We start from the raw sequence: 72,089 nt of genomic DNA, 5'->3' as shown, positions 1-72,089 counted from the left end.
AAGTCTTGAGCACTACCTCACATTATGATTCTTTATTTGTTTGTTTTTGGGATAAGAAGATATGCAAATTTGTAGTATGTAACAATCATGCTACTTTTTGGAACAAATTATTCTTCCAAAAATTAGCATGTTGCATTTGAGATGGGCAAATTTGCTATTTGCATCTACTCTACATACAATATTACTTTGTTAGAGATGTGGATTTGATATCTCCTCCTTTAGCTTGAATGATTTATATATTTTCTAATTTGAAGCACGGGTAAGTAAGCAACTCAAATAGTGACTCAGATTGTGTCAATGGATAGTTAAATATCAAGGATGAACATAGTATGTATTGTCCTTTAGGGGTTTGCCATTTTTTCTTATTAACAACAAACTTTGTCATATCTTTAGAAATTTTAATTCCATTTTTTTTTTGGGGTGAATGCTATGTGAATACTCCTTGATTTCATAGTGGTTGTGTCTAAATCAGAAAATGAAGCATTTTGTAGGAGATTATATCACCAATCAAGTATTAGTCTCATTCTTAGTGCCTATTGATATTTGAAGCCTTGATACATTTGTGATGATGTAATAAAATCCAATTTTGGGCATCACATCAAGATGTGCACCCAATTTTTTAAGAATACCATAGTGCTCCAGGATCTCTCATACTTCGTAAAAATATCATACACTACAAGATCTCTCATACTTATGAGCATTTCGGAAACTTATACTTAATGTGACTACTATATGTTTGTGGACTAAAGAATTGCCTTTGTGAACCATAATTACCATTTTTATAAAAGATGTAGAATACCAATTGGTAAACTAGGCTATTTCTTTAGAAGATTCATATAATATAAAGTTAATAGATGAGTTTTATCTTGCATATGGGACTTAAGTGGAAATTTCCTTCTAAAACTAGAACTTTAAACAAGTTGTATAGTAACCTTTCTTAGTTCTCATACATCTTAGTCATCTTGATTCCCCCACTTATTCTCAAATAAAAGTTATTTTGAGATAGGATTCTATTAAAATTTGCTACAACATCGTTTGGGCAATGTGTCTAATGTGTTAAGGCCTTGTTGGAAACTTGGGGTGGGTTCATCTAATAAATGCCTTAGTTTGAGTGTCTAATCTTTTCTATTGCAATGGGTCTCATCTCTTGAATGTCTCAGCATGAATATATTTGGGATTTGATCATAGCATCTCATTTTAATCTGTCTAATGTGTCAAGTCCTTGTTGGGGTGGGTCTCATCTCTTGAATGTCTTAATTTAATGTGTCTAATGTGTTAAGGTCCCATTGGGGTGAGTCTCATATCTTGAGTGTCTCAATTTGATGTATCTAATGTGCCAAGGTCCTGTTAAGGTGGGTCTCATCTCTTGAATGTCTCAATTTTACTTCAAAAGCTTATGACTAGATTTTGTGGGTCTTATCTCTTGTTATCTCAATTTTCCTTCAAAACATCTCGGTTTGATGTGTTTAATGTGTTAAGAGAATTGGGGTTGGTCTCAAATGTCTCAGCTTTATTTCAAAACAAGCTTGACTATCCTTGATTTGGATCAAAGCATCTTGGTTTACATTTTGTAGATAGATAAATATTAGCTAGGATACATGGAATGTGGTGTACCTTTTGTGTCAAAATGCTTGCTTGAGAGTACATATTGACTTGTAGCTTAAACATGGATGCAATGGGCTTGTGCAATGGTAATTTGAACAATTTTCTTTCCATGGAAAAAACAAATAACACATAAGGAGATTCGTAACAGTTGGAGCTTTGCTAGGTACTGCTATTCTAGTGAAGATTTGTGATAAGAAATGTATAACTCTTTTAGGATATCATAGCCTTATAAAGGTTATTGCTATACTAATGACTATGCTAATCAAAATTTTATCATTCTCATGGAAAATAAGTTATTTTTATCCCTCTAGACCTTTGATCCATTCGTCCACAAATGTCTTAATTATTTTATTCACCACAAACTCAGATACCCCCAATCAAGTCATTCTATTTACCTTGACCGCCTAGCTTGTTATGATATGAGATGTTCCATTGATATTTCCATGTAGTTGATCATATTGCATGCCTTGTCCCATTGATATTTCCATATGTTTGACCATGACTTGTTGAGAGAGCGTGCCACCCTCCTCTCCTCTAACAATGTGAGCTCTTGTGATGCTATTAGGTGCTCTAATAGTTGATGAATTTGAGTGAGTTTTGTGTGAAGCTCTAAGTTGATTCTCATCTTGGTTCTCTATCGATTCTTTAGCTTTTACATTCATTTCAATTCTAATCAGTGAGCTATTTAAATTGCATGATGCAACACTAAACTTAGGCATAAAACCAAGAGTGGTATCAAAGCAAGGACGTCAACTATTTTCTTTCGTGATAACAGCTACTATGTGCATGCATGTCTAGGGCTACCACACAACGGTGGTCAAGAATTCCAGTCGTGAAGAAACATAGGAGCAAACAAGGTCATTGGAATAGCTCTCTTGACATGCTAGCAAAAGCGTGTTTTCAGGTCCTTCTCAATCCTCAAAGGTTGTGAACATGGACACCTCCAAGAAAGGCAAGTAGGGGGCTATTCTGGAGACCTTTGATGGCAAGAATTTCACATCATGGTAGTTGGCTACGCGACTTCTTTTCATGCCGAAAGGTATGTGGAGCATAGTCTCTAGCATGGGAAAAAACCCAGAGGAGATGTTGCATGATGCTGACAAAATACCAGTCTGGGAATAGAAAGATGAGAAGGCATTGGGATACCTGGGAAGAGCCCTAGGTCCAGAGTATTTTCACCACTTGGATGTAAAGGCAACTATAGTTGAGAACTAGCAAACACTGGAGACTCTTTTTGGGTTCGTATGAAGTACTTGAAGTCCAACCTAAAGCAAGATCTATTTGACCTCTAGATGAATGCGTTAGAGATACTGGGAGTGTTCCTAAATCGCATGCAAGCTCTATGAAAGTAGCTTAATGATCTCGGAGCACGAGTTGAGGATGAAGACAAGAAGGCCATTTTATTGAGAAGCTTACCCCCAGAACCGTATGGAGAGAGAGTTTGTATATTGCGCCTCGATGATGATCTGGAGTTTGTCGACTTTATAGGGATGCTGCTAAGTGAGGAGAAGTGCAATAGTATTTTAATGTATGATAACAGAGTATATGCTACCACTGACAAAAGGAAGAAGACACCACATGATAATTGGAAGTGCACCTATTGTGGGAAGGAGGGACACATAGAGAAGTATTGCTACACTAAGCAGCGTGATGAGCTGATAAAACAAGACAAAGGCAAAGACAAAGCACTAGTGGTGAATGATAAAGAAGAGACGACCATGATGGTTGAGGTGGATCACATCAAAGAATAGGACTAGGCTTTTTAGATTGCGGGAAGGCAGAGTTTACTACCAAGTTTCAGGCTCTTTGTGAGAAGATGATGATTGTCCTCTTTGTGAGCATGCTTTTGGGTTCTTTATATTAGTTGTCATGTGTACATGATGCTCTTTGTGAGCTTACTTTTGCTAAGAGTTGATGTCAGTTGTCAAGATGCTCTTTGTGAGCATAGTCTTTTGTAGGAGAACATTTTTACTTACACAATCTATCCTTCTCCCTCATTTTGGTTGAGAGAGGGACTGTTAGAGTTCGTAGATACTCATCCTCATGAGGTTAGTATAGTAGATTGGTTAGTAGATGTGTTTGTCCACGTGGACACCATGCATTTTGGTTGAGAGAGGGACTATTACAGTTAGTTGATACTCATCCTCATGAGGTTAATAGACGTGCTTGCTCATGTGGACACCATGCATGCTTTGGGCTATGTAGAAGATAAAGGAAATGGGTTGCCAACATTCTAGTAGACTCTAGGGCAGTGATAAGAGTTGACCTCCATGATTCTAGGGAGGGCACATGTCTTTTGGACTCTCTACATAGTTGAGGATGGGTCTCTTGCGTGCTGCTGGTGATCACAAGGAGAAGTAGTGTCATGAGGAGGTCTGGCTGATGGTTATAATCGTTGAGTAGGGTGACAATTTGTGTGAGTTGTAGAAGTGTGTGTAGTGTGAGCCTTTGTGGAAATCTTGAAAACTTGTAATGAGCAAAAAGCCCAATAGGGATGCTCTCTAATAGTTGATGAATTTGAGTGAATTTTGTGTAAAGTTCTGACTTGATTCGTGTCACGGTTCTCTCTAGATTAATTAGCTTTTACATTCATTTCAATTCTAATTAGTTAGTTATTTGAATTGCATGCAACACTGAACTTACACATAAAGAGAGAGGGAGAGAGAGAGAGAGAGAGAGAGAGAGAGAGAGAGAGAGAGAGAGAGAGAGAGAGAGAGAGGCTTATGCGCATGCCTAAGATCCACCATGTCACATACTTATAACTAAGACCTGAAAGATTGAGGTAACATTCAGTAGCACTTTATTTGTTGTAGCCTTGGAAAATCACCAAGTAGCCTTGGACTATTAGAGTTAGTAGATACTCATCCTCATGAGGTTAGTGCCAAAGATTGGTTAGTAGACGTGTTTGCTCATGTGGACACCATGCATGCTTTGGGCTATGTAGAAGAAGAAGGAAATGGGTCGCCAACATTCTAGTAGACTCCAGGGCAGTGATAAGAGTTGACCTCCATGATTCTAGGGAGGGCACGTGTCTTTTGGAGTCTCTACACAGTTGAGGATAGGTCTCTTGCATGTTGCTGGTGATCACAAGGAGAAGCGGTGTCATGAGGAGGTCTGGCTAATGGTTATAATCCTTGAGCAGGGCGACAGTTTGTGTGAGTTGTAGAAGTGTGTGTAGTGTGAGCCTTTGTGGAAATCTTGATAGTTTGTAATGAGCAAAAAGCCCACTAGGGATGCTCTCTAATAGTTGATGAATTTGAGTGAATTTTATGTGAAGTTCTAACTTGATTCGCGTCACGGTTCTCTGTCATTTAATTAGCTTTTACATTCATTTCAATTCTAATTAGTTAGCTATTTGAATTGCATGCAACACTAAAAGCGGGCATAAAATGAGAGAGAGAGAGAGAGAGAGAGAGAGAGAGAGAGAGAGAGAGAGAGAGAGAGAGAGAGAGAGAGAGGCTTATGCGCATGCCTAAGATCCACCATGTCACATACTTATAACTAATACCTGAAAGATTGAGGTAACATTCAGTAGTGCTTTATTTAGCCTTGGAAAATCACCAAGTGCCCATTGCATACCTCATCTTGGTCCTCAATGGGGAGGACCAAGATCCACCATGTCACATACTCATAACTATGGCCTAAAAGATTGTTATATTCACTCTTTCTTTTTTTGTTGGAGCCTTAGTGGATCATTATTTGCCCATTGCATACATCATCTTGGTTCTCAATGGGGAGGATGGTAGGGCTAGGCTTGGGTCCTCATATCTAGGAGGAGAGAAGGGATAGATCACACGTGGGGTGGAGCATTTGGAGGGGGCTAAGGAGGTGTAGAGGCCCCTATGAGGGGGTTATTGTTTATTGAGGTTGAGGATAGGGTTGTTGGGACTTTGATGAGGTAGAATGAGGAAGGGGTTGCTTTTATAGCTCCCAAACTATCAAATTGATGAGTTGACCAAAAGTGGGACAAATGGGCTATTTCTAGGGCCAACTAGAGCATAATCAACCTACTATTATAGCCTCTTAGGGATGACAACAACATATACTGATGTGGTTGCCTATGTAGCCTACTAAGGTGGTTCTAGCTAATTGTTATTGAGTAATCTACCGATGTGGAATAACTGTTTTTCTTTCTACCTACTCCAAGTTGCATTGTATGAATGATGATGTGGTAGCATTGTATGATTATTCATGTGGTTGCTGATGTTTTTCGTATACAAATGCATTTGTGGTAGCATGTACTCTATCTTGTGTGTGGATCTATGGCTATGATGGTGTGGTTGCCCAACCAAGTCTATGGAGCCCTTGCTCCAACACTTTCTTTGATTGGGCTAGGATATAATTGTCTAAATGGCACATTTTAACATAGGGGCTTTTACACACTCGGGTCTTCTCTTAAGAAAAACATTTTTTGGTCTCTCTAGTTTACGATTGAGGGATGGTGTTAGTCCCAATTGCGTGGCCACTTACCTTCCATCACAATGTAAAGCTTGACATCTAGTGCTACTACTTTGGTGGTACTTGGTTATTAAGAATGATGAAATGAACTATGAAGCTTCTGAACCTTCTCTATTGGGAGATGGATGTTGGTGGATAAATAATCATCAATTATGTCTTCAAAAGTGCAAAAGAGAATATATCCTTCTGTCCTCTTAGTTGGACAAGATACATTAGTTAGATTACTAAAGATGTGGATTGAGTGGTGGGCTTACATCTACATCATGCCCGACATTGGTGATAATTTGATAGGGGTTCCTAATGTGGGCACACTTATGGGTGTGCAAATTGTTGGGATAAGTGGGCCAGGTCTTCATCTTTGAATGAGTGCATGAGGAGGACATGGGGGAGTGACACCCACTTTGGGCAAGGAATGTGAATATTGCAACATCGGTAGAAGACTAGCATGCTATGTGGATAGATTTAAAGGTGGAAAAGAGAAGCAACATGGGCAACAACCTGGCTATCATATAGATGAATCTATGGCATACCATGTGGGCAACATGAGAAGCTACTACACGAGTAGTATATCACATATCCTTCTTGGATTAATTTGCCAACCACAAGGCCAAGTATTGCATAAGAGACTACCCTAGAGTATGCCATATATGGTGCTATCCATGGGGCTAAGGACGAGTCATGTGGGATGGCATAGTAGGAGACATCTATGGGCACAAGATTGGAGCAATGCCTAGCTAATAAACTAGAAGGAAGGAATTTTTTAAAGTCTCAAACCATTTTGGTCAGCTTGGTTTAGGTTATCCAACAATCCCAAATGGGGAAATTATATGTAGGTGGGGTTAGCCAGATTTGGTCAAACCCCAGCAAATATGATTAGCCAAGAGAGAGCCAATTGGCCACCCTTATAGGGCTTGAATTGGCCAGATTTGATCGACCCTCACTAAATCCAATTAGCCAAGAAAGGGCCAATCGGCTTCCTTTCTCTTTAATTCTATATTAGCTTGGTTGTTGGTCTTAATGAGCCATTGAATGTTCCACTTGGTTGCCTTAACTAGTGCTCTAGGTTTTCTTTTATAAAGAGAATCTCCTTCATGTGGTGTCCAATTGAAGGCCCTAGAAGGGTGGCCAACTAAAGGCAGAAGAATGCTCCTTCCTAGAGCTGCAAACACCTTTACAGTTAGATGTGCAACAAGAGGATGAAACCTCCATAGTTTAGAAGAAATCGGCATAAGAGTTGCCTGCCCCTTAGAGGAGAATCTTGGTAAAGCTGGACTCTAGCCAAGAAAGGCATCATCTCCTAGGGAGATATTTAGGGAAAATCCATATATAAGTACATACCATGGCTAGATATCAAGAGAAAATATGGCATAAATAAATAGAGACCAAGTTTTGATCATGTCTAGAAAAGACATGTGGAGCATTTCTTGAATCTTGTGATAGTAGCGGAGTAGGACCTTGCTGTCCTCATAGTCTTTTATGAAAGTCTCCTTTTCTTCTCCTATTTTGGACCTAGAGGTCTACCTATCTATTCCTATAGTCTAAATGTATCATAAACATGGAATGTTTTGTGATCTTAGGAAACCTATTCTTCTATTGCATTTAGGGCTTTGTTGAGAAGCAAATTCCAATTATTGGCCTAGTGATTGCAAATCTACATTGGTTACATGTCTAGAATCCAGCATGAAGAGCACCCTGTCATCTTCATGGGGTTCTTTGGCATATTAAAAGTTGCAGTGGATTTGTTAGCGCACCTGCCACCATATACTATTTGGTCTTATTCGTTCGTATGGACATTTGATCAAGGCTTAAGGAAGGAACTAGGAAAGAGAGGAGTCATGTTGAGGCTACCTATGGTAGAAGACTCTCATGGTTTCTTGCTCTCCTACTTCTCACAATCGTGGCACCAATGTAATGGGCATGATACATGGTTTTCTCTCGTTCACCTTTTGGATGACATATGCACTTCTACACTCATTAGATATCATATACTAATTGGTCTTATTGGATCCTGTGGATTTTTAACCAAGGCTAGAGGAAGGAGGGGAGTCATGGAGAGGCTCCAGTATAGTAGAAGACACCCATCGTGTCTTTCTTTCACTCCCAACCCCCTTGTTGTCATCACAATCGCGAGGACAAAAGTTTTATTGCTCTAACACCAATGTATGATACATAGTTTTCTCAATAGCTTTGCTTATTTTATCTAATGATTGCAGAATTGCAAATTCTATCTACAAAGAATGGATAAGATCCATCATCAAAGACTCATAATTGATACATGGTGAAAGATTAAGTCTATCCTAACATTATAAGTAGTGGATTTGCAAATCACCAAGTAACCAAAGTATGGAGATTCCACAATGAAAGGGGATGCATACAAAATCTTGATCCTTAACATAAGAGCTAGATTTGGCTAGCTATAGAGGAGTACAAATAGTTACACATGGATACGGTTAGCTATGGAGGATGGAAGGGTTGGATTCCATGTGAGGGGTTGAACCTAGAGGGAGTTGTGGTGTGGTAGAGTTTGCTATGAGGGGATTCTATCTATTGAGCTACAGATTGGCTTGCTAGAACTTTTGTTGAGGTGGACTTTGGCCCTCTAAAATTGTGCCAACCAAAGGAGGGATAGCTTGGCATATTTTAAGAGTCGGAGATTTACTAATGTGTTACTAATCCAATATGCATGCATGGTATACTATATTATCTTGCTACTTGAATGCAATGCAAGGATGATGATGTGGTAGCCCTACATGGGTGATGACATGGCTATTGACATGTGTTGATGTATGGTTACCTATGTGGCAATCCATAACCTAGCATGTGTTTGGATTAACGCATGTGATGACATGGTAGCCTTGCATGGCTTACCATGTGGTTGCAAACTTGCTTTAATGATGTGGTAGTCCTATGTGGCTGTCACATATCCTCAATTCTTGCATTTTATATGGGTGTTTGGCAACCCTTGAGCCTATCGTTAGACGGTCATGGGACCATAGATGCCTCTGACATAGGATAAGTTGCTACTTTGGGAGCTATGTTGTAATAGATTCTTGCTCAATTGAGAGATGACATGTGATTGGTTGTAGCATGAACAAGTTCCCATGCGTGAATATAATTGAGGGGTGTCTCCTTAAGGTTTCCCCATACAATTGAATTCAAAGGTTGGACAATCCATGAGGTTGGAATCAATATGGTGCTCCTTAATTACCCATCAGGTAGTGAGCCCAAGGCTAGATTTTGTGGCATCAAATAGCAAGATGGTTGTCTAGCCTTGTGTTTATTGGGTTGGGGTAGGGAAAAAGCATAAGGGCCAAGTGATTGTGGAGTTTTGTAGCAAATCCAATGGGTAAGAGCCCACATAAAAAGGCCTGTAGACAATAGCATATCCAACACAAAAAGGCGATTGGTTTGTAGGGCCTTATATAGGCTAGAGGGGGTAGAGTAGGTCAAAAGAGCTACCTAGTCTATTCGCCTAGAAAGGACTAAGTCAATGTCAGTCTAGTTGTGTGGTGGTGAAAGATGGCATGGTTGTAGGACCCGGTTAGCCAGTTTGTTCATTGAGTTGCCAATTTAGGGGATTAATGTAGCCCCATAAAAGGGCTCCCTTGGTGTTCAACATTCAATTAAATGTGGAACAACCTCTACTTATATTGGGGTATCTCTAGGTGCATACTTGAGTAATAAGGGGATGACTTTGGGCAATTAACTCCCTCCTTCCAATGTCATAACTGCTTGCAAATGAAGTCATGAATTTTTGAATAGCTTCTATGAATGACTGTGACTGATGTATTTCAGAGTAGCTTCCCTCTTGGCATGCCGTTTGGACTTACTTCTCTAATAATGTTTGTGATGGCTTTGATTAGAGTAGTACTACCTTTGAAGTGATGATTTTCTTTGCCTCCAAAGTTGTGATTTGCCTTGCCTCCAAACTATGTTTACTACTAAGCACCAAGACTTTCTTAAGACATATTCCATGTGTTTCCTCCATGACTCGAGGACACAACTCACAAGTGAGGGATGCATTTGCTAAACACATGTTCACAATGGGAAGTCATTTTTCTAGCCTATTGCTAAATCTCAAATCCTACACTTTTTTTGATCCCAAGTCATCACTTTCAAGAATGCCATTGTTTGATTGATCTAATTGGATGACATGCATAGTTGTGTCAGTGTGACATTGCACTAGAAATATATTAGATATTCCATCAATGAGTAAGGTTGTGTGGTAATATATGCCACTGTAGCCCTATCCTATATTCATGGTGGATCGAAGCTTACCCAAGTCATGGGCATTAGTCAAGACCTACCGCCTTATGTTGCCTACCTTCCTCAACCTCCATCACCATCTCTCCTTCTCGTCCTAGTGCTCAATAGTTTATGCTTCATTTCTATTAGATTTAGGTATGTCTTCTTTGCTTAATCTGGGAACATTTGATGTCCTAGCTTTGCCTCTTTGTCTCTGATTCTCTATTTATCAGCATCAGCATTACCCTCGATTTCCTCTATTGTGTCCTTGACCAAACAAAAAGCAACAAGGCATGGACTCTTAGTCCCTTTGAAAGTTTGTAAGGTCTTGGATTGATTTGTCCCCTTAAATACCTATAAAAGGGATAATGTCCCGAACTTCACTCTTGAGGAAGCTGTCTTCAACTGCCATTCCTTTGTACAATTGTAACCTTCTGTACTATTACGATCATTGTGTTGGTGTAAGATGGTGTTGCAAAAGGCTAGGTGCCATACTCTCCACACCTATAACACATTGCTAGTCACCTAAAAGTTGGAGCTCTACTTGGTCCCCCACCCCCTCAGCTCTTTCAACCAAGATCATCTTCCATTGATAACATGGGAAACACTACTTACAATAGTAAAAAGGGGCAAAAACATGGTTGGGAACAAGTGGAGGTGGGCTAGGTCATGGAGGAGTAACATCAACAAGGGTGGATGTGGTTCAAAGATATTTGCAAGTGTGGGCATAGAAGCAAGGATCTGCCCATAATAGTGTAAAAAGTTGTTTTTTGGAAAAATGATGCAAGAGATTGTTTTACCAAAACTTGGAAGAAACTTGTTTTACCAAAACATGGGGAAGAATGGCACTCGTAAACTTCAAATAATGTACAAAGAAAAGTAGAAGATGATAACTCGTAGTGTACTCGTAGTGGCCATGAATGGAACCTTTGCATTAGGTACTTCAAACACCAATCCTGACTTAAGGCTCAAAGGGTGATATCTCCTCAAGCCCCATTCTTCCCCCTAGGCTCTTTTGTTTTTTATTCTTTGGTATACAACTCAAAGATTCTCTTCCTTCACATTATCATGATTGTTGACAACTTTTAAACAATCATGTACTTTAACATCTCTAGGTTGATAGGTCAACTTTAGGTTCAGCCAAGCTAAAACGGTCAACTAAAAATTGAGTCACAAACATATATAGCATCCCCTTAGGAAGAAGTACAAGATGGCATGCAAATTCTCCACCCCTTTGGCTTTACAAGAGTCATGAGAAACTTCATCAAGTGTGTTTTTGCATCCTCATGTAGATGAACTTTGTGCTTGCGCATCATCGCATGGATTTCTTGAGTAACTTTAGTAGGCACCCTTTCATGGTGGATGAGCAACCACCATTGATATTGTTGCCTCTACCAACACCACCTCCTACTAAAGTTGGCAAGCTTAAGGTGACACAATTTGTAGACATAGTATGGAGTGGAAGCCATACATGATGCAATAGGCGAATTGCTTGTGCAAAACCCAATTGATATGACATGGATGGAATATTTTGCTTAAAAGATATGGCTAATGTTTGAGCCACAAATGATGAGAACCTAGGAGTAAAGGCCAAGGCCATGAAGGGTGACTTCATATTAAGTGCAAATCTAGTAAAAGGCGTACTTGGTATGGAAGTAGAACAAAACATAATAGAATGATGATGCAGACATAGATGATATGAAAATGGAAAGAGTGTCTTGGATGTGGTAGTAGTTCTTGTATTTATTAGATTCAAAGCAAGCCTAATCTTCCATCCCTTCCTACCTCAAGTATTACTCAACCTTGCATCTCTTCCTCTCCCTCAAAATCAAGGTTTTGGTGGGATGAACCAACCCTCTTGCTAATCAAGCTCAATGAGTGCCTCAACCAAACAGGAGCTCCAAGCCACCCTCCTCAATAGGTTCACTATGTGCTTTGCTTCAAACTTGACAAGCCAACGTAGTTCTTTTCACGTTGTGTTGCTTCTAGAAGATTCCTCTTTAGCCTCCTCAACTACCTTCTACAAAACCCTAAAAGCTATTTGACATAAGCTCAATATCCACATGTTATAGGGCTACCCTTTTTGTTCTCCCCATGAGAATGTTTCACCATCTCCTTCTATATCTTCACTGACACCCTTTCACATCCCATGGTCACATGATGTTACTTTGATTAGAAAAATCCTATTGGTGGTTGTCCCATTCCATTGTGAAGTCTCATCTCATTCATAGAGCCTTGCTTCACTACACTCCTTACTGCCTCCCAAATTTCCTAGTTGTGCCAAAGGGGCTTTCTTAGCTATGCTATCGTCACTTGGACAGGTTTGTAGGTATTTGCCCTTTGATTTGGGCTGGTCACTTTTATAGGATAGCCTTTGCAGGCCAATGTTTTCTTGGATAGATTCTTGTAGCAAATTTTGGGGACAGATCGTGCATTTTGCTCAATGTTTGAGGAGCCTACTTGACATTTACATTTGCAGAGCTTTTGCTATCATTTTTGGGTTGGTATTTGTAGATTTGCAGTCAGCTTTGGAGCAACCAGCTCATTGCATTGTAGCCTTGAGGCTTTGACATTTGCAAGTCATTTTCTTTGGGGATTCTCTTTTGGAATGGCCCACCATCAATCTCTTGGAATGCTTGCCCATGAAGACAAGCTTGATGCTACCAACTACCCCATGTGGTCATACTTGGTCCACCACTTGTTGGTATCCCAGAACTTTTGGGGTATTGAAAATGAGACCTGTCTATGCACCATGGGCACCTACTACTGCTGCAACCACTTTTGCCACTTTTGGTTCATCTACCACTACTCCCATAGTACCTACCGTCGCAGACCCTTCAACACCCAAACAAATTCGTTGGGATCAGAGAGATGCACAGGCACATGCAGTGATTGGCATGAATAGCAAGAGGGAGGTTATAGCTCACATTTGGTCTTGCAAGACAACCAAGGATACATGGGATACTTTGGCTAGTCTTTATCAGATTTGCAACAATGAGGCCCGGGTTGCCTATTTACATATGCAAGTGGATAGTGTTAAGATGAAGGAAAGGGACATCATGGATGTCTATCTTACCAAGATTAAGGAGTTTAGAGAGCAGCTCATCAATGTTCATGAGATTTTCCAGATTCACAGGTATTGTCTATACAAAACTTAGCTTCGATTAGCTCGTTGCCCTACTACCGCAGGAAAACCAGAGCCACTCCAATTGGGTTGCCTCCATTCATGTAGATCAAGCTTTTGCTACTCCATATCACAAAGGCAAAGGTAAAGGAGGCAAGAATTTCAGCAAGTCCAAACCTTCTGGCACTTGATCTACTTCTGTCTCGTTTGATGGAAAGAAAAAATCAAAGCGCTATAATTATTGTAGGAAGCCCGATCATGACATCTCAAAATGTTGCAAGCGCATTGCTTCAGAACAGATTAAACATTAAAAAGGTCTTGTTGTCACAAATGCTCATGTTGCCCTTGAACACACTCATGTGGAGCAAACATGGCTCATGATAGTGGGCATTTGTTGTGACATGTCACTACCATCAAGAGAGGCATGCTTCAGCCTTAACCATTTCAGATTGAGTTAGATTGGTATTTTGAAAGTGGTGCATCTAAGCACATCACTTTTTGCAAATCTCTCTTTCAATCCTTGGGGGCTGCTCCACATGGTGGCACTGTCACTTGTGCCAATAATGCATCCTATCCCGTGAAGGGGATTGGCCAGGTTGAGGTCGATTCGCGTCAAGGGATACAATCACCCTTCTAGAAGTGCTTTAAGTTCCAAGTATAAAAAAGAATTTGATTTCTATCTCAGCCACCTCCCTAAATGGCTTTAGGGTTCTTTTTTATGGTTATCGTTGTGCCATGTATGGCAACCGGTATGATGACTACATTGTACTTATTGGGTCATTTCCAGTGGGCTGGACCATCTTGATACCTATGAAAAACAGCCAACTATTGAAGATAATTGTCTCTGAGTCTGTCATTTTCGATTCACATTTGTGGCATGAGAGATTGGCGCATCTGAATTATAAAACTTTGGTGAAAATGCATTCAAAGGATATGGTGGTAGACCTCCCACCCATGCATGCACCTGCCGAACATGTTTGTGAGGGCTGCTTATTGGGGGAAATGCATCAATTGATCGGACTGTTGGTGCATCCAAGAAGTTGCATCTCGTGAATAGTGATGTATGCGGACCGATGCGAACATCATTGCTAGGGGGTGACGTATACTTCTTTGCTTTTGTGGATGACTTCACCAGATTCAATTGGGTTTATGGCATGAAGGCCAAGTCAGATGTCTTCTCAAGCGCTTTCTTGCCATGGCTAAGAATGAAAGTGGGAACAAACTCTTGACTCTCCGCACTTACAGGGGGGTGAGTATGGGAGTCGTGCGACTTGCCAACAAGTGGGTCTACAAATTGAAGTGGAAAGCTAATGGCAGTGTTAATAAACAAAGCCCATCTTGTTGAGAAAGGCTATGCCCAACAACATGGAATTGACTTTAAGGAGACATTTTGTTTCTAGTTCCCACAGAGGATAACTTAGCAAATATCTTCACAAAGGCTCTACCACAACCAAAGTTTAAGTTTTTTACATGCCTTACACTTGGCACCATTTATTTCGTGATGTTGATCTCCTTGTATTGTCAGGTTGCTATATCCATCTCATGATACTAGTTTCCAAGTATACCTGAGATGTATTTAGGATACTTCAGCCATACACATAGAGCGAGGTTTGTTAGCACTTAGACCTGGTATGGCCTTGTAGGCTAGTTAGGACATATTGTCCTAGTCTTGGTCAACCATGTGACTTTGGGAGCCACACTTGTGCTTTCTCATAATCCACTTGCAAGTTCTATCACTTGTCGTCAGCTCCCTAGCATTCCACTTGCATTTCTATTGCACATTGTGGGCTCCATACTTCATGGACACTTTAGTCCTAGAGGATGGACTTAGCAGCCCCCAACGTCCAACGAGACTTCTTTGGACCTTATGAGTCTCAAGCTCATAGGGACTTTGTGGCAGGATTTCCCATCTTTCAAGTACATAGGCTTTAAGTAGTCCCAAGGACTTCGTGTTCTTGGTCTCCAAAGCTGACATAGACTTACCAGCTTCCAAAGCCCTTGACATCTCTGAAATCTTCCTCTAATCCATGATTGAACCAAAGGAAACCTTCCGCAAGGAGGTGAAACATGCTTATGCACCAATCTCAAATTTCATCTGGTAGCAGCTAACGTGCATTATTTTGGACCCCTTGCTTTATCAAAGACATAAAGCTCAAGTTTTTACCATTCACTGATTAAGATATACGCTCTCTGCGCAAAGGGAAGGTTACAGAACATGATATACATATTGATTCATTTACAGAAAAGCTTCATACTAATTTCGAAGACACCGCTCTGCATGAGAGGATGGATGGCAACCATGTTATAGCCGCTCTTTACAACCCAGTACTGGTTTAAGAACCATATAGTCATTACCACTTCAGACAGGTCTGAAAAAATATATATATATCTTTGAAATATGTATATCCCCACGGAGGCTCACAAACCAATGCCCATTATTTGACTAATTAACATGATGTTAACAACAAAACTTATGGAAAGTTATAGCCATCCCACAATGTATTTGTATTGTTACATCATCGACTTATTTCCCATGAAAATACCCACACAATGAAGGTGGTAAGGCTTCAAAATCTGGTTCTAATTTCTGGACCCCAATGCAGGTCAACGATTTTAAGCAGACTATTCCCAGAATATACAAGAACGGTATTACAACCCTGATGTTTACAAAAAAAGGGCTCCAAAGGTTGTTTTTATTTTGACACTTTTTCTTATTGCCATCTTTGCACGATGTGATATGCAGCCGCAATACCATCTCTGAAGTCTCACTTCCAGAGAAAATAACGAGATCCTCCGTTTTTCTATCCCAAGAAAGGATTGTCGTGGCTGATTGCAAAAGTTCTAACAAACTCATGGACCTACAGGAATACGGATTCAAGTTGGTTACAAAAATGCTGATGGCTTTTGTGACAAATCCAATAGCTTATTAACCTGAGCTTGAAAGAACAAGGTTCATCAATGCCGCTTTGCACGTCGAGAACATTAAAAACACATAATAAACCCATTCCTAAGATGTTTAACAGAATTAGGCTTTCAACTTGCACACCCTAGACTCCTTTGTCCTCAGTTCCATGGGACGTAGCAGCTTTTGTATGCCTCCAAGCCAAACCATTTCCTCTAGAATTTGAGGTTGAGACTGCAAGATGTGTACCCAAAGCATGAACCAAGGCATCTGCATCCTTCTTGCTCTTTTCCTCTACCAATTCATCACAATGCATAAAATCTGGCTGGTTGGTTGATGAGAGCAATCTTGCCCACATTCGGTCTGTAACACTAACACGCTTCTGCTTTTCTGTGACTCTCTGCAATGCCAAGTAAAGATATGATAAGCTGCTTACCTCATAAAAGCCAAAGCTACGTAAAAGATCTTCTACACTAATCATGCTGTGACAAAAGAACCATTGGGGAAAGCCCATTGATGAAAGAATCAAAACACACAAGAGGAAGGAGGGAGATGAAAACCGAAATAACAAACAAAGAAAAGCAAGAGGGAGTTGAAGGCCGTGGATATCAGCAGAGGCAACTATACATTTTGAAGGATTTATTTCAATAGCTTTCTGACCAGCAGAACTTCTTACAAAACGAATGTCATTTGGGGAAAAAACAACAGCAGCAGCAAAAATGGAGCAGAAGTAAGGACTAGAGGCCAGAAATAGAACGGAATCAAAGGCAATAAGAACAAGGACGTCTTTTATTGCTTTGGGTGGCCAGGTAAATTTATCGTTACTTGACATACCGTGATTTTGATATGAAAGTTACATCATTGTGATGCCATAATTTCACTAAGATGCATCCATAATCCTTTTGCACAATGATTACCAGCATTTACACATTGTGAGAAATGTTTAAGTAGTTAACTCATTTGGCTTGTACTCAAAAACCTTGTGTGAATGTAATGTAAGCAATGTGTTTTCTACTGTGTGAGAAAAAAAGAAATTCCTGTTCTATCTCAAATGTACATAAGCTACGCTATAAATTTAACACTGCCAACCTCCAAAAAATGAAACTATGGAAAAATCAATCAGCTAAGGATTTCCAAAGTTTTGATTACCGATATAGGGATATAGGCATGCCGACCATTGACAGGGCCAACTGTGAATCCAGTATAACCTGCCATGGCTCCATGAGTAGCATTTTGGGCAAGCAAAGTGCAATAAACATTGTCAGCTGCATTACTTGGAATGGCACGAATCATGTATGTTGGATCTGCCAAAAATAGTATCGAGGTAAGACAAGTTCAGCCTCCAAACAGACATTCAAAAGGAACCTTCCATGAGTACACAAGAAGGTTCCCCTAACCATAGGATTTCAAATACATGCAACAGGAACCTCCCCCTCTACAAGGAAGAGACCACAAAGAGAGCTCTCGAGCATTACATTTCTTCACCATAAATTCAGTACCTTTAGCGATTAATTATTTTTTGCACACTTGGCATACCTTAGAACTCAAAAAAGACCAGAGTGTCTCCCTAATTCAAAGGCAAAAGAACAGCCCTCAAGTTACCAGCACTGATACATTACTTACCAATGTACTTCAGGTTCACAACTTCCTTCTTGTTCTTTAGGAAGTGATCCTGCAAAAATTAACACCATGCAAAAGAGGTTGTATTCATTCTGCCAATAGTAATCCAGCCACACAACAAAGAAATGAATGATCACAAAGTTCAAATGCACCTTCAACTTCTGGGAAAGCCACATGCCCACATCAAGAAGCAAACGATTTCCTGAAGCGTCATGAGATTCTGAGGCTTCCATGCTCTCTGCCATGAGTTCTTGCCCTGCACCTTCTGCTATCACAATAACTACATGCCCACTTTCTTGAAGCCTCTTCTCAACAAATTCATTTAGTCCGCCTTTACCTTCAAGGTAAAAAGGCACTTCTGGTATCAAACAACAATCCTGCAGTAAATATAGAACACATTAAGTTAATGAGTTGAATTATATTTTTGATTTACTGAACCTAATACATGTTTAAGTATATGCAAGATGTGTTGATAAAACATCACAATTCACACGCAATAACTTTTCATAACAGTTGAAAATTTTAACAAAATTAGTACTTGCAATCTTGTGAACTTGATACGTGGATACAGTGTTCTGTAATCCCCTAGGGAGAGCTGAAAGCAATATACATACCGTGCCACCTTGTAGACCAGCCGTTTGTGTTTCCTTGCATTAGGATTGAGTCATGTAGTCCTCTCCACTTGCTCTATTGGAAAATTTGCACTTCATTTTCTTAATGAGAAGGAATGCAGTGCATCTTTCAATAAGCATGCAAGTGTCATTACGGAAGCCCCAATCTGAGGGTTTCTCAATTAAGTCCAAAAGTGAAAGTAGGTCCTAGAATACTGTGATCCCGACAAGAGATACTGGCCTCACAACATCCATTGGCCATCGGCGAACATCATCTCAGAACTTGTCACACACATTGTGGCATTGATACGCAGAAAGGAATTGATGGTACCACGCCGCCTCCTTGGTGGCGGGGACTTGTCTTAGGCACATCCAACTAGAGACATCAATGCTCATGACTTGGTTTTCCAAGGACACATCATGTTTATTGTTTGGAAGCGGTCCATTGCCTCTGTAAATACCCTTAGGGAGACATCTCTCCATAATCAAGAGTGATATTAGATGGCGAATCCGTATAGCCGACTACTTCACTGATCCTTCAAAGCCCTTGGTTGTGGGAAGAGAGCACAATTCAAGTCCAACAGTCCCAAGAGGGTGGACATGGTAATCGAACATTCTAGAGATGACCCTACCACCTCCCTACCCTAATTCCTTGATTTATTTGCTTCTATAAGTATCGGTCAAAGGATGAAGCTTCATGCTAGAATCTAATGGCCATTCAATGTACTTCATTGATTTTTCTTCATGTCAAATCAGGTAAATAGTGGTAGTGGTTTCTGAGCTAAAATGTGTGTACTTGGACGTGGAAGCTCGCAAAAGCTCTCCCCTGAAGGAACTCCTATGCAAAGGAACATTGTAAGTACAAGACGGCGTGAAGCAGGAGAATTATGCTTTGACACCAATTCAAGGATTTGGGATGCCAAGAGGAGTGCAAAGAGGCAACAATTCTTGCCAATAGCCACATACAACTAAAACGAAATTGCAAACCAATTATAAGCTCATATTCCAAGTAGGGTGGCATGTCACCTAAACCCTAAAATAAAAGTTAATGCTCTATCTAATTGCAATGACGTCCTATGCTTCTATAACCTTCAAAAAGTTCACAGAGTTCTCAATGGGATAGCTTTGTGGAAATTTTAGGCTCACCCAGCATGGCATCTGGCGACTCATTCACACTGCTTCCCAACCTAAGATCATGATTAAATACTATGGGGAGCTGAGCCTTCCAACTTAATCTGGTATGTTTTGGTATAACAAGCCTGGCTGTCCCACATTTGTACACACTAATAAATGAATCTGCATGCCGTACAGCTAAGTTTCTTGCTCAAGCTAAAACTCAACAAGGAGTTTTCTTTTATGTCCATGTGCAGCGCATCACATGCCATTGTTGTGAGTCCAGCCCATGGCTCATTCTTTCCCAAGGAAACAGGTACATTTTATCAACTGTTTTGCATTAGTTGGTTTCCATTGGGTATTTCCAATTAGTCTAGGGATTTCCTAGCCTAAGCTCCTGCGAAACTATTCATCATTGAGACTTTAGAAACTTCTCTAGCGATAATTTTCAACTCAATGCAATGTTGATTTCTTAAATGAAGATCTTGACAAGAGAAGTTTTCGTAAGTGTATAGAAGCTTAAAAAGAACCTTAATCTTATATCTTTCAAAAACCTTAACAGAAAATGTACCTAAAAACATAAGTCGATCCAAGAACTATCTCCTTCTCTTATGGTCTATACAGGCAAAAATCTTGTGGTTTGAGAAGTAAGGAGAATCACAAGAAACATGATGCATCAGTCTAGAAACAGACGCAATGTTCTAAGAGGGAAATAAAAAGAAACATGATGCATTTGTGTTGTAACTAGATGCAACCTTTCCAATAACATCAATGGGAATTGTGAGAAGTAACAGGAATCACTTTTGGCTTTCATACTTGATTTGGATTAGGATGATAAGGAGAAATCTTCTTGGCTTTGGATGAGTTCTCCAAAACCATAGGATTCTTTTGACTAGCCTTTCTACTCCTGTGATAAACCGACTTCCTTTTAAAATTAAAACCTCTAGGAAGTAAGGTATGTAAAGTTCTCATCCAAAAAAGTTCAAGAGGCCTAGCTGCCTGGAAAAAATATCTCGAATTAGCAAATTCTCCTTCTATATGCTCAAATGGTAAACAACGAGAGGATTGAAAACCAAAATTTTCCATTGCTGCATATAAGGGTTTCAAATCTCCAATAAAAAAAAATTTGCATGAACTTTCCTAGCTTCCATAACATGCTCTTGAAAATGGATGAAAGTAGTACGATAAGTCTGACCTACATAGAGCATACTACTACTATGAATATTGTAGACAACATAGATTAATTGGATGGTATGAATAGAACTGACAGGTTGAGGGTTGCAAAGATGGTTACTCCTAAGACATCTTAATTTATTGAGGATCCTTTTATTGTTATTTGTATAATATGTTAGAAATATGGACAACAGAGGGTGTACACAGCGGAAGACTAATAGAGCCCTCACATAGTGGTGCTTATATGTGGAATTAGAAACTTCTTGTACTAAGCATACCTGTAGATTTGGAGCAAGTAAATGGACAATGCATTGGAGAGATGTAGGATCAACAAGACTTATATTTCCGTCCACAACGGACACAATACCAAAAGCAAGGGTTAGTGTGTCACCCTCTAGCAGCAAGAATGCTATCTAGATGTACACCCCTGTACATAAACAAAACAGTTGTTCTCCTACCTCTGTGGCACTCCCAAAACACTCAGCCTATGTGCTCCCTTCAAGCTGACCTCCCGGACAGCCACAAATAGGGTAGTGCTTGACCATGGTTGCTTGACCTCCTTGCTGCCCTAGAAACAGCCAATGATGACGCCCAAGTTCCCCCTTTGATCCGTCCTCCTTGCTGCCTTGGTGACACGACCCCAGCACTCCTGAAACCTCTAACCTGCAAGCAAACACAAGAACACACCAACATGAGGAAACTGAGCAGGCTGCTCACCACCCAACCATGACACCTATGGGATACGATCCCCAATCAGGAGATGTCTCCTCCGAGCCACGAGTTGAGCTACTGGCATGAACTCCCAACCAGATCCTGACCAGCCTGGTGTCCCATACCACCAGGTGGCGCCTAGAGGCCTTGGATTTGCTGCTAGGCCTTGGACTACGCTAAGATGCAAGCGCGGGTCTGCGACTCAATCCAGGATCAAACCTAGTGCTAGGGAACTAGACTTGTTCCCATCGGCCCTATGAAGACTGAACCTCTTGGCTCCTTTTATAGACTCAGTCCCAATGCACCAAAAATAGCAAAGACCTCTATCTGGTTCGTACCCTTGCCACTCAATCCAAGAATCAAGCTTGCCTAGCTCTAAGCCTCCCTAGGCTACCTGAGCTAGTCTTGTGTACTCCAGTACACGTTAGATACTAATCCGTGCACATGACATACTTCCCCTCTTTTAAGAATCCACTCTTAAGTTCACAAGAAAACCCGGGAATGTCCTCTGGAGGTTAGGTAATGTCTCCCATGTTGCGTTTTCCTCAACACGATCCTCACACTTGAACTTGTATTCCGTGATAGTTCTATTCCTGATCTGTCTTTCGCGAAATTCAAGAATACTCTCAGGTTCGTGTGGAATAAAAGTCAAATCAGTAACTTCTATTATTTCTTGAGGAGAAACAAGTTGATCATCCGCACCCAGTAACTCTTTCAGTCTACTGACATGAAAAACTGGATGACAATTCTAGTTTATATACAACTGATCCAATTCTTTTAATAATCTTGAACGGACCGCAGTATCTCGGGGATAATTCAGAACCAAACCACTACTTAGGCTCTTGGATTATTTGGGAATACGTAAACATACCATCTTCCCTTCAAAGTACTCTCTGGGTGAGCGATGTCTATTAGCATAAAATCTATCCCAATCTTGGGCACTTCTAATAGACTCTTTGGCAAACTGCAACATTTCTTGCATGTCTTGCAAGAATGTCCTTGCTGTTAGAAAACAGAGGGAATGTATCACTCAAACCTCCAGCCAAGATCTCTCCCGCTCTTCTAACACTCAACTCAGATAACTGATCACAGATGCAATAAACACTCACTCAGAGAAAACTTAGACAGAGAGAGAATATATTCATCCACCGGATGGTGGGCAGAAAACTGGCTCCAAGGGAGCAATACAAAACTCAGCCAAGTGCTGAGGATAACTGAAGGAACTCTCTCTGTCAGAAGAGACCAGATCTGAGTGCACAGCACAGCCTATGACTGAGGCTTTCTATCCTGCACTGGATGCTGGAATGGAGAGAAGTGTGGGCCTTTTATAGGCACTGCCCAAGCCTTCTGATCTGGCCGACCAGCAGGGTCGGTCCCCTGACTGGTGGCCGACCAGAACAGTCTGGAAATCCGACCAGGGTCGGCCCTGGTCGGTGGCCCTGGTTGGACCGACTGGCCCTGCCACAGGCCCCTATAAAAGGGTGCCCTGTGCAGCCAGTCCATGGACTGTTTATGCTTCTAGGGAGGCAAAGGACCCCCCCCAATTCTCTGCTGTTTACAGACAGCAACCAGCCCGTGTGCTGGTTGCCAATGATGTTTGCCTAGGTCTCTCTTTCCCATCCCTCCTTCCTCTCACTGCCCCTTGTCCCCACAAAACGGGGGCTCACAGGTGGGCACAGTGAGTCTCTAACACACCCCCTTAATGTCACAACTGTGGGCCAATCCCCATGCGTTTGATGAGGTGCTCCATCTGTTCTCGAGGGAGTGCCTTCGTGAAGAGGTCGGACAAGTTGTCGGCGGTCGGGCAGTAGATAAGCTCGATCACGTCGTCGATGATGAGCTCTCGAACATAATGGTAATGAACTTCGATATGTTTGGTCCGCGCATGGTACACTGGATTCTTGGCAATAGCTATGCAACTCTGATTGTCGCACATCAGCACTGTTGCATCCTCCTGACACACGTCCATGTCCTCCAGAATCCACCGCAACCACAGTGTCTCACAAGCTGCTGTACATGCGGCTCTGTACTCTGCCTCTGTAGATGAAAGGGCCACTGTGGGTTGCTTCTTACTTAGCCAAGAGATGGCACCAGATGCAAGTAAGAAACAATATCCTGTCGTCGATCTTCTGGTGTCTGCATCACCTGCCCAATCACTGTCACAGAACCCGCCTAGTTTGATGCCTTTGGTGTAGGTGATCCCATAGGTGCAAGTACCCTTTAGATACCTCAGCACTCGTAAACCTGCATCCCAATGACTCTTCCTGGGAGAAGCAGAGAACTGGCATAATAGCCCAACTGCATAACAAATATCAGGGCGAGTATTGGTAAGGTAAAGCAAACTTCCTACCAATCGTCGATACAAGGGAGTATCAACCGGCTGAGATGTGTCGTGAACACTTAGCTTGAGCCCGACCTCCATGGGAGTTAATGCTGTTCTGCAATCCTCCACCTGAAATCTCTTCAGAATTTCTCTGCAATATTTCTCCGAAGAAATGAAGATCCTGTCTTTGGCCTGCTTTACTTCAATCCCAAGGAAGTAATGTAATAACCCAAGGTCAGTCATCTCAAACTCAGACATGAGTAGCTCCTTGACCTGTGAAATCTTCTTGACCTGATCACCTGTCAAGATAAGATCATCAACATAGAGGATGAGTACCAATCGCAATCCCTTCTCAATGAACAAGTAAAGGTTTGCCTCGGAAGGACTCCGACTGAGCCCTATCTTCTGAAAGAATATATCAATCCTTTGGTACCAAGCTCTGAGGGCCTGTTTCAGCCCGTATAACGCCTTCTTCAACCTGCAGACCTTTAATGGGGACACTGGATCTCGAAAGCCCGGTGGCTGCTCCACGTATACCTCCTCCTCCAGGGTTCCATTAAGGAATGCGGACTTCACATCCATTTGAAAAATAGGCCACTGGAATTGGGCAGCAAGGGCAATCACTGTCCGGATAGTAACCATGCGGGCTGTGGGAGCAAAAGTTTCATCAAAATCCATGCCTTCAGTTTGAGCAAAACCTTTCACTACTAACCTTGCTTTATACTTATCCAAGCTGCTGTCGGATTTGTATTTAAGTTTGTATACCCACTTAGTGCCAATGACTTTCCATCGCAGGGGCCTGGCCACTAAGTCCCATGTATTGTTCTTTAGGATAGCATCCATCTCTGCCTTCATGGCAGCCTGCCATTCTGGATTGTCCTTCGCCTCCTTGAAGGTCCTTGGCTCATCAAGCTGAGCCACCAAAGCAAAATTCACGGATGGGGCCTTTTGAAGACGTTGAGATCAACGCAATCCGGAACTGCTACTCTCAGGTAATGCGGTGACCCGAGACTCTTCCAATGTCCGTAGGTACCATTGGGGCAACCTTTTCTGCTTCTCTGTGGGAGGAGGAACGGGAACTTCTTCCATCCTGCTCTTCCTGAGTATCGTGTGGAACATCAGCTTCTGATTTTGTCACCTCTTGGATGGTCAACCTGGGACGGGGTGGGTTCGGGGGTTAAACAATCTCCTCCTCCTCAATCTGAGGCTCCTCCTGGGGTTCAGGTTCCTTTTCCGCGAAGACAACATCCCGACTGATGAGTATTTGCTTCTTTACTGGGTCGAAGAGGCGGTAGGCCTTGGATTCTTCACTATACCCAACCAAGATACATTGTCTGCTCCGGGAATCAAGCTTGGTCTTGTCTTCCTTGTGCACATGCACCCATGCGTTAGAACCAAAAATGCGAAGATGAGTGATAGAGGGCTTCTTACCATAAAATGCCTCATATGGAGTCTTGTCCTTGACGGCCTTCGTCTTGGTCCGGTTGAGAATGTGTACGGCTGTATTGATAGCTTCACTCCAATAGGCTTTAGAAAGATTCCTCCCTCGGAGCATAGCAAGCCCTGTCTCTGTGGTGGTTCTATGCTTTCTCTCGGCTACCCCGTTTTGTTGAGAAGTATGTGCCGTGGTGAGTTGTCGCTTGATCCCATGCTTGCGACAAAATGTGTTGAACTCACTTGAGGTGAATTCTCCCCCCTGTCTGTGCGAAATGTCTTGACATCCTCCCCTGTCTCCTTTTCAACTCTAGCCTTCCAGTCTTTGAATTTCTCAAAAGCCTGATACTTTTTAGCCAAACAATATACCCAGGTCATTCTACTGAAATCATCCACAAAGAGAAGTGAGTACCTGGATCCTGCCCACGATGCTGTAGACATTGGACCACAAATGTCGGCGTGAACCAACTCAAGTGGTTTGCTGGCCCGAAACGAAGCCTCGTGTGGGAACTTATCCCTGTGCTGCTTGCCTTCTAGACAAGCCCTACAGACATCATCCTTGCCTGTAATTGGTGGAAGTCCATCCACCATCTTCGACTTTGACATTTCAGCCAAGATTCCATAGCTCACGTGACCGAAGCGCTCATGCCAAAGTTTGGACTTTCCGTTATCTTCATGAACCAACATTGCACTGAGACGGTACAGTCCATTCTCTTCAACACCTTGAGCCACCATCTGCCCATTTCCTTTGGATGTCACGGTGACCTTGCCATCTTGAAAGAGAACTGCCATGTTACTTTTGTCCATCTGACTGACAGACAGTAAATTCTTGCAAAGGTCGGGTACATAAAGTACTCCAGAGATATCCTTCTCCTCACCCGCCATGGTAATGAAAGGAATGCTACCGATGCCCTTCACAGGACATGTCCGGCTATCCCCGATAGAAACTTTGAAATCCGGGTGTGTACTTTCCATGGTTTTGAACCAAGTCCTTCTGTTGGACATGTGCTTAGAAGCACCGCTGTCAACATACCAACCCTCTTTTCCTTCACTAACTGCATATGCTGAACAATGTTCACTGAGTAAAAATAATTGTCCAGTCGTCACATTGGCAGAATCACTCTTAGGCTCTTCTTTGTTCTTGGCTTCTCTTTTCCGCTTTTGATCCACCTTCTTCTTCCGGCGTTCTTTAGCGGAGTGGCCAAGCTTTTCACAGTAAAAGCACTTCATTTTCTTCTCACGTTCAGCGTCCTCTGATTTCTTGGAATCCTTTGGCTTGCCTTTTCCAGGCTTGTCTTTGGCAACCAATGCCTTTTCGTCGGTTTGCGTAAAGAGTTTCTCTCGAGCCTCCTCCTGAAGCAGGAGTGGACCAAGCTCCTCAAAGGTGATTGGCTTAGTCCGTTGACCCGCAGTGACCGTAGTCACAAAACTTTTGAAACTCCGTGGCAACTTGTGGAGTGTGAGCAATGCTAATTGACTCGTGTCCACCTTCTGACCAACCGCTGCGAGTTGGTCCCGCACAACTTTCACCTTTGTTAGATGATCATGCACACTATCACCCTCATTCATATCAAGATTATAAAGCTGATGCTGAAGTGTAATGATACCAGCTGTATTATCGGTTTCATATAGCTCCTTCAGTATGGCCCACGCCTCTGAAGACGTCTCTGCCAACTGGATATGAGGAATCACAGCATCTGCTGTCGTGCCTATAAGCATTGCTAAGGCTTGAGCATCCCTCTCCTCCCATGCACAGAGTTCATCCGCATCTGCTTCAGCTAGAACTTCACCTCTTTTGTCCACAAGGTCCTCCGGCTTTTCTTCGGTCCCATTCACAATCTTCCACAACCTCCGTGCCAACAGATGGCTTCGGATCTTGACTTTCCAGATTGGAAAGTTCGTTCCATCGAGCTTTCCAGCTTCACCGAAATTAGGGATAAATGAAGAAGGAAGATGACTGGAGAAGGAGGAAGGACGAGCAATGGATGTAGAGGCTTCTGAACGCTGATCCATCTCGGTCAATAGCAAAACTGAATAACTGAAACAGAAATAAATGAACTGACCTTCTGTACTAGCTTGAGCTGAAAACAGAGTTGCCTTACTGCCAAGGAACTCCTTCCTTCAGAGAGTGTTTTGATGAGGAAGAGTCGAGAGCCTATAGCTCTGATACCATGTTAGAAAACAGAGGGAATGAATCACTCAAACCTCCAGCCAAGATCTCTCCCGCTCTTCTAACACTCAACTTAGGTAACTGATCACAGATGCAATAAACACTCACTCAGAGAAAACTTAGACAGAGAGAGAATGTATTCATCCACCGGATGGTGGGCAGAAAACTAGCTCCAGGGGAGCAATACAAAACTCAGCCAAGTGCTGAGGATAACTTAAGGAACTCTCTCTGTCAGAAGAGACCAGATCTGAGTGCACAGCACAGCCTATGACTGAGGCTTTCTGTCCTGCACTGGATGCTGGAATGGAGAGAAGTGTGGGCCTTTTATAGGCACTGCCCAGGCCTTCTGATCTGGCCAACCAGCAGGGTCGGTCCCCTGACTGGTGGCCGACCAGAACAGTCTGGAAATCCGACCAGGGTCGCCCTGGTCGGTGGCCCTGGTTGGGCCGACTGGCCCTGCCACAGGCCCCTATAAAAGGGTGCCCTGTGTAGCCAGTCCATGGACTGTTTATGCTTCTAGGGAGGCAAAGGGCCCCCCCCAATTCTCTGCTGTTTACAGACAGCAACCAGCCCGTGTGCTGGTTGCCAATGATGTTTGCCTGGGTCTCTCTTTCCCATCCCTCCTTCCTCTCACTGCCCCTTGTCCCCACAAAACGGGGGCTCACAGGTGGGCACAGTGAGTCTCTAACACTTGCAACATCATTATTTATTCCCTTGAACCCAACCATAACTGGTAACTTAGGTTGAAAACCATACATAACCATAAAAGGACTATAACCTATACTTGAATGCTTTGCACTTTTATAAGCAAATTCTATCATGGGGAGATAATCTTTCCACGAAGACTGTCTCGTAGAAACATATGATCGAAGCATATCTTCAACCAATTGGTTAACCTTCTCTATGTTGCCATTGGATTGTGCATGATCTGAGGAACTCATACTAAGAGTATTTTCTAACTTCTCAAAAACAAGTGTCAAAAAGTTACTTGTAAACTTTGAGTCCCGGTCGCTAACTATGTCTGAAGGCAAACCATATAGCTTAAACAATTGGTTCGCAAACTCGTGAGTCAACTGAATAGCTGATATAGTCAATCGAGTAGGTAAGAATCTAGCCATCTTTGTCAGACGATCAACTATGACCCAAATGGAGTCATGACCCTTGCGCGTTCTAGGCAAACCGGTAATAAAGTCCATGGAAATACTTTCTCATTTATTACCAGGGATTTGCAATGGTTGTAATAAACATGTGCTTCTAAGGCGTTCTGCCTTAGTAACCTGACAAACCCAAAAACCTACCACATAGCTTTCAATGAATGCACGCATCTAAGGCCAATAAAAGGCATGTTTCACAAGAGACGGAGTCCGATGTATACCTGGATGTCCTACACTAGGGGCATCATGACAGTCCCAGAGAATCTTGGATCGAAGATCTGAAACATCTGGCACACATATCTTTCCATTCTGGAACAGCAAGCCGTTCCTAATCATCCACTGACCTCCTGCCGCTTGTACCATAGGTGGCACAATCCCTGAGTCCTGGTCAACCATGGAGCTCCCATCCTGGACCTTTTGCCAATAAGAATTGAAATGACTATCGGTTGCGCAAAGCCCTCTCAAGGATTGAAATAGGTCTGAGAATATTTTCGCAAACGACATAGCATTTACAAACTTGACTCGACTTAAGGCACCCGCCACACCATTAAAGGAACCCTTTTGATACCATATTTCAAAATCAAAATTTTGCATTAGCTCTGCTCATCTAGCCTTTCTTCCCCTCAATTCCAACCCGTCACACACATACTTGATTGACTGATAATCTATCAATACAAGAAACTTGAAACCATACAAGTAGTGTCTCCAAATTGACTCGACTTAAGGCATCTGCCACACCATTAAAGGAACCCTTTCGATAACATATTTCAAAATCAAAATCTTACATTAGCTCTGCTCATCTAGCCTTTCTTCCCCTCAATTCCAACCCATCACACACATACTTGATTGACTGATGATCTATCAATACAAGAAACTTGGAACCATACAAGTAGTGTCTCCAAACCTTTAGAGCATACACTACTGCATACAATTCTATCCAATCATACAAATTGACTTTTGTATAAAACTAGCAAAAGATCAAAGGAAAGAAGGCAGTTTGTAAGTGACTTTAACTGAAACTATTAGTAAATGAGAAAAAGTAAAATTAAAATAACTTAGTAAGTAAATCGATGCTTATGTTCTCATCAACACCCAAGCATAAGATGCCATCTGGGTCTTGAAAGATTCTAGAATCTCTTGGGTAAAACCAATGCTTCCTAAGCATTGAAATCCCAACCTAAACAACAAAAACTTCATGAGCAAAAGGAAGAAACAAAGCAGAAAGAAAGAGACACGTGTGTGTGTGTGTGTGTTCATCCACAGTGACCGGAGTTTCATATTTTCTTCGTTTGGGCTCGCTATTAGACACTTTGGACTTCATGGACAGACCGCAATTGTAAAGTCTTCAATTTTTCGTTGTTTGCTTTCTTTAAGCGTTCTCTGCAGCAATCTTTCTTTGATTGCTTGCAGAGTCGCCATATAGATCAGGATGTATATTTGGCTTATACTGAGATCTTCAGTTGATGTATTTTCTAGCGCCTCTTTTTTGAGGTGACTATTCTTGTAATATAATCAATCAAAGCTTTCACTAAAAATTAAAAAAAATGTGTGTGTGTGTGTGTGTGTGCAGCTTGGCATGCCTCTGGATGATTTGCCACCCCTTTCTAGTAGATTATTGCATGTTAATCAGGCTTATTTCCGACATCACTATTTCCAGCAAATGATCAGACTTGCAATTCATCCCTTGCCTTTGCATGCCCAGGAGGACATGAATTATGCTTGGGACAGTTTTGTCTCTCGTATGCAGAATGTCATTAGGGAGTATGGCATATGGCATATGACTGAATGGAGGAATGAGGTTAAATGGGCAAAAAGGACAGCACAACAATTGACTGAATTTTCTCAGTTAAGGCCTCTCTCTGATTCAGAAAACGATACCCTATCACATGCTCAAATTAAATTGACTGTTAATGATCAGAGGAAATTGCACAAATGGCAGATCACGGCAAGAATGAAGCCCCTCATGGATAAGGGCTGCTCATCAAAAGCCTTTTTCCAGGGCTTGCATGCTACTCGAAAGAAAAACTCATTTCTAAGGGTAAGGAAGCTCGATGGCTCTTGGACACACTCTTTCTCTGATCTCCAAGATAAATGCCAAAATTACTTCCAGAAATTGTTCTCCGCTCCTGGTTCCCCATCAAATCAAATGACTGATGCTAGGACTGAATTCCTCCAATATGTTTCTGGAATAGTGGAAATGGATGATGCTCTTATCTTGGAGAGACCTTTTACTGACACAGAACTTGATAATGCATTGTTCCACCTCAGCAAATACAAGTCCCCTGGCTGGGATGGCCTTACGGTGGAATTTTATATTTCTTTTTGGGATGATTTGAAAGAAGTCCTCTTGCAAATGATCAATGTTGCCTGGCAAGAAAATCAGTTGCTGCACTCTTGGAAGCATGGCATAGTCAAACTTGTGCCCAAAAAACATCTGTGTGACCATATGTCAGATTGGAGGCCTATTACTTTGATGCCTGTAGTTTACAAACTCATTGCCAAAATGATTGTGCATAGGCTTCACAGGATACTGGATGCGGAACTTCATCCTCATCAGTATGGGTTTGTGCCGCGAAGACAAATCCATGATAATATATCCAATGCCTTGACTGCAATTGAATATGCTAAGTATTCGCATCAAGATGTGCTCATATTGCAGGTAGATATTGCTAAGGCATTTGACACTGTTCAATGGGATTTTCTCTCTCAAATCATGACAAAGTTGGGCTTTGGTCCCAAGATAGCAAATGGAGTTTACTGGCTTTATTCTGGCTCTACTTCTCAGTGCATTCTTGGGGGTCATCTATCTCAGTCATGGACATTGGGTAGATCAGTTAGACAGGGCTGCCCTCTTAGTGCTCTATTCTATGCCATTGCGACCCACCCCCTTTTAATGTATCTTGATCATCTTACAAACATAGGACAGATGACTCGTCTTAAAATCCCTCGGGCTGCATCTTTTTTGGCACAAGCATATGCTGATGATTCCTTCTTTATGCCACAGAATTCTCCCCGGGAAGTTCACATGCTTATGACCACTCTTTCATTGTATGGTTCGGCAGCGGGATTGCATGTCAATTTTGACAAATCTAAATTACTTCCCCTGAAACAATGTGACTGACATTCTATTCTTTGGCCAGGTCAGGTGGTGCATTCCAAAGATGTAGTCAGGCATTTGGGATATCCTATAGGATGGCATATCACCACGAAGCAGCAGCTAAAATGGATCTTCCAAAGACTTCATAAACTGGAATACTGGAAAATTTCTACTTGGCCTCTTCATGTCAGGCTCAGAATAGTACAGTCCATTGTAATGTCCTATAAAGGCTGCATTGGTCCTCCAGGGATATTTCAGCCTTTATGTCTCAAGCTATGGAGCTGTTATGGAGGACAAAAACTGCTGTGAAAGCATTGAGACTGATGAAGATGGAAATGGTGTGCTCTCCTAGGATGCATGGTGGACTTAATGTCCTCAATATAAGATATCATATACTTGCAAGGAAGGCGACTATGCTCCATACTTTTTTCCACCAACAATAGCCATGGACTTGTATGATAGCATCCATGTGTGTCAACATGAGGACTTGTGCTTATGGTCATTGGACTACTGATCATTGGGAGGTTGTCATTGGGAGATTTATAGGGAAGATACCTGGCTGTCCTTTCTCTACTACTCTGATACTTGACTGGAAACAAGTACTTTCTAAGGTCAAATGGGCTCCTGATAATTGCTCGGGGACAAACTCAATGAGGAAAGAAAGTATTCATTGGAGTGCCATCTTTGACATTCCACTCGCTTTACAGGAACCTGTTCGGGCATACAATCTCATGAAATTGGGAATTAGATACATACATGATGTGGTAGATGATCAAGGCTATGTCTTATCTTTTTCTCGAGCCACTGCTTCCTATGCATTGGGAATGCACCATAGGTCTATATGGAAGAAAATTGCTGATTTGTTACATCCTTTTCTACCTATTCCTCATGTGGCTGACACAGACAAGCTTATGGATTGGCAATTGCAGCCCTCTGCTACATGCACTCGTCCTGTTCCTCTTCCTGCCTTGACCTCCATCAAAGCCTACAGGCTTCTTCAGCCTGCTCCATGGATTTAACAATATGCTAATTCTCTGTGGCATATAAGGAAGCCCCTCTCATGGTGGCGGAAGAATCTCCGGATATTATGGAAGTGTAAAATGCCATTGAAACAAAGACTTTTTCTTTGGAGATGTATGACAGGCACATTGTCAGTGGGAGTCACACTTGCCAAACGTCGCATTGCACCATCCACATGTTTAAGATGTCAGGCTCCTTTAGAGACTGTTCCTCATTTGCTTTGGCATTGCCCGTGTTCTAGGAACCTCCTCGGGAGAATTTCAGATCATCTTCGGCTCCGTTTCCCGAGTCACAGATTTGAGAAACATTTCTGGCTCTTTGGCAGATTTATGAGGTCTTTGTCTCAATACTCACTATTTCTCTCTTGGGTGAGATATTGGGCTCTTTGGACAATCTGGAGTGAGCATAATTTGGCATACTTGGGTCGGCAGATTCACAAGTCATATGAATCTTTCCGAGCCTCATTGCGGCAATCCTTATATGATGCCTGCCATGAGGGTGATATGGATGCTTCTTGCATAGAGCTTTTCTTTTTATGTTTCTGATCTTTGGGATACTCTCCATTTCGGGGACCTCCCATCATGTAAATATACTGCACTGGATATTACTAATAATAAAAAAAGTGTGTGTCTGTGTGTGTTTGTGAGAGAGAGAGAGAGAGAGAGAGAGAGAGAGAGAATCAAATTAGGTTAAATATCATAAACAAAGGAAACACTAATGCTAACACAAGAAACAAAGATAAACCCATGCACATATAAGAAAGCAAATGAAACACCAACACACAACACAAGGAACAATTATTATCATTGTTTTTTAATTAATTAATTATTTTAATCCGAAAATTATAATAGATAATAAATAAGAGAGTGGGGGAAAATCAAAACTAAAAAGGCATAAATGACCTCCAAAAATAGAACAAACCATCAGAAAAATAAAAATGTTATGCACACACATTAAATGCTGGAAAAAAGAAGTCTCCTTACCACATCACGACTTGCAAGAGTTGCATACATAGCAATGTACCCTGAGGTGACAAACAACAACAGATCTTTATGAAAATGGCAGACAACTTGAGAGAAATACATGATACACTAACGTTAGTCCAGGTGTTGTTGTGAGGCTGAAATTTCTAATCAATAAGACTTCTAAACTCAAAATGGACCCAACAAATATATAACGTCTGGCTTACCACTGTATCTACCCATAAGTTTGACAAGACCAATCCCATTTTGCACACTTTCAGCTTCTACATGTGCAGCATTTATTGCTCTTTGAGCCTCCTCAACAGCTGTATCGAAACCAAATGACCTGTCAATCACCTGCCATGAGCCAAGCATTGATTCATGATTAACAAAAGTCTCCCAAACCATCCGAATAGGCTGCTGTGAAAATCCTTGTTACATTGACATAAAAATCCTATTTGATGTAGGTAAAGGCCGTAAGAAAGCTTCAAAATCTTATTGATGTGATGTACTCGATGAGATCTGAAATAAAGGGCTGAGAAACTCCAGCTAAGGAATTGTACTTACATCAATATCATTGTCAATGGTTTTTGGAATGCCTGCAACGGCCACTTTTAAACCACGTCTTCTCACTTCCTGTTAATTCATGGAGCATGAGCAAGGATTAATAGGTCAAAAGAATAAAATTCATGATGCGGACTGCTCTCTGTCAAAAACTTTATTTTTACTATCATTTCAAAAGCATTACAAGGATGTGAGTCAGACAATCAATGAACACACATGTATGCTATGGGAAGAGAATTGAAACATACAACAAAGAGGTAAGTGGAATATTAAAAGCACATTCATGATGAGAGTCGAGACCAAGTATACGAAGTACTAAAAAGGCTAGCTGTCTAATTTTTCCCATTGGGCACAAAACTCAGCAAGGAAATAAATTATTTGGAAACAATACAAGTCAGATATCCAACTACACTCTATCCTGATTAGGGACAATTAAGCAGACATACTAAATATGTTGGTATGCGCCCATAGGCTTTCCACCTGTATGCATCAGCCATGCAAACTGAGTGCAACTTCTGATATACGATTAAAAAACCCAGTAAAATCATGGAATTAACTACTTTCTACATAACTAAACTCTACACAACTCAGTAAAACTATGGGAAAAACTACATTCCACATGACTACATTCTGCAAAAATCAGGTAAAACAGCATGCCCTGCTTTTGAATTGATATTCAATTATAGATTCACTTGGGACTCTATGATCTTCTAAATCTGTCGAATTGCTCTCAGAGCATGTGTCATGCAATGGACACGAGCACCCCTCCAAGTACTAATTCATGTCTCACATTAACCCTTTCATACTTTCCTGTACCACTCAAGGCACAACAGTATACTGCGCTTAGGCTACAAATAGCTGAACTAAACATTAATACCCGGCTACCTGTTGTGTATCAACTCTGATAGGGTTCACAACTTGTTCAACTACTTGCCTGGACGTAAAGATGTTCCCTAACCCTAGCTCACTCATTCATGAACAATTCTTGGTTAGCAAAAAATGCAACAAGCCATTAAAATGCCTATCTACACATACAAATGTTTAATGGCCCAACCTTTCAAGGATGATATTTCATAACATTGGTGAAAAAAAAAAAGAGATCTGTATATTACAGGGACTTACCTCATAAATAAGGGCAGCTCCTTTCTGAGTGCCTTCGCCCCCCACAATGTAAACCTGTAGCAGAAATAGAACCATCGCATAACAAAATAGGGAACTCCCACAGGACATACTACAATATGTGGAAATTGCTACACTTGAAAAGAGAGCATTCTACTTTGATATTCTTCCTTTTCACCAAAGACCAGGGGATGAAACAGGCCCACATTACCTGATTAATGCCACGATCCTCAATGCTGTTAACAATCTTGGAAGTTTGATGACCCCCACGTGATGTGCCAAGCACACTACCTCCACGTTTGTGGATATCATTAACATTTTTTGGATTCAATGGTCTTGTATTCCGTGCATAAAATCCCCTGTATCCACCCTACATGAGTACCACACTTTACTTTCAGGAACAGCATGCAGGAACATATAAGTTGCAGGAGCTGGAATTAAATTAGGTTGTTTGCATTTGCTGAGATTCAAAAGCCAACAGATAGGAAAAAATTCTCATCTTTTACACAGTTGACCAAGTGAAATTATATGCAAGCTTAGGCTCTCCTTAATGCACTTGTACACATGCACCCCTATTATTTAAATGTAGAATTAGGCAACAACATACATTGTTGCTCGCTCCCAATTTGCCTTGCGTGCTGATCATTCTGCAAGTTTAAGGCTTCAAACCATGCAACCTCTGCTAGTATGATTATTCTGCAAGCTCAACTCTCAACATCATGCAACCTTCCTTGAGCCTTGAGGTTGGTGATTCCTATCTCACACTTCCATATTCTCGTTTTCACATCATAATCTCTCCTTATTTTCCAGTGTTTATATTTTTGCATTGTATTCCTTTGTTCAAGCTCTCAATTCTGATCATGCATCCAACCTAGTCCGATGTCTCTTAGTCATTCCTTTTTTTCACGCTCGTCTCCTTTCCCTATCAAGCCTCACATTGTAGTCTTGTATTTACAAAAGCACTGTACAAGCATTCCAAACAAATGACAATGGTATTGAGTTGGGCCGTTCATTGTGATCTAGTGGGCTATTGCTGTAGATGAACGTGGTTGTGGTATTTCAATGATAAAAGTGATCAATCAATTGATGTGCATACTTGCTTGTGGGTTGCTGAACGACATTGTTCTCAGTCCTTGGCCTCCAAGACAGGCTAGTAGTAGGATGCATTGTCATCCTTACCCACACTCGCAAGCAAGTGCCAAGTGAGTTCAATCTTGAGGGAGCCATACAGACGAAGCTGGTTTTGCAATGGAGGAGGAAAATAAGCTAATAACAAGACGAGGCTTACATATAGTCCTTTGCCACATCTCATTTTTGGTGCGCTTACTAAGTTGACACCTCGTGTCAATGCCACTACCTATCTAGAAAGAGTGGAGTTATAAGGGGCAAGAAGGGAAATACAGCAATGGAAGGGAAGGTGGAGAGAATAGAGAGGGCGATGGAGGAAGACAATAGAGAGAGAAGAAAGAGAGATGTTGAAGCTGAAAGGGAAAAGCGAAGAGCTCAAATTAATTAGAAGGGATCAGATGTTAAATCATAATGGTCACTGTCTGTGCCTCCCTTCCTCTTGCAAATGCTGGCACGCCTGCCAGAGTTGAGTAGGCGATTCCAGAATTGGTGAAACCAGATATGAGAGTCTTACTTAATGCACCTTTTATCAATCTAGAATTTAGGACTACACTTTTACCCTTCACAAGGGCAAGTGTCCTGGCTCATGAGGGTCCACCCATCTCACACTTATGCTAGTATTTGGACAGACACTATACACACTCTGATGGTGAGCATGCAGGGGTCTTCACGAGGCATCTTTCAAGGCAGCAGATGCTGCTCATGAATATGCCAAGAGGTGAGGGTGTTCCTCCACAAATGCTCAGGCTACCATGATTCATCCTCTTCTAGTAGGCATTTCCATTTGATGAGGTGCTCTATGTAAACCCTGTTTCAAAGGATCACATTTCTGAAGCCCATGATCATCTTCGAGATATGGAGGATCATGGATGTGGGCGCTCCTCATCCAAAGGTAGAAGCTCACAAAAGACTTACGATGTACACTGACTTTCAATAAGTGTGGGCATTTTGCATGTTCTTTTTGGCCAATTCCAAAAGCGGCTACATCTTTTCCAAATAGTCCCAAGCTTGCTGATTTTTCACGGCCATATGAGCCATCATTGAAAGCATTCCTTCAACTGGTCTCTGAATGCTCAATGCTCCTGTAACAAAACTCTGCAAATCCAAGCCATTTATCCCAAGAATTTTAAGTATCATGGCAAACTTGCCTCAAGTACTCCTCCACCCATTTGCACTGGTCTCTAAATGCTCAATGCTCCTGTAACAAAACTCTGCAAATCCAAGCCATTTATCCCAAGAATTTTGAGTATCATATTTGTTCACCCTCTTAGACTGACCATTTGTCTTTTGCTATATATTTATGGTTTAAACCATATCAATAAACTGCAAGTTATGCTAGGATGCCAGATAGTGCATCTTAGTGGGAATGGAATAGCCTATCTAACAAGCAATCAGATCAATCATTCAGTGGACAGAGGTCAAAAGCATTGGAAAAAATCTCCCAATTTTCCAACAAGCCCCAGGTATTCACTAGCTTGAGACTATTTGTAGATATTTTCCAGAAGAGTGCCACATATTGCCAAGTCTAGACCACGTTGATTTGACCCCATAGGAAAGAGTTGTGCAAACAAGAAAAGTTTGGTTTTGTTTCCCACATTTGCTTATCCTTACAACCAACATCTGTGAAGAGAAGAAAGGTTTGTTGTTGTTTCTCTCACTGAATAAGACGGATCTTAGAAGAAAGAAAATTAAAGTTTTGCATCCTTGGTTAGGTCATTTTGATAATGTAAGCCGAAGGTCAAGTCAAAGGACCATTCGATGAAAAGCAATTGCACAATAAGCCTTGCAGCTGAACGAAATTAATACTTGCAAGTATAGAGAAGTGTGGGAAATGTTATGGACAAGGGTCCTGGAACACTCTCTTAATAACTGTGCCCGTCCTAGATATTGAGTGCAAAAGGGAATGCTGAAAGAAAGAAAGAAAGAAAGAAATAGAAAAATTATATTAATGTCTATGGGAAACCAACAAGTCTATGGGAGGGACATCAAAAAAATCAGCTAATACATCTGTTCAGGGAGAGCACCAGGAAGCTCCCAAGGAGTGCATAAAGAGTCTCCGAGTTAATTTGTAGTCTAAAATAGTAAGTCAATAGACAGCACACATCAGTTTAAGACTCAGGATATATTTTTTTGATTTAAATTCCTTGATGAGGGCCACGCCCTCCTGATATACTGCCTATTTGCTCGGACCTTGGCCAACTCACTTGCCTTTTGACTCAGTTGTGCTCGAGTGAGCTCCTCTGCTATCCATACTTTTGTCCCTTTCAGTTTATTTGGGCTGGCGAAGGGCTCTTATATGGACAATCATATGTGTACTCTTCCCAGAGACAACGCGGTGTATTCTCTACAGATATTCTTATCTCAGACATCAGCCTTGGGTGTGGATGCCTGCTTTAGTGGCCTCAATCTCAACCTTTAGTTGTATCTGGTTTTTCTGTAGTCTCAAGAGTTGATGATCCGTCTTTCTTTCTTTCTTGCAGAAGAGATGTCTAAAAGATGGCAAAGGCATGACTCTTAGAAAACAGAGGTGGAGGTTGCTTGCTACAGCCAACGCTCCCCACAATGGAAGGTAAGCAAAGATGTATGCCTATGTATCACACAGTCCTAAATTTCAAATCCAACTTCTTTTCTTAGTGTGTACTAGTATAGAGAGAGATGTGCAGACAGTTGAACAATGCTAAAGAATGCTAAAGAGAGAGTACATCATCGGCTTTGTCTTCGTCACCTCTTAGCCATGTAATACTTGGTGTGCGGACTTAATTGTGCAAAGGTCTCAGAAAACGAGTCTTGCATGTTGTACCAGCCAACGCAGACCCCTGATCCTGATTTAAGTGCATTATCACGCCTGGCTTCATGCTCCTTAATCTCCTTGTTGACCTTTGTATCCTACAATAACCTCTGTCTTTATGGAATGAACTTCTGCATTAATCATATACTTGACTGTAGAAACCAACTGAGGGGTAGGGGGAGTTGTCTTGCATGTTTGTATTACCTCATCTATCACTGCTTGCTTCCCAGGCCGTTCCAGATCTTGGAAACGTGATTCCATTGCTACCATAACTTGAGCTTTGCTGTAACTGAACAATCTGCTCTGGGTATCCGGTACTGAGTTGATTTTGCCTCTGATATGTCTTCACTCATGGAGTAGGGATGCGCCCAACAATTGCAGGATAAGAGATTCTATTCACTGGAGTCGAGGCAGGGGGTTCGTGACATTCAGCATCTTTTAGGAGCTCAATTTTGGCCATGATATCTAACTACACCCCCAGCTGGAGCTAACCCGTAGAGAAAGAGAAACAGATGTGGACATCATGGTTCTACTAACTACTGTATGTTGGGGCCTGGCAAGCACCAATTACACCCTGTACGACTGTTGTCTTCCTCATTGAACAGGGCATGTCTGAGTTGCCATTGAAGGGCTGTACTGAAGCTACGAGACTGCCCATGGCAGAGGCTATGCTGTAGAGGCTATGGCTGAGCTGTCCCCATGAGAGACAGGATTCTGAGAGGCTATGCTGTGACTCCTGCTGCGGGATACTGAGAGCTATTGCTCAGGCTGAGATCGCAATGCTGGAAGTGCTGCATTATCTACTGCTAGGGGTGGAGGTTCTTCTGTGGGTCTGATGGGGTTGCTGATGGCCTGGGGAATGCCGCTGGAGGTGGAGGTGAAGCCACCACTGGAGATTCTATAGAATGAGGAGAGGGATACTTTATACCTCTCCAGTCCCCCTGGAACTGGCTGACTGGACCTGACAGTCTAAGTCTCTGAACAAGCCGAACTGGTCCAGCCTACTGTCATAGCAGACTGTTCCTGCTGACCTTCTGACATGGCAGACTGAACTTGACTGGCCATGTGTCCTGTACCTGCTCCTGCCTGCAGGCTACCGTACAGTCTGTATGGCTGCTGTACGGAATACTGTACTGCTGCTGCTGACTGTGCAGCAGGTCTAAGTTTCTGTTCTGCTATCTTGCTGCTGCTGTCGGCTGCAGAGCTGCCAGCAAGGGAGCCATGCCATGGGCTGCAGATGCACAGGACAGGTAAAAAAGGTTTACGACATTGTGGGATGGAGTTTGTAGAGGTTGCAATTTAATATGAAATAGTATTTGGTATAGTGGGTGGAAAACCTTGGAAGATTTTCTACGCTTCAAGGAAAATGAGGATGTGAGTGATGTAGGCTGTAGGGAACTAAGTAAAGTTAACAATAAGCGCGCACAGCTTTGACTTCAAAACTTTCCATCAATCGCAATGTCTTGCCTATGTAAGGCCGGAAAATTTTCATGGGGGTCTAGAAAAACTACCATGCTGTGTATGATTACATAGCTTTGTGAGCTTGAACTTTGCTGAGCTCAAATCCTAGCCTTGCTTACGATCCTGAGTTACGGGGCCCTCCTCAAATACAGAAGCAATCAGCAGTTGCATTTTTATGAAACTTCAGGCTGAGGAATGCACCAATCTTTTCCTAACATTCAGGCAACCATGATGTTCAAAGACTTGCCAAAGGGTAAGTAATCCATTAATGAGAGCCTGATTAACAGCGAAAAAGAAAGAGAAATGGGAAACAAATTGATTGCAGCATGTTAATCCAATAAGCCAATTTACCTCCATACCAATGATGTCTCGAACTCCATATTGATTCCACAGACCACAAACTACCTCACGTATGACTGTGTTCAGGCCAGGACACAATCCACCACAGGTAACAATGCATGCACGTACTTCCTCTGGCTTAAAGTAGACCTGTGACAAGCAAGCAAACACCATTTTAACATCACCAGCAGGTGCATGATATCGGATTTGACTTCAATTCCTGTTTAGAAGGGGCTTACCATAGAATTCCAGAGACCAAGGACCTTCGATATAAGTAGTTAAACAAGATAAGATGGCGTAGTTTTAAACATACTTTTTCCCGCGGGCCAGAGCGTCGAAAGTGGATCCCATCTCCAGGGTTAGACAGTTTCACGACCACCTAAGGATCACAAAAGGAGTTCCAAAACGTTATAATGATATCATTGCCCCCACTCAGTCAAGTTACATCAATCAGAAGCCTACACAGTTAACAACATAACACAACAAAAAGTAGTCTCCCCTGCAATAGCGTGTACCAACGTAAACTTTACCATACTATATACATCATGGGCACCCAAAATTATGGGCGCCGACATAAGCATTCATGTGTATATACAGACACTGAATTACCAGCAGTTTGTCATGATGAGGTCTAGCACTACAAACCCCTAGCCTGATTGTTCGTCACAGACCTTTTATACTTCCCTACGTGATGATTTGTGCAATCAAATAATTATTTGCTCTTATCAGTGTTCGGCCTGAGGTCGCTTTGGATTACACAGCTGAGATTTGAGGTAAGGTTTTCTGCTTGTGTACAGTTTTTCCGCTTGACAGAAAGGTCTAGCCCCCCCAAAGAACACAATTGATATGCTGAAACTTACATTTCTGGAAACAACATCTTCAGGGTCAACAAAGTACTGCCTGCCACAAAGTATTACACATAATCAGCAAAACATTTCAAAGACTCATTTAACAATGACAAGGTCAAGTGGAAAAAGTTTCACCTCATTGTTGAGAAAGCTGAATTATAATTGAGAGGACTTGGATATGCCTGCACAAAAACACCTGTTACTATTATGATTACGATAGACCTCATGCTGCAGTAATAGAGCTAAAAATTAACTATTACTCGAACTAAGATTCAGTTGGGAGCTCGAGCCATAACATGAATAGAGGTGCCAAGAAATCCTTGATCAAGCAATAAGGACTAACTAACCTGTGCAACGCTTGATCTAGAAGTAAGGACGATACATATGCACGTTCGATTCATAATGAGATTACCCAAGTTAAACGTCAAACGCAAGCTTCAACGCGATTGAGCGTCAAATAACTACGCGTGACCTGCAACAAGAAGATCAAGTTTGCCGTCCTATGTAGCCAATAAATGAAGCTATATACGTCTTTCAATACGTCTATATATCAGGCTGTGAAGGTCGAATTTCTCAACTTGCAAATGTAAAACTTTATAGAGATTGCATGGGATGCAAGATCGAAGAGCAGAACTATCAGTGGCTGACTAGGAATCGAATCACAGTTATTGAGCTGTGTGATCTTTTCTTTTAGTAGATTTAGTCCAAAAACAGAGAGCATCGCTACACACCGGAGAATCGGGAAGCCAGTCCGTTATGTGAGGCACGTCTTCAAGCACTGCCCCACCGAGGCCGATCGTCGATTTGCACTCCATAAGTATTTTGAGATGGCCATCAGGGCAATCCTTTTGGGTTTTGGACAGGAAGTGTTTTCTGAAAGTCCTGTTCAGATCCTGCGGTCGTAACCAGACGCTCTTGAGGTTGCTGCTCAAAGGCTTTGTCACATTCCTCCTATTGAAGGAAGAATAGACTGCATCCTCGTACTTTTCACCAGCGAAGATGTGCTGGGCCAACGGTGGAGAGGGTGAAGATGGGCAATGCAATTGCAGAGAAGCCATGGAAGGGATTGGCAGAGAAGCTGCTGAGGCCAAGAATTTGGGTTGTGGGCAATGATGGGAGGGAGAGTTGGACAAGGAGTGTATGGCAGGGTAGGAGGATCTGAAGGGGAATCGATCGGGAGGGATGGTTGATATGGGGAAGAGGAGGGAGAAAGATGTGTTGGGCGATGGAATTGGGCAGCAGGAGGGTGTTGGGCGATAGGGAAGGGAGGACTTTGGGGAGGAAAGGAAGGACTTTGGGGAGGGAAAGGGAGGAGTTTTGGGAGGCTTTGGGGGGAATGGAAGGGCAGGGGAGGATTCTGTGGGGGAATGGCCTGCAGGGGAGGATTCTGTGGGGGAATGGCCTAAGGGACGGTCTTTGGAGGGGAATGGCGATGAGTAGAAGAAGGAAGCAGATGTCTGTGATGGTGAAAGACCAGTCTTTGTCGTTGGCCAATGGGCGCTCCCAAAATGGGCGCATGCCCGTTGACGTGGCACGCGCCGCACAGCACACGCCTTGTGCCACTCCCCGCAGGGGCGCTCGCTGACGTGGCAAGACAGATTCCCAGCCACGTCATCCCTTGGTAGCCATGACGTGGCAAGAGCACTTCATCAGTTGGCTCCGTGGCGATTCTCCAAATTTAGCGGGCCCCCGCTTTCTGAACCCAAATTTGGGCGGCGGCGCCGAAGTCAGGCGCGTCCCGACCTGCCGCTTCTCAAGAATCACTGATAAAATACAGTTCTCATGGAGATTTTTTTGGGGGTTGTGCCACCTGCCCCTGCTCACGTTTCCTACAAACCGGGAGCCCTGCCGGGACATCAGGCTTTCCCTCGTCTCTTGCATGGAATATCCCTCGCCTTAATCCTTCCTTTGTCGCCTCCTCGCCAACTAGGGCCTGACGACATTCCCACGACCCTCAACTTTACGATGGACACTTTCAAGCCTGCGCAGTCGGCTTTGACGTGAGAACACCAAGACTACAATGTTTGTGGCCGACTACGACGTTTAGGGAGCCAAACTTCGACTTTGGTAGTTTTGTATTGGGCGAAAATGGTGGCTCGCTATAATCGCTCTTATTTGCACCCAAGTTTGTGATGTTAATGCTCCCTCCGATGTTCCAAGTTGAAACGATGGAAATAGCAAAAAAAGGGTGTGAGTAAAGACCAGACTCATCCACTCCGATAGGTGGGAATGTCGTCTACTATAGGACGCCCTCTAAGGGGGCGGGCACATGATGGAGGGAAATGTCTCAGAAATGCTCATTCCCTCCCAAGTGGTAGTGAGTGGGAAAGTCCTCTCTCATAGCCAAGCATGTGTTAAACATTGAGCATGTTTTTCAGCCCCACTAATGGTCTATGGAAAGTGCTCTTGAACGTATGTTGCAGAAGGTGGAAATCACCATTTTAGGCTCCTCTGAATGCTATAAGTTGCCATTCTTTTTATGCTCTAAGGAAAGGACTCTTGCTAGCCTTTGCACTTAGTTAAATTGGGTGAATTTCAAGGCTGTCAATATAGTTGTACCATTAACATGGCAAAATAGAAGATAGGACCTCCATTCTTCTTGCTTCAATGGAGCAAATGGATGTCTATTATTGTGATGGTCACTTGGATTCAGTCAATTAGATTTTGCATGGCCTCTATTTTTCTTGCTTCAATGGAGCAAATGGATGTCTATGATTCTGATGATCACTTAGGTTGAAGTTTGTTTTTATCAATTACAATTATCAAAGGCTTGAAGACCCATTAATAGAGACGGGTTACATCACTCGTCTTCGATAGGTTAGAGACTTGCTCCGCTAAGTCTCAAGGTGGGATCTTAAAATGTCAATAAACAAAAATTCAAGTTTCATATAACCCAATTTACTCAACAAATGAAATTCAATTTATAAGGGGAGCTCTATGTAGATCTATTGTATTCTTTTGAATTTGTTGTCTTTGCTCTATACTCAACAAACACAATTCAACTTATTAGGGGAGCTCTCTCATAGCATACATACACGTGAGCTTGTATGCACATATGTGATACACAAATGTATATATATGTGCATATACACACATATATACATTTGTGTGATCTTAAAATGTCATATATACATTAAGTCTCAAGGTGGGATCTTAAAATGTCAATAAACAAAAATTCAAGTTTCATATAACCCAATTTACTCAATGAATGAAATTCAATTTATTAGGGGAGCTCTATGTAGATCTATTGTATTCTTTTGAATTTGTTGTCTTTGCTCTATACTCAACAAACACAATTCAACTTATTAGGGGAGCTCTCTCATAGCATACATACACGTGAGCTTGTATGCACATATGTGATACACAAATGTATATATATGTGCATATACACACATATATACATATGCATACAGCAAGTGCTCCCCCTCCCCCCAAACACACACACACACACACATATATATTCGATTCACCTTGCATACTTGGATTGGCTTTTGAAAATTTGGCAAAGTCTTAACCCATGGCTTTGAGACTTTCCATCTCCTCCTTCCATTCCATTAACCTTATATCTCCTCCTTCCTCCCAAAGTTGAACTTCCATCTCCTCCATTCTATTGATCTTCCGTCTCCTTTTCCTGTCTCTTGTCTTTCCACCTCCTCCCCACTCAAAGATTGACTCTTGTCTTTCCACCTCCTCCCCTCTCCAAGCCTCCATCCAAGAGTTGTGACATGCGGCAAGCTCTTCTCCTCCAAGCTGCCACGTGTCCTCTCTTCTTTTCTCATGTCTATGGTTAATAGGTTAAAGATGTTGTGGCAAGAAAAAATCTCGATTTATACAATATGACTACCTTTTCAAAGCTTCTAGGGAGCCTTGCCCTTCAAATTTAAGAGCTTAGCAATGCTTTGAGAGACTATAGGGACGGTTTTCCTTCATATTTAGGAGCTACCATCTTAGGCCTACAAAGTGTGGGCTCTAGGTTTTGGTGTATCCTACTCTTTCATAAACAATAAGAAATATGAGTAACCTATGGAAAAAAAGTTATATTAGCAAAGCAGTTTCTTATTTAAAAAGAAACACCCTTATATTAGTTTGTTTTACTACACAAGAAAGGCTCATTTTTTGGACTCCATGAAACCCCCCCACTTCTTCTCACATCAAAAACTCATATTATATTGCACAACCCCCCACTCTTTGCCTCTCACATTAGAAAATCCTATTCCACTACACACCTTTACTGAATTTAAAACCACGCTTTATTGTATGCAAGGTCTCCCATAACTGCATAATTATATTTTATTGCACTTATTACATCTCATGTGCCCCACCTTGCTTCATCCCACGTTAATCCTCTTTATGGTTAGGACCACACATAGAGAGGATCCACATTCTCTATTCTTTCCACTTAGACATTGTCACAAGCGTCATGCAACATCTCACTCATGATTCCTTCTAGAATGAAAAAATAGGGTATCATTTTTTTCGTCCCCCGTCTAGCTTTGACATTTATTAAGCATGGCATCTTTTTCCTTAACCCACCTAACTTTGATGTATATTAAACATGGGATCATTTTCCTTATCCTAACCTAACTTTGACGTTTATTCAATATGGCATCGTTTTCCTTATCCCCCACCTAACTTTGACATTGATTAAACATGGTATTATTTTCCTTATCCCCACTTCACTATGTGTTATGTGCATCTGATTACCTCATTTTGAAATTTCTATATACAATGCATGCGTTAATGGAATTGTCCTCTTGGGGTATAAGCTTTTGTACTAGTGGTCACCCATGAATCCTTGAAAGAGACTTGAACTACGTCAAAGTACTTTAAATGGAGTATAGCACAAATTTTGCCAATTTTAATATTAAAAACCTTAAGCACAAAGTGAAGCCTCATCATAAAGCATTATACTTCAAGGATATATATTATTGGAGCTCAAACAAGGCTCCAACACATAAAATTTCCCAGAGCGCTTCCAACATCATACAAACTAGCATTTTTTTTTTGCTTGTATTTCTAAACTTGAAGCAGTTTTAGTTACTTCATAAACTTGAAGCTTGTAGATTCATTTTCATTTACATTATTAACCTCAAGTGCATATATTCTCTTATCAAATTCTAACATGGGACAAATATTATTTCTTTTTGCCTCTTATTCCTAAATCTTAAGTGTATCCATCCCATTCTTTTGCATACAAAAACTTCAAGCGCACGATTTTTTCAAAAGCTATTCCATCATGCAATAAGCTAATGTTGTTTTTACTCAGTTCCTAAATTCAACCAACACATAAGTTCTTTTAAATATACATGTTCAACCTCAAGTACATAGATTTTCTTATAATGATTCTATCATGACATAAACTAACAACAATAATATACATGTTAAGCCTCAAGTACATTGATTTTCTTACAACGATTCTATCATTGCATAAACTAATAATTCATTCAATAATAAGATAAGAAGAACCCATCATCAACACTATGTTCATAGAATGATTTGACATGTCCATTTCCTTTGCAACACTTTATTGCAAGAACTTGACCTTTTTTAAATTTAATGTTTAATAGGTGATATAAAAGACGATTCCATTTTAAAGAGCTCCTCAAAAGTCTCAATAATTGTATACTCCAAATATTGGACCTTCGCTTAGAAATTCAGCATAGGTCGGCTCATAAAAAGCACACATGAGAATCAAATGGAAAATAATTCTATAAAAAAGGTAGCATTTATGTTATGTACACATATATTTAGTTGTTTAGACCTTGATACATGGGAGGACTAGACTTTTAAGTACTTATATCATTCTACATGTAAGTATAATATCATGAATCTCAAATTACTATGCATGGACCATTTGGAATCTCCTCATTTCAAACATACTCATGATGGTGTCATAAGAATCTTATAGGACTCCTAGCCTCACAACTAAACCATTAGTTGCCACTAGGCATTTACCCACACAAGGGTAATGACCCAAAACAATCAAAATTGCACTACATCTTTCTTCTACAACCAAATTGTTAGAAAAGAGAGAAGCAACCCAAAAGCTCGTGAGCTCCAATATATAAACACAACTCAAAGAACAAGTGGATCCTATCTTTCAAGAGATGGACTTGAGTTTGGTGCTCTCACCCAAGCACCAAGGGGACCTGATTACTAAATGGAAGAGGAAGATGGAGGGGATGTGAGAAAGGAAAAAGGCTCCAAGAGAGAGGTGGATCTCAATTGGTAGATGGTAGAGGTGGATCTCAATTTGTAGAGGTAGATGGTAGTTGTTTAGACCTTGATACATGGGAGGACTAGACTTTTAAGTACTTATATCATTCTACATGTAAGTATAATATCATGAATCTCAAATTACTATGCATGGACCATTTGGAATCTCCTCATTTCAAACATACTCATGATGGTGTCATAAGAATCTTATAGGACTCCTAGCCTCACAACTAAACCATTATGTTGCCACTAGGCATTTACCCACACAAGGGTAATGACCCAAAACAATCAAAATTGCACTACATCTTTCTTCTACAACCAAATTGTTAGAAAAGAGAGAAGCAACCCAAAAGCTCGTGAGCTCCAATATATAAACACAACTCAAAGAACAAGTGGATCCTATCTTTCAAGAGATGGACTTGAGTTTGGTGCTCTCACCCAAGCACCAAGGGGACCTGATTAAGCTAAATGGAAGAGGAAGATGGAGGGGATGTGAGAAAGGAAAAAGGCTCCAAGAGAGAGGTGGATCTCAATTGGTAGATGGTAGAGGTGGATCTCAATTTATAGAGGTGGATGAGAGATAAGGGGAGAGGTGTAGGGGGAGGATATGTGGTCATGGAGGAAAGAAGACGGAGAAGAAAGAATTGTCAAGAGAGAGGAGAAGCTAAGATCTCAAGAGGGAGGAGAGATAGAAGGGATCAGGGCTAATGTGAGGCTTGATAGGAATGAATCAAAGAGACATTTCCTTTGTAAGATTTAGAGGTCCATTTCATATGCTACGTGGAGGATAAGGGTGGGTTCACACATGTACATGGCTGCCAATTCATGCTTATTTGTCCTTACCTTAGATTAAAATATATATCACCTAACAAGCATCTCTCTTAGCTTAATATAGTTTAGCCATACAAACCATGCTTACATTTAATATTCTCATCATTCTTTAGGACTAGGATTATATGGATTAATTGACTCCCCATTATCCTAAGGTCTATGTACACACTCCCACACTCAATTTATAATATTTAGAGATTATGTGATAAGGATTTTTTTAGTGTTGACAACTTTCCCCTTTTGGAACCAAGTGAAGTCATTAACTTGGAGTCAAAATCGTTTATGACAAGATGTAAATAGTAGGAATTGTAGACCCATTTCAACTTCTTCCCACCAAGATAGAGTAAAGTCATAGCTCCTTGATTTAAAGTCTTTCAAACCTCAACCTTTCCATTGTAGTATAATTTTTTTACCAAAGTCCTTGACTCCACAAGCATCCAAAAGCAAAATCAAATCACTTTGCACATGCCTTACTCTCTATTTGAGTACTATTACACCCCTCCTCAAGCCACAATTGGTCATGGGGGCAACAAGTGTGGGTAGATGCCTATGAGGGATAGATGCCCCTCCTCTAAAGTTGTCGTAATGTGCAAGGTCAACCACTATCACTTTTTTGCTCATGTATGTCCTCTTTGCGCACCTCTCTACCATTAAAGACATGACCTTCTCTATATTTACTTAGTCCTACCATTGCCATTTGTTAAAATGCATGCATGGACTATGCTGCTCTTGATTTGAGAATCTATAGATAGGTGCTATGCTATAGCTAGCTAGTTCTTGCTACTTATGCACATGCCCACCTTTGGCATTGTTTGTGGTTTTGGTGTTGTTACTCTTTAGCACCACAAACTTGTTCTCTACTATATGTCTACAATGGGATCCTCATCTGTATGTCTACAATGGGATCCTCTACTGTATGTCTACAATGGGATCCTCATCATCAACATGAACAATGTAGCATGCTATAAACATGCGAATGAGTCCCATGCTTTGATACCATATCATAACTTGAGTGGCCACCAATGTGGTGGTGCCATGTGTGTGCCCAAACCACATCTGTCTAGTATCAAGACTGCAAACTCCTTAAAAACAAAATTGATTTAATAGCCCGTCAAGGTCTCACCTTGTCCTTACATGGCCTTCTTCCTTAGTTACATATTTGTATATGGGACAATGTCCCTTTGCACATGCCCACATTATGCCCTTGTGTCTTGCAATCTATTTGAGTGCTTTGATAAAGGTGAGGGCATCTTTTAGTGCCAAAAATAAAAATGAAATCATGATAATAGCTAGCCCCAAAAATTGCTTAAGTGTGTTGAGATTTAAGGAGAGAGCAAAGTAATAAGGACTTCGATCTTTTTTAATTAGTGTTATTACTAATAGAGATTATAAGTCCAATCACTTGCCCCAGATGTGACGGCAATTTGAGGTTTTCTTGGATTGAGGCATGTTGAGGATCGACCTTAACATCAGGTGCATGTCTAAATAGTGCACTAACCTATAGAGGGCTAAAAGTTCAAAGGCATTAGAAATCCTAACACTAACCCCAACCCTAATAGGTATTGAATGCTTTCATTATTTTTATCAATCTAGTGCATAGTTAGTCACTGTGTATGTGCTCCCTAGTTGCTCCTTCTCCACTCTCTTCTTTTCTCCCTTCAACTTTCTTATTGTAAATAGAGAATATATCCTTTTTTTGTGCATCTATTAGTGTATTCATGCTTATATGGGTATGAAAAAGAGAGAGAATGTGTTTGTGTATTAGAAATTCCCATGTTGGCATGTACTATGGGAGAGTGAATGTTGCAGGAGTGTGTGTGAATTTAGGAAAAGTAAAGAATACTCAAAGGAATTCAAGTTTGCAATCTGTTTTGCGAGTTTCATTTTACTATTTTTTTGGTAAGTGTGAGAGATAGAAATAGAAACCAATGATATATAGGGCTAATAGTTGCAAGATTTAAATGCATGATCAAAGACAAATCAAAATAATGCCAACTATTTGAAAAAAATAGTAAAAGAAAATAGGTTATTCAGAATTGTAGACTCGATACCAAGTTTGGATGCAAGCAGAGCATAAGTTAAAACCCCTCTCAAAAATATGGTATGCAAAATTTAGATGATTGATACAACTAGAAAACAACAAATATGGTATTAAAAAAATGGACATCTAATCTTTAAAAGATTGACACAACTCAAAAATAAAACATAGGCAATCAGTACTCCAAGACTTAAATTTTTTCAATTTAAAGTATGTGAAGCATGTTGCTTTGGGAAAAATGTGCAATGGCCAACTTTAGCAAAAGCACAATAGAACAAAAGGTATTCTTGATTTGATATGAATGATGTATCATGCTATGCACAAATTAGAAGCATTAGTGGTGCATTATTTTAGGTGGCTTTTATTGATAACTAAAATAGATACTTTTGCGTAAATCTCATCTAAGTTGTAGTTAAAAAATAGACATAGAAAAATCAAGATCCCATGATGAGATCAAGCAATTGCACATATGTCTTCAACACACACAAATTTTCCCTAAGAACATGGAATCAAGAGGCAATTTACTTGTGTAGATACTCCTTAAAAAGCTACAATACCAAAAAGAAGAATAGATTCTTGCAAGAAAATACTAAATGAACATCTTTTGCTAACACAATATTGGGCATAAGCAACTAATATAGCAAGCTATTGCGATCTAATGGAATAAAAGCTAAAGTTGACAAAAGATGAAGAAATTCCAACTATGAATGAAAAGTGCTATGAACAACTTGTATTTTTGCTATACTTGACAATCATCACATGACCATATATATGTTTTTCTAAAGTGAAAAGAGTAGTGAGGTAGATTACTTTGCTAACACAATATTGGGCATAAGCAACTAATATAGCAAGCTATTGCGATCTAATGGAATAAAAGCTAAAGTTGACAAAAGATGAAGAAATTCCAACTATGAATGAAAAGTGCTATGAACAACTTGTATTTTTGCTATACTTGACAATCATCACATGACCATATATATGTTTTTCTAAAGTGAAAAGAGTAGTGAGGTAGATTACTATGCAAAGGAAGTCACATTTTGTGATAGTGACTATGTGGAAGATCATAATACTAAGAAGTTGAACCCATGTATATGTATTTTTCCTTGGATAAAGAGAAATTTTAAGGATTTTAAAATAGAAAAATATTTATTTTCATCCATAGAAGTAAAATATAGAGTGCTCACAACATGAGCATGTGAAACAATATAGTCAAAAGACAAGTGTAAAAAATAGATTGTTTTAATGAGACAAAAACAATATATCAGGATATTAATCAGTTCAAGCTTCTATCAACAATCCAATATATCACTTATTGAAAAAGCTTTTTGATGAGAGAGAATTTTATAACAGAAATAGTAATACCTGGTAACATAATCATGCAACATTTGGTTAGACTACTACTTGGTGACATCACATTGCAACATTGTGACAACAACGATATAGAAATCTTTATTAGAGGAGATTTAAGGGGAGTGGTGATGGATAATAATGGTCAATTCTTCTTCAAACCCATAATCATCATCTTGAGGGAAGGCTTGCTTCATAATGTTGACCTTGAGGGAAAGTGTTGAGCATTAATCTCAACATCTTGTGCTTGTATAAAATAGTGCACTAATGTGTAGAGGTTTGAGCATCAATATCAACATCCTGTGCATGTTTAAATAGTGCACTAATATAAAGAGTTCTAAAAAGGAAAAGGGATTGGAAACATTTAACCGTAACCCTAATGAGTGTTATATATATTCATTCTTTTCAACCAATCCTATGTAAAACTAGTCATTTGTGTTGTGTTCTCTAGTTTTTCCAGCTTTCATCCTCCTCCTCTCTCTTCTCCACTTTTGCTTTTTGGTAAGGAAATGTCTAGCATCATTCATCTAATCAACCACATCTTTTAATTTTCTAGGGATGGTTGACTTAGTTGCTGTAGATGTTCCTTGTATAATATGATGATCACTTGGAGTGGTATCTTGCTCTTTTGGAATCTCTCTCGTATTATATTCAATATTTCTCTTAGATTCTTTGTTTACTTCGAGAATTGATAAGAAGGAGCTAAGATCCAAGACACCTACCTTTTGTTCATAGACTAACTTATTGTTGTTTATGTTGGATGGTGGCAAGTATCAAGTCCTTGCTTTGGCTAAATATCCTATTCAATTGTAATTTATTTTTTCCAATTGCAAAATTGACATTTTACTTTGATGTCATCTTAAGAATTTATTTACAAACACTTATAATTTTGGGAAATTCACCTTGCATTTATGAACCATCTTCATTTATTTTCTAACAGTGATTTGGTAGGACTTCACACACACACACACACACACACACAATAATTTTGATTAGTAAATGGATCTCACACACACACACACACACTTATTTTTACATACACACACACACACAATAATTTTGATTAGTAAATGTATCTCACACACACATACACTTACTTTTACACACACACACACACACACACACACACACACACACACACACACACACACATGTATACTTTCCCAAGTATGAATTATTCTTTTATGTACCCCTCGTGAAATGAGACCCTTTACACTCTCTTTTTAACCACCCCACACACCAAGCCTACTAATCATCCCAAACCTCCTCTAATCCCTTCTCAACCCATGCACTCATTCACTCCTTACTCCACTTGTAACTAAAACTTTTTTTAGTTATCTAAGAATCCATATGGTTGTTTATATTCCTAGGTAAAGCGATAACAAGCCAGGGAAAGTAGGCATTACTTGTCTAGCTAAATGTAATTATGACGGTCTAACACTTAGTTTGTTTGGATGATGGTAGGTAAGTGGGGCCCGACCTCAGAACCTGGACTGCCTAAGGATTCGACATGTTTTTTCAATATTATGTTTATCAAACTCAATATTGTTTAAAATTATTAATTTTGGTCGTAATTTTTGCAAACTCTAATTGTTGCATTTTTCAACTTAGATGTCTCAAACATTTTTCCTTATATGTTTCCATTTTTTGACTTTTTATCTAGTTGATGGAATTCATTGTCTGGCTCAATTATTGATGGGACTTTTTAATCTAAACACAAACTTTGATTCCCAACTGGCCTTTGGTCGAGGCTAGTGCCATACAGTTAATTCGCATCCATTGGATGTCTCAAACATTTTTTCCTTAGTGGTTTCCCTTTTTTAACTTTTTATCTGATTGATGGAATTAATTGTATGGCTCAATTATTGATGGGACTTTTAATCTAAACACACACACACACACACACACACACACATCTGAGTGTTGGATTAGTATTCTTCACCTTTATGTTGTCTCTACCAAAGAACTGTGTTTGTGGTTTGTTGTCCATATGTAAGCATGAGACGTGGGCATAGACCAAGAAGTCTTATTGAGCATGGCAACTCTGATTAGCTTTTATGGGCTTGAAATGTATGCCCTAGCAATGGTACCACCTTTTTATCACCCAAGATTCATTATGCTAATGGATATTCCTAGCTTTGCATGTGTTTTCCTCTAGGAGCATGGTTATGTCATGTATGTGAGGTTAGCACAAGAAAAATGAATAAGCCTCTATTATTTGGCCTCATCGTATCTTGAAGAGTATTGGTTGCCATATATTGTGTGGCCAGTGTGTTCCCTGGTCTATGTTATGATGGAGCTTTTGAGCAAACACTGGGTTGAGCCCTCTGCCATAGAACACTGCCTAGCTGCTGACATTAGCACTTGGGGGAGCATCTACCCCACACTAGCACATGTATAGTGTCACTTGGAGGCCCCCGCAAGGGACTGCTATGTCAATCTGACCAAACTTGTCAAACAAAGGCATGGCCATTGGCATGGTTGGAGAGGTGGCTATCATTTGGAAAGTATGGTGTGAACTATGATTGTTGACTAGCATTCTTCGAAATGCGACCAGTTTGCTCTAATGCTGAGGTTCATCTTTCGATTGAGATACTAGAGTTGAACCTTTATGAGATACTACTTTCTATTACTCTTGTTTTGGTTTTGATATGTGTATAAGGTTAGTGTATGGAGATGTTACTGGTCATTATTTGAATGATCTTAATGCTTGTTCATTTTACTTGATTTCTAAGTTCAAAATAGTCATGCATGTTTTGACTTTTATGATGTAACTTGGCCATGGGTTTATATCGTAAAAGAACTAACCTTGGTTTAGCATTTGTTATGACAATACTCACACTATGGTGTTAAAGCGATAAGTAGATCCTGGAAAGGAATAAAAGAAGTAATGTCCACTATGTGGATAGGTCCTAAACCTTGAAATTGGCACTTAAAATTTATACTTTGAAGGGAATACACTGTTAGCTAAATGACAAATTGATAATGCAGTTGGCAACTTGGGTGCATAGTCCTTATGAAGACCTCCCTAAAGTAAGAGATTTTAAGGTTCAAAGCCTCGAGTGAGTCCTCACAACATTAGATTGCCCAAAAGGGCTCTACTTTGCATATCATATCAATGATGCCTAGTCCTCCCTCTACTTGGAAAAGATCACTATCTACCAAGTGTACCCTAGCTCTAGTGTTCCTCTTGCCACTTTATTCTACCCACAAGAAATTGCATACCAAGTGCCTAATTTGCCCCATACATCCCCTGTGAAAACACAAGCACGAGGTATGTACCAAGCCATGGCCAATAGGACCTAGTTGGCCACTACGACCCACCATGCTAAGGAGTGTTTGATTGAGCTCCAATGCAAGAGCTTTCATCACACACTCTATAGCATAGGAGTGATCTATTGCTTCACTGAAATATCAATGCCTACCTAGCAGCCCAAGTATCTCACTTTTTGAGTTCATGGGATTCAATGGAAGCCAATCCATGGTATCCTGATCCTCCTCAATCAATGTAAGGAAGCCAACTAGTTTTGTCCAATTGATCTTGATTATTGGTCCCATATTCCTTGCAATATGTCTCAAGGGAACCATGGACTCCCTCAAGACTCATTATAGTGCCATGCACAAAAAGGGCCATGCCATTTGCAAACTTTAAGTCTAGAAGCTCATCCTCTTAGCAAATTAGTAGTAGGCACATCTCAATAGACAAGCATTTGAGATCTTAGCAAGTAGCCTAGAACTTCTTCCATGAATAGAAAAGGGAAGGGTGTAGCCCTAAGATAAGCACTCCCCATGTATATGGCCACAACACCTCAAATCTAGCACCTCAAGAAGCCCATCGTCAAATCAAGTGCTTTGAGAAGCCCATTCTCATAGCACTACTTGACCTTGTACTTCCTAGTCTTTGTAGCTAGGTAGATTTAGTACACCTTGTGAGCATTTTGCCCTCATTGTAAGATTTGAATAAAATCTTTAAAGGGGAGGGGATGGTGATATTTCTTTGTCACCTCATTGATCTAGGTTGTAATTAATGCACACCCGTCATTTCCACTTCTTTTGTGTGTGACAATGAGTGGGACATGCACTTAGAATTGTACCTCCACCTCAAGGGTCTCACATTAATTGGCATCAAAGCATCCAAACTTCTAGGCCATAGGTTTGTCATCTTCCACAACTAGGTTTCCATGACCTACTTCAATGACCTGGTGGATTACCTCATAGGAAGTGGCAAAGAGCTCAAGAAATACCTCAAGCATCTTTATGTATTCTTGTCTTTCTTTTGGAGTCAATTTTGACCTTACCATCTCATTCTTGAAATTGGGGAGTGGCAAATCCACCATGTCATAGACAAATTCCAAAGGAGTGAAATTCCTCCACTCCTATGGATATAATTTATCTCACTTCTTGAATCTGTTGTGGCACTCTCAATGTTTATGAAATCATCAAATTCATAGGTTACTCCTTATTGGAGCTTCCCTTGCCTTAGTTCATATTGGAATATTCACCCAAGCATGTTTTAAAGTCATACCCTAGTCCCCTAATAGCTATGGCATTGATTTTCTAAGCTAGAGTAAGCCTAACGTAATTCCGAGAGGCTTCATACCCTAGTCCCTTAGTCATACCCTAGTCCCCTAATAGCTATGGCATTGATTTTCTAAGCTAGAGTAATTCTGAGAGGCTTCATCAATGTCAAGCATATAAAATCTAGTTTCATAGTTATGCCACGTATAGTTATTGGCACATCTTCAACCACTTATATTTGAGTAGTTGTGCCATTTATAGTTAGCACATGTTCAACCAATTTTGAAAATCTAGGAGTAGCTATGCCAATTGTAGTTAGTAACTTCAATTATCGTGCATTTGCAATTTTGAGAGTAGTAGTATGAGAATGAATAAAGAAGCACAATTGAGAGAATCCATAAAGAACTGTAAGAATGAAGAAGAGCATTATAGTGCCTTTACATGGAGATGCATATGGTTGTCTCTCTATGAGTGATAGGGCTCCATTAAAATTATCAATTGTAGCCCGTAATCTAGTGAGACACAAGCATGGCAGCCAAGGATATGATTAATATGATTTTAGGGAGAATAGATAACCAAAGGTTACTCTAAGTGTAGCATATGATGAGAAGGTGAATAATTAGAAAAAGAGGGTCCAAAGATATTCAAAAGGATTGAGCCTCTATGAAGCTACAATCTACATTGGCCAATTTATCCATACGAGTAATTTTTGCAATTAAGATGATCGAGTTATTGCTCCCATAGATGGTGATGATGGTTAATGGCAAGCAATCAAAGGCGTGGTGTTCCATTTACACCATGGGAGAAATAATATCAGAAGCACCTCAATTTTTGTCTTAGCTACCCTACTCTAGTCTTGAGTGTAATATTAATTATTGAAACAAGCCATGCAAATGGGGTGAGATGATAATGTATGTTAAAATATGGTATGAAATATCAATTGTAAAATATTAAGGCACATGTGGCTATGGATCAAAGTCACAACAAGATAAAATTTACGATGAACTGGGATCATTTGTAATGGCATCAACTCTCCCTATAGGTATGCCTTGGGTGATTTTTATTGTCTTTTCTTGATATGTCCTTTGATTTATAAGATCCTTGATAATTGCATTCACATCTAGGAGCATCACAAACTTGGAGATGTTTGTGTCTCCATGTTCTATAATCTTATGTATTTTTGTAAGAACTTCCAATAAACATAGTACCCATCAGTGCATTCACCTCTCATTCAGCTTTACCAATCTTCTTCATGTATAGTGTGTGATACCTCTTGATTTAGGTTGGCCACTTGCAAGAGTAGTTATGTAGCTCGATCATCCATCTTCACATCTTTAATATTAACACTTGTCCCAATCACAATAAAGTAGTAAACTCATTGATTTTTTTAGATATATGGAATAACACTTGTGCTTGAAGTGGTAGATTTGCTATAGTATCTAGCGATAATACCCACTTCTTGATCATCCTTATCCAAATAGGTTTGTGTTTACACAAAGAGTTCCTGCTTAGACATAGATCCCTCTAATATTAAAGAGCATGCAGTTTTCACATCCTATAGCTTGAAGCATTTTTACTCTACAATTGGAAGTACGCCTCAAAAGGATGAGTTTGGGCTTCTTCAATTCTACCTCTTATCTTTTGCCACATACCTTGACTCAACTACTGCATCTCCAAAAACTCTATATTGTTAATGGACCTTCCATCAATGTCAATGCTATCCGCATCTTCAATACTCTTGATTTGTGTCTCTACCACAGTTGAAGCATCTATTCTTTCTTGTAACAAGGCATTCTTGGAGATCAACTCTGCATTTTCTTAAGTCACATCCATCAACTACTTGTGGACTCCTATTTGCATCTCCTCGAGCCATTTCTATACATTGGCAACCATGAAGGTCCTTTTCTCCGATTGACCCTACAATTTATGGGATTTATCTTCAACCACCTATTTTTTCCAGTCCATTTGCTCTGGCCGAGTTTCTTTCTTAAGTACTTTGGCTTCCACCCTTATCTTTTCTTTCTCAAACAAGAGCTTCTAATTTTCTAGTTGTACCTTTGTGAATTTAGAATGAGCATGTTTTTAAAAAAAATCATGTCCCAGGTGTATTGCTATCTTGAGTTATTTTGTTGAAGCTGGCTCTTCCAATGCCCCTTCCAAAGTTTTCTTTGCAATTTGCTACTGAATATTAAATTTCATTATTATCAACAGGGTCTAATTAGCTATATCAAAAGGAATTTCTCGTCCTTGTTTAATTTATGGCATTTCACTCAGTTGAATAGGTATCTTTCCTAGTTCCTTGATGAGTGAAGGGATTTCAATAATTTATATAGTAGAAGGGACCACTTTGACATGCATAGAGGTTCTAGGCACATGTATTTGGTTTGTCCTAGGGACCACCTTGACATGCATAGAGGTTCCAAGCACCCGCATCTTCTTATCACCTTGGTGTTTTCTAAAATTCCATCTAACACCCTTGGATTCTCCAACCATTTGTATTTGATTATAGCCATTAAACCATCAAGGAAATTGTACACCTCATGGCCCACAATGGGATCCAAGAGTGTATCACCAAAATGGAAGTGGGAATAGGTTGGTTATGGTCATAGTGTCTAGCTTCCAATAAGCCACACAAATATGAAGCTTCCCCTTCTTTTTTGGCATGACCACACTCCAAAGAGCCATGTGACTTTTTCAAGTGGGTAGATGAACCCCACTCTTAGGAGATTATTAATCTCTTGCTTCACCTGCTTCACAAGGTTTGGATTCATTTTGTATCTTTGTTGAACTACAAGAACTACATCTTTCTATGAATTAATTTGGGATCCACTCGCTTATCCATATATTCCCAAGCAAAGATGTTGCAATAGTCTTTTAGAAAGCAATCAAATCATCCTAAAGCTGACCTTCCACATCGACACTATCTTCACTATTTTTGGATTATCTTTTGTGCCAAGGTTCAGCTCCTCAAAGTCATCTTCTTTTACCCAAGAGGTTCTGTACATTTTCTCTTTGTATGCTGCTTCAGCCTTGGTGATGATGTCCTCACCCCTATTTTGTTGGTGAGATATCTCAGTATCTAGTTCTACTTTTAGATCCGGTGTATTTACCCCCACTTGCCTTTATTCTTATACAAGGCTAGGTATCAATATGACACATCCACCACTAGAATTGGGTCTTCTTGTGAGTACTGCTAAAAAATATGACTGACATCAAAATAAAAGATTGGCACAATGGATGGGTTTTTGTCCACTATTGCTCTTCATCAGCATCCAATTCAATTCCCATGTTGATGCCCTGGATGATTAGTGGCCATATTGAATTTTCTAGAAGTACCTTAGAGATTAGTTCAAGATTCAGTTTCTTTTTCCCACTATGAATAGTAATTTTTGAGGCACACTAGTCTTGTTTCACTCTAGTTGCAGGAGAGTCTACAATGACCTCATGAAGGCGGCTATGATAGGTTGAAGGCTAGTGACTCAATCCTTTTGAGTGGAAGACCTGCCTACTCAGATTTTGGAGTGGAGAACAACATCACAGTAAAGTTTCAAAATTTTAAAGGCACAGATAAAAGACCCCTATAGTCACTTGTAGAGTTTCTTTCGTGTCTGTCATATCAATTGTGCAACAAAAGATGAAGAGTATATGGACTATTTTCCATGTACCTTAATAAAAAATTCTCAGAGGTGGTTCAATTAGTTCCCAATTGGGTACTTCCCCGATTGTTATGCAATGTTCGAAGCATTCCTGTGAAAGTTGAATGAAGGAAATGTTTGGGCAAAGCTTAGTGAGCCGAAGCAGAACAAGGGAGAGTTTATCCAAGACTTTATGCTTATGATGCAAGCCCTCATCAATCAATTGACCAAATGACAAGTGTATGCAAGCTTGGTTAATCACTGGTTGTACCTAGGTAGATTTGCGTAAGCCGGAGATAGCCAATATGACTAGAGTCTATGAGGAACTGGTTGAATAAGGTAAAGAAGAAAGATGTTGACAGTGACACCGAGGGGCTACCAACAAATAAAGTCCAAACTTAAAATTGAGGTAAAGAAGGCCTTAAAAGAATTGGGCATTTGAGGTAAGCCAGGTAACAATGAGAAATGCTGTAACAAGTGTTCTAGAGGTGGACATGTGGAAGAGGAATGCAAGACTAAGTATTGCAATACCTGCACCAAGTTTGGACATGATGAATTAGATTGTCGGTTCAATTGTAAAAATTGTCAAGTGTTAGCAAACCAAGTGGCGATTGATGCTCGATCACCAAGCAGCAAACCACCACATCTCAAGCAAAAGGAAAAACATAAGAATGGTAAGGAGAAGACCGATCCATCTAAGATCAAGTGCTTATGCTATGGAGAGAATCATTTGCATTCTGACTATCCAATATGGGATGAACATTTAAAGTTCCTTAAGAATAACATGGAAAGGAAAGAAATGGATCCAAAATGCTGAGCAATTATAGACGAGAGCTACCAAATATAGTTGATGCCCAAGTGGTCACTCAATCAAAAGCATCAGTGGTGGCAACCACTAAAGACACATACGCTTCGAGTAAAGACATCAATTGGAAGGCTCAAAAGGAGTTGGCAGTAGCCAAAATTGCAAGGGAGTTGAAGGGAAAAGCTCCAGTAGTAGAAATGCCCAAGAAGATTCAACATTCTATCATTGAGAGACTAGAATCCTAAAAATCTATGGCAAATGGAACAAAACCGATTACTTCACAAGAATCCAGCATAGAGCTAGAAGAGGCAAGCATGGGAAACAGTTAAGGATATGCAAGTCAGTTTGACATTTGCTGAGTTAATGCGAATAGCTCCATATTGTCATGATTTCTTTGCTCAATAGATTAAGGAATCATCCGAGCAACTAAAAGAATCCTTAGCCACTATTCCTGTGATTTTGATACTCTGGTAGATGACAAGGAAGTTCTAGTGATCACCCATCAACATTAAGAAACAAACCATACCAAGAGTAATAGTGGATGGGGGTTCAGGAGTGAACATCATCTCTAAAGAAATTGCTCAGAGACTAAAGTTCAAGTCATATAAGCCATCACCCTTCTGTGTGCGCATGGCAGATCAATGACCAGTTGAACCCAAAGGTATGTTGTAGGATGTGGTCATTTCTATGGGTAGCATCTATTATACAGTTAGTTTCATTGTGATTCCTATTACCATTGTGTTTCATGTTGCAGTTGCCAGGCCCGTTGATGCTGAGTGATTGTTGTTGTGTTGCTATCATTGAAGCTGAGCATATTGTAGATATCTAATCAACAATGTTTGAGTACGTCGTCTGTGCATCTAAGCATGTAGCGAGTATCAGCCCATCACTTGTCAAGTTTGCTGCATTTTTTTAGTTGTTTGGCAGATATGGCTCAGAACAATCCCAATGAGGTTTTTGGTGTCCTCACATAGGAGGATAAGTCGGATGGCACCAACTACTCCTTATGGAGTTTTCTGGTTTACAACATCTTAGTTGGCAAACATTTATGGGATTATGTCAGCGGAAATGAGACAAGGCCAAAAGCTATTGTTGCACCTCAAACTCCTCCTCAACAAGGTGGAGGAAGGGGTAGAGGTCAAATTTCCAAGGTTCAGAGAGAGATTCCAGAGTTTAGAAGAGGTTCAAGGGTTAGAAGGAGGATCCAAGGTTCAGGGTAGAGTACATGGTGGAGAAATCATCTCCCTCATAGATCATGGAGGTCAAGGGTTGAGGAACTAAGGGTTTAGGGGGAGCATAGGAGTGGGAGAGCAAGAAGGTGTAAGAGCATGGGGGGGAAGGAGAAGGGAGGAGAGAAAGGAGGAGGAGGGAGGAGGAGAGTGGAGGAGGAGAAGGGAGGAGGAGGAGGAGGGAGGAGGGAGGAGGAGGAGGGAGGAGTTGCAAGTTGCATGTAGAACAACTCGCATGTTGCAAGTTGCATGTAGGAGTTGCATGTAGAACTTGCATGTTGCAAGTTGCATGTAGGAGTTGCATGTAGAACATGCATGTAGGAGTTGCATGTAGGACTTGCATGTAGAACATGCATGTAGGAGTTGCAAGTCAAACTTGCATGTTGAGGATTCCTAAGAGAGATTATTATTCCTAGCCTTATGCAAGTACAAAGCAGAGCTTCACCGCCTCTACTCTACACACATTCTGTACTACCTAAGTCCATGTTGGCAGCATAGAGACAACATACTCCCGGATCCATTTTATTACCTATCCTTGAGTTATGGCTTATTGTGATCACGTAGCTGGGATGCCATGCATGAAATCCAATGGTTGTGGAACTTGTGTCATGCCAGTCGATCCTGCTGTAAAGCCTTGGCACCATACAATTTTTGCTCTATTTCTAGGTAGCCTGTATCCACCATTTGTTCAAATAGAGATATGTGGCGTGCTTTTAAGCAGATGACTCTTTGATAGAGTCAGGTTGTAATTTGAGCATCGATCCATTCACTGGGATTGAAACTAAGTGGAGGAAAATGGCGGTCAATGTGGCTAGGGACCTCCAGAATGTATTCCAATGTTTTGTAGAAGATAGCACTTTAGTGAAGGAAGCGGTCAATGTTGCCATGCATTATTTGCTCATGCTATTGAAGTGCTCAGATCAATGTGCCTTGGATATTCCATTCTACACTAGAGTATGGTTCGATCATTGGCCAATTAATGGTGCGATTCACCCAAAGTGTGTATGTTGGCTTCCCATCTTTGATGTCGTGGAACTGCATAGAACTTGGGATGGGTTCTGAGACATGGAGGTTCATGTAGGTACTCTTTCAAGAAGATTACATCAAAGAGTTTGGGACGGCACCAATCAGGTTAGGGATCCAACTTGCTTACCCAATCTTCACTAATTTGACACTGACGAAGGTTGGTAGGGAAGTTGTCTAGGGTCTATCCAGCTCGAGTTTTCATATAAGGATATTTGCTCCAAAATTCCTTGATGGGGTTACTGGAAAGTGGTATCACATAAAAATCATACCCATCATTGGAATTTGTCATGGGAGTGCGAATTGGATTATCTATCCTGATATTCAAAATAAAATACTGGGTCATTTTCTACTAATGGTAGCACAAGTAGTGTCGGAGGTGATGATGGGGCAAGGAGAGAATCTGGGGACATGGGGGAGAAATATGGAAGAGTGTTAGTTGTGGAAGCGGGATCAGAGGGGAGGGGGGGAAGAACCCGGGCAAATGGTTTGAGTCCATCTTACAATTTGACCCCCTGTTAGTATTTTGCTCATAACTTTCTGCTTGATAGTCTGATTTTGATGAAATTTATATCAGCACAAAGCTCTCTTTATGGCACATGTTTGTATGTGATCAGATTTTGAATCAAATATTGCTATAAAAAGTTATGAGTCTCTGTGTCTGACAGTCTATTTTCATGACAGTTTTACCCCCGTCTAGTAAACTATCCATAACTTTTTGGCCGCTTCTCTGTTTCTTATGAAACATATATCAACGCGAAGCTCTCTTTAAGGCACATGTCTTTAGGTACTTAGATCTTGAATCAAATACTGCTGCAAAATGTTATGAGTCTCAATGTCTGACAACCTGTTTTCATGATAATTTTTATCCCCTTTCAGTAAACTGTCCATATCTCTTCAACCGTCTGTCTGTTTTCAATGAAACTTATATCAGCACGAAGCCATATTAAGTGCATCTCTTTGTGTGCTTGATCTCTGATATCATGTCTCTACTGAAAGTTATAGGCCTTTGTATCTAATGATAGTTTGTAGAGTGTTTTGAGCTAAGTGTAAAGGTGTCTATGAAGGAGGTGCAATGTTTCCTCGGAATCTACCCATCCAACCCAATCAGCCCCTTCAAACTCCTCGATATATATTAGTTCATGTCATTTTGAGCCACAAGATCTTCTTTCAACAATGTATCGCTCTTCTCTTTGGTGCAGACCGGCTTGCTGAGATTATGGCCTCTGCTGATCCTTTCCTTCTCCCTATGCTTGATTACAACATCACTTGGGATGTTACCATCTTCATTCTCATATGAGGGAGGAAAGTATGGTGTGGTATCTTGGCATAAAAGCTTCTTTCTAATGTCCCATTCTCAATGATAAATATCTTTGTCAGTCAGTTCGAAAGCAACAGGAAGTGAAGAGGTGCGTGAAGTTTATTATGCCCAACTTCATGTCACATCTTTTGGTGGAGACGTCGGGTACGTTTGGTATTGGATCCATCCCACCTTACTAAACGGTCTCGGGTGTACTTGATTGCATGTTATGCCTAGTATAGGCATGTGTTTCTGATGAGATAAAGAAACTGCCTAGAAGAACTCCGTTAGAAGAGATTGTAGCCCGTTTAAGAGAACTTGAAGATTGTGAGGTGATGCTCAAGCTATTCGCACAGTCACCATGATCATATCCTTTATGTTTGCACTGTTGAATATGTTGGTGAATCGACAATGCCGGCAGTAGGCACAATGATAGATTGGGGATTGTTCCATGCACTGGCAGCTTGGTGTGAAGAAGAGTTGAGTCTTTGGGTAGTTTTCGACTATAACAGTGGAGTGGTGATTCTTAATGCTTTCAACTTCTTTTGCTATGCAAATGATGAAGAGTATAATATCTTGAAGCTTTTATGTGCACTTCCTATTGTGAGAAGGGTGATTCTAGAATGCATGTATACACAATGTTTTCATGGTGCTGGTTGGTCACTTATTTTTGAAGATTTTGTTGAGGATCACATTGTGGAGGGTTTTCAACAAGTGGTTATTCATAATAAGTTGGTCTTGGTATACTAAGGCTCTGTGGGATCTTGTTCGGATCTTGTTTGGGATATTATTTGGATCTTGGTGTTTCCTTTTTGTGTTTCATCATGGTGAAGATTCTAGTGTTTCGAGGGACCCAAGGGGAAGACCTGGAGTCTTATCTTCGGGATTTTGTTCAAGGATGCCGGCTTTTTGGATGGTCCATGAAGGATCGGGCGGAGATTTTGCCTGATTTTCTTGAAGGTGTAGCCTTGAGTTAGCATGAGACCTTGCCAGACTCTACCAAGGAGGAATGGGACCAAGTGGTTGTAGCAATGAAGCAGAGATTTGGGGCAGTGGAGTCACCAAATGCTTTGATATTGCAGTTGGACTGGTTCTATCAAGGAGAGGGTGAGTTGGTCTCTGTGTTGGCAATCCGATATGAAACTTTATGGACAAAGTATGAAAGGGCAGCTTTGCGAGCTATGGCATCAACATCATTGGCCCCTCAAAGTCTCTCAGGGATGGAGCACTTAAAGATGAGCAAATTTGTTATGGCTTTGGGGCCTCGTCTTCGCTCAAAAGTAATGAGTAAAGATCCAACAACATACGTGGAGGCACTTCGCATTACGACCAAGAAAGAAGCTTCTCTAAAGATCGAATCCTCTTTTGTGTCTTCAACAGCTTCAACTTCTAAGGTGGAGGTAATGGGCACTCCTCAGGTACCAAAGTCCTCTGAGTTAGATCATAATATCTCCCAATTGATGGCAGAGTTTGCTGATTTGAAATTGCATTTGGTTAATGCACGACAACCTAGAGCACCAAAGAGTGAAGATAAGCCTCGAGATATAGGAGTGGGGTCAATTGCTATGAATGTAATGAAAAAGGTCACTATCACTCCGAGTGTCCTAGATTGGGAAAGAAAGAAGAAAAACAAGTATCCTTGTTAGAAGCTTCTTCAAGGGATGAGGAAAGAGAGGTAATGATGGCTAAACGGGGGCGTGGTAGAGCAAAAGAAGAAGAAGAGAGCAAGGAAGAAGTAGATGAGGAACATCAAGAAGAGGAACACCGTAGTAAGAAAAAGAAGGCATCTAGAAGGAGAATTAGCCAGTCGGACTTTCCTTTAGGACAAGGAATTGGAAGCTATGACTTGTTGTCCGACCTTAAAGAAAAGGAAGCTCGGTTATGAGTCTATGTCTGACAGTCTGTTTTCATGACAGTTTTTACCCCCATCTAGTAAACTGTCCATAACTTTTTGGCCGCTTCTCTGTTTCTTATGAAACATATATCAGCGTGAAGCTATCTTTAAGGCGCATGTCTTTAGTGCTTAGATCTTGAATCAGATACTGCTGTAAAATGTTATGAGTCTCTGTGTCTGACAGTCTATTTTCATGACAGTTTTTACCCCCTTCTAGTAAACTGTCCATATCTCTTCAACCGTCTGTCTGTTTTCAATGAAACTTATATCAGCACGAAGCCCATATTCAGGAGCATCTCTTTGCATGCTTGAATCTCTGATATCATGTCTCTACTGAAAGTTATAGGCCTCTGTGTCTAATGACAGTTGGTAGAGTGTTTTGAGCTAAGTGTAAAGGTGTCTATGAAGGAGGTGCAATGTTTCCTCGGAATCTACCCATCCGGCCCAATCAGCCCCTTCAAACTCCTCGATATATATCAGTTCATGTCATGTTGAGACGGAAGATCTTCTTTCAATAATGTGTCGCTCTTCTCTTTGGCGCAGACCCTTCTCGTTGAGATTATGGCCTCTGCTGGTCCTTTCCTTCTCCCTATGCTTGATTACAACATCACTTGGGATGTTACCATCTTCATTCTCATCTGAGGGAGGAAAGTATGGTGTGGTATCTTGGCATAAAAGCTTCTTTCTAATGTCCCATTCTCAATGATAAATATCTTGGTCAGTCAGTTCGAAAGCAGCAGGAACTGAAGAGGTGCGTGAAGTTTATTACCCCCAACTTCATGTCACAGTACACCACCATTGTGCATTGTAGTGGGACTTCATTGGTGTTGTCTTCCATCACGTCATTGTTGTGCACTAGCAATTGGAGTTCAAGCTCGGAGATGATTATCTTTTGGGATTGCATCTCATCCATTTTTTCTTTATATTTATGGTAGATGGATGTATATGCCTTCTTAAGCTTTCTCATTTGCAAGGTGACCTATGCTTGTTGAGGAATGACTTCAGTGGTATTGGACCATTGGTCCAAGACTTGTGCTTGTGAAGTGCTGGCCTCTTTACCAATAGCAAGTTGGTCCTTTAAGATTCTACAGTGCCTTGAAAGCTCTTCAATGCTGAATGTGCGTATTGCCAAAGACTGTTGCATGTCTTCAAGCTTGTCTTGGCAATCCAAGAGCTCTTCTTCTTTGTGGATTAGAGTGAGTCAAGCTTGTGCCAGTGCCTTCGTATGCTGAGCATGTGTGGAGGTCAAGGAGTCATAGGAGGTCTGTAGGATTACTGTAGCTTGTACTACTGCTGTCAGTTGTATTTGGCTTTGGTGGAGGTTAGAGGTCACATCCCTCACTACCTCATCTTGAGGTTGGAGAGCTTGGTTCATGAGCACTTCTTCTACCTCTTTCTCATCTATTTGAGACCGAAGTGCCCTGGCCTCTCTGACAATTCCCTGGAATTAGCCTTTGATTGTTGCTGCAGTCTGTCTTTCCAATTCTTGTGCATGTTCCTCCTTGGCCAAGCTAGTGAATAGTTTTGACATTTGGAGCATTTGACCAGCTTGATGATGCAGAATGACAGATGGTGATGATGACTAGCAATACTGCTAATACAATTGGTGCCCATGTAGCCATCTTGATGATTCTGTAGTACTTGTTGGGGGTTCTCCAATCTTCATTTTTATCGGGGATGCTTGCATGTTGAAGTAGTAGTGCTTCAGTCGGCTCCTATTTATGGTTGTGTTGAATTGCACTCCATCTAATGTTTCTAGTAGCACAGCTTCGATGGGATTCATTTTTTTGACTCAGTAGGGTCCTAGATACTTGAGTTCTCCCTTGTGTACTTTGGCATTGTATAACAAGACTAGGTCACCTTCCGTGATGTCTTTGGCTTTAAGATTTCTATCAAACCATGCCTTTCTTCTGCATTTTTCTATTGTCATGGCATGGTAGGTGACTAATCTAGTCTCTGTATGCTTCTCCAATTGATAGAGTCTTTCTTTCAAGGATGCATGATCTCCCATGTATTCCTGTACTACTATGCGTAGGCTTGGTATTACAAACTCTAGTGGGACCACAGCTTCAAGGCTGTACACCAATTGAAAAGGTGTATTCCCTGTACTGACCTTGAGTGTGGTTCAGTATGCCCACAAGGCTGCATTTAGTTTCTCTTCCCAATCAGAACGCTGTGGTTCTACTACCTTGGTGAGGATAATGCATAATATTTTGTTGGTGGATTCGGCCTGTCCATTCCCTTAGGGGTAGTAGGGTGTGCTTTTTCTATGGATTACCATAAAGCCAAACAAGAGTTCTTGGATTACCTCATTAACAAAATGTGTGCCTCTATCCGACACAATTTCAATGGGGCATCCGAATCGGGTGATCACATTCTTGTATAAGAATCTTGTTGTGCTTCTAGCATCAGCCTTTTTGACTACTTTAGCTTTAGCCCATTTGGTAAAGTAATCAGTGGCCACAATGATGTAGCATGCATGTGTTGCCTTTGCTCTACTGGATGGATGGGACCCACATAGCCAATCCCCCATTTTTCAAATGGTTTTTGTGCAACAACTATTGTTAGGGGATTAAAGTCTTTGTGTTGGGGTTTAGTGGTCCGTTGGCATACATCACAACCTATGACATATTCATAGGCATCAGCCCAAAGTGTTGGCCACTAGTAGCTTGCAAGGAGGACTTTTCTTGTTGTGGCTTCCCCTTGGAAGTGTTCTCCTACAATGCCTTCATGGACTTCACTTAGGATTGGTATGATCTCATGAGGCATTACACATCTTCTTAAAACCTGGTCCTTGCCTATCTTGTATAGTTGTCGGGCAATGAGTTGATAGGGTGCAGCTTTTAAAATTTGTTTTTTGGCATCCACTGCTTTCATTTCAGGGGGTGGTCTTCCTGTCATTAAGTACCCAATGATATCTCCACACCAATCTGGAACAACATCTATCTGAAATAGTGTGGCATCTGGCAAGTCACCTTCTACTCTAGTGGCTTCTTCTCTCGACGTGACATGAGACATGTGATCGGCAATGTAGTGTTGGGCACCTTTTGTTGGTAAACTGAAAGGAAACCAAGGAAAGCAAAGAGTGAACACAAACTCATAATACTTGCATTATGGAATGAAGAAGAGTGAGGTCCTTAAGTAGGCACCTCATACATGCTCACTGACATCACTGATGACTTCAGAGCTCCACAATCATCTCCTCAATCTACTCCTGGATTCTCTCAATCATCCTATGTGGCTTTCCACCACCTAACTGTGCTTATGGGCACCTAACTGTGCCTCTAGCACTCACACATAGAAACCAAGGTGTGCCTGAGGCATACACCTTGAGATATCCCAACATACCCCCCCTCAAGGGAATGCCTCAGGCTATGTCAAGGATATATCTAGTCTCATAGTTTCTCATGCCATCTCATGGTGGTCAAGGATAAATCTATGGCTAGGATCTCATGCTAGCAAGGGTTCCCATGGGTGTAAGGTAAACAAAAAGGGATACAAAAAGACCTTCCAATGGTTATCTCCCCTGCATGTACATGCACACAATGTCTGCAGGAGGTACCATGGAGCAAAACATACACATGGCCTACATCATAAGGTGACTAGAGGTGTTTACAAAACACAAAAAACACAATAGTTTATTTCATTCATTTTGGAGGACTATCCAAGTTGAGTACCTTGACATAAAAAGAGAGATCTGGAGCATACATAGAGATGATTTAAAATGCATAATCTTCATGGGATGCCTCATCTTGTGGAGGCAAAATATCCATGTCAAGGCAAGGTCTTACCAGATGGGCAGTGTCTAGTGCCTTATAAGATGGTCCTATGATAGAACAAGTGGATCTGAAAATCATATCCTTCAAGAGAACAATTATCTTGTCATCTCCATAGTTGTGTAGAGAAGCATATCTTAGGTATCTGACCTTCATCTTTTTCTTGTACTTGGAGTCAAATAAAAGTGCCATGAGAGGGTAGATCTCTGGCTTTGTAGTTGCTTCCTTTTTGGCAACCATTGTTTTGGCAATCTTCAACAAGGAAGTCAGGTTGGCATTTTCATCCTTTGTAGCATAACAAGACATTGCTTTATGTTTTGGCTTTTTACATATTTTGCATAAGCAAGCCATGAGAGTGTCTAACCCAGGTATTGGGCAGTGTCTTCTCTCTTACAGGGCTTAGAATAACAACTGAAATGCTTCAAAATATAAGCATTTAATATAGCAAAGTCTTGTGACCAAATTTCAATCAATGATGCTTTCACTTACATGCTTCATAGAGGTGGCTAAAATGAATACTTTCCAATCAAAACCAGGTATAGCAATTCAAAGAAAAATTGAAGCCACACTTGTATTGATGTTATTGAAAGTTTCAAAAAACTAGAAATGCTAGAATAGCATCTTATGTAGCATCATCTTCAAAAACTTGTCAAAACTATCAAAACCAAAAGACTGAACTTGGAGGGCTTGTAGCTTACTCTTCAGAGCAAAGGAAAAGGGGGTTTTTAAGGCAAAAGAGAGCTGATATACCACAGAAGGTCCTCTGGAAAGAGAAGGTGCAAAAACGCGTCAGGGTGCCATAGCTTGCCCCTTCAAAGTCGACTGGTTTTTCATTGATTTCTCCTTGAATATGTAGCCATTTCTACTTAAATTTCAACAGCAACTTGCCCTCAATATCATCAAACACCGGCTGAAAGGAATTTGCAGATAGACAGGTACACAGGCAAAATTGCGCAGATTTTCATCGATCAGTGTAAGTGTTGGCATTTCACCTACAGTTGGAATTTCCTAGAAAGCTTACAGTTGGAAGTTTGCCCATATAGAGGAGTTTGTAGCTCAGAGGGTTTGGGCAATGGTGGTTTGTAGGCAGAGAACCAAGCTCTCAAAGATTTTGGGAAGAAGGAGGAAAATGGAGAAGAAGAAGATGAAGGAGAAGATGATGATGTGGCAGAAATGGATCAAGGGGGATCAAATGGCTCTGATACCATGTTGGTAAATTGAAAGGAAAGCAAAGAGTGAACACAAACTCAGAATACTTGCATTATGGAATGAAGAAGAGTGAGGTCCTTAAGTAGGCACCTCATACATGCTCACTAACATCACTGATGACTTCAGAGCTCCACAATCATCTCCTCAATCTGCTCCTAGATTCTCTCAATCATCCTATGTGGCTTTCCACCACCTAACTGTGCTTATGGGCACCTAACTGTGCCTCTAGCACCTTTGCAAACCACTGTTTTGAAGTTGAATTCTTGAAGCAAGAGGAGCCATCTGGATATTCTTCCTAT

General features: G+C 40.8%; 1 protein-coding gene across 2 annotated transcripts; it reads right to left on the bottom strand.

Moving 5' to 3' along the window:
* Positions 1-15,830: 15,830 nt before the first annotated feature.
* Positions 15,831-43,367, bottom strand: LOC147895267 (ATP-dependent 6-phosphofructokinase 6-like). Of its 2 annotated transcripts, none has more exons than XM_087383614.1 (15): positions 42,701-43,367; positions 42,105-42,151; positions 41,982-42,021; positions 41,435-41,500; positions 41,134-41,271; positions 35,617-35,775; positions 35,409-35,462; positions 34,290-34,358; positions 33,950-34,079; positions 33,744-33,784; positions 18,107-18,331; positions 17,958-18,006; positions 17,484-17,638; positions 16,479-16,734; positions 15,831-16,290 (listed from the first exon to the last, which is right to left on the bottom strand). In XM_087383614.1, exons 1-14 carry the CDS (start codon positions 43,025-43,027, stop codon positions 16,480-16,482), a joined length of 1,755 nt encoding a protein of 584 aa, XP_087239740.1. In that variant the 5' UTR covers positions 43,028-43,367; the 3' UTR covers positions 15,831-16,290; position 16,479. The 2 variants fall into 2 exon arrangements, with proteins under 2 accessions (XP_087239740.1, XP_087239741.1); XM_087383615.1 differs by having other exon boundaries at positions 16,584-16,734.
* Between the last annotated feature and the right edge of the window lie 28,722 nt (positions 43,368-72,089).

This window comes from Dipteris shenzhenensis, chromosome 13 (genome assembly GCF_047967505.1).
Source record: "Dipteris shenzhenensis isolate YYH24624 ecotype China chromosome 13, Dip_SZ_1.0, whole genome shotgun sequence".
NCBI lineage: Eukaryota > Viridiplantae > Streptophyta > Polypodiopsida > Gleicheniales > Dipteridaceae > Dipteris > Dipteris shenzhenensis.
The sequence above is the reverse complement of the archived record's forward strand: the minus strand, read 5'-3'. Positions and strand labels throughout refer to the sequence as shown.

Coding starts and splice junctions, on each gene's coding strand:
- LOC147895267 (XM_087383614.1), bottom strand. CDS start 43,027: ATGGCTTCTCTGCAATTGCATTGCCCATCTTCACCCTCTCCACCGTTG. Junction 41,272..41,434: donor GCTCTGGCCCGCGGGAAAAA/GTATGTTTAAAA, acceptor TGCTTGTCACAG/GTCTACTTTAAGCCAGAGGA. Junction 33,785..33,949: donor ACTTATGGGTAGATACAGTG/GTAAGCCAGACG, acceptor TTGTCACCTCAG/GGTACATTGCTATGTATGCA.